Source organism: Garra rufa, chromosome 10 (assembly GCF_049309525.1).
Source record: "Garra rufa chromosome 10, GarRuf1.0, whole genome shotgun sequence".
NCBI lineage: Eukaryota > Metazoa > Chordata > Actinopteri > Cypriniformes > Cyprinidae > Garra > Garra rufa.
In genome coordinates this window covers 24,322,600-24,394,688 of record NC_133370.1, presented here as the reverse complement: position 1 = coordinate 24,394,688, position 72,089 = coordinate 24,322,600, and the positions used below count along the sequence as shown (strand labels likewise).

The 72,089-nt window shown below is 38.6% G+C and overlaps 1 protein-coding gene across 1 annotated transcript; it reads left to right on the top strand.

The window, feature by feature from the left end:
* The first annotated feature begins 18,008 nt into the window (after nt 1–18,008).
* On the top strand, nt 18,009–45,650 carry cdh10a (cadherin 10, type 2a (T2-cadherin)). Its single transcript, XM_073848476.1, has 12 exons — nt 18,009–18,130; nt 23,716–24,076; nt 30,362–30,656; nt 33,586–33,705; nt 34,383–34,550; nt 35,858–36,045; nt 36,144–36,397; nt 39,814–39,950; nt 41,596–41,717; nt 41,815–41,923; nt 42,107–42,358; nt 43,034–45,650. Exons 2-12 carry the CDS (start codon nt 23,858–23,860, stop codon nt 43,537–43,539), a joined length of 2,370 nt encoding a protein of 789 aa, XP_073704577.1. The 5' UTR covers nt 18,009–18,130; nt 23,716–23,857; the 3' UTR covers nt 43,540–45,650.
* The last annotated feature ends 26,439 nt before the right edge of the window (nt 45,651–72,089 follow it).

Here is a 72,089-nt window from a genome sequence, read left to right as displayed (position 1 = left end):
GTAAGACATAGTGTTCTCTATAAAAATCCATCAGACCATTTTATATACTGTACTGATACCGCTCTTTTTCTGCCATGAAGTACCTGTATCTGCAAAATGTAAGAGTGCTGAGAGTGAGCACATCAATAGATGGACACAAACCATCAGCTCTGAACTATAAAGAAACAGCAGTAGACATTATCTGACAAAAATAGCCATTAGCATCAGATTCAAGGCTGGGCAAACTAGAGAGGATTGATCGACCACTAAGAGAGACGCTTGGTTTAATCACTTACATTACACACAGCTCACATTACCCTACAACACAAGGGCAGAGACTGTGCCTATACTACAACTTCAAACATTACGGTTTTATTGCACCTTGAGTAAAAGAAAGTACATTCAGATAGTCCCAACACTTTACACTGGTAAATGTCACACAAATGACAAGCAATTAACCCCACTGAATACCACACATAACCTCAGGCTTTACACCCACTGTCACAACGACAGACACTGTGAAGGCAAAAAATAGTCATATTCAAATTGTGATTAGATAAATAAATGAACATATACATACAGTGAAGCCCGAAATTATTCTTTGACACAGGCTTCTCCCAAAAGATAATAAGACGATGTACAAGAGGCATCATTGTGGAAAAAAATATTTCTCAGCTTTTATTTACATTTGAACAAAAAGTGGTATGTCCAAAATTATTCATACCCTCCTCAATAATCAATAGAAAAGCCTTTATTGGCTATTACAGCAATCAAACGCTTCCTATAATTGCTGACCAGCTTTTTGCATGTCTCCACTGGTATTTTTGCCCATTCATCTTTAGCGATGAGCTCCAACTCTTTCAGGTTGGAGGGTCTCCTTGCCATCACCCTGATCTTTAGCTCCCTCCACAGATTCTCAATTGGATTTAAATCAGGACTCTGGCTGGGCCACTGCAAAACGTTAATGTTTTTGTCTGCTAACCATTTCTTCACCACTTTTGCTGTATGTTTTGATCTTGTGCTGAAATGTCCACTGGTGCCCACGGCTGCCTGATGTTGTTGTTGGAATTTTGATGTATTGCTCCTTTTTCATGGTGCCTTTTACTGTGATTAGGTTCCCTGGTCCACCGACTGAAAAACACCCCCAAAACATTACATTTTTGTTTCATCTGACTATAAAACAGAAGACCAGAAATCTTCTTCTTTGTCCAGATGAGCATTTGCACAGACCAAGCTGGCTTTTGTGTGCTTTATCTGGAGAAGTGGTGTCCTCCTTGGTCTGCATCCGTGGAACCCAGCGGTGTGTAGCGTCCGTTGGACTGTCTGCCTTGAAATGTTGCCACCAGCAGAGCCCAGATTCATCAGGATCGGTTCAACACTGCAGCTGGAATTGCTTGCAAGTCCAGTGTTGAAGAGGGTAAGAATCTGTCTCGACATGTTTAAGAGAAGACTGAACGTGCACTCTGCACTGACCAAGCCTTTCATCAGCAGAAAGAATCGAAAGGCTAAGCTCACCTTTGCTGAGGAGCATGTTGTGTGGAGAGAAGAGAACTGGTCCAAAGTTCACTTTAGTGATGAGAGCAAGTTTAATTTGTTTTGGTCTGATGGGAAAAATTGGTTTGGCATCAAACTAAGGAAAGATTGAAGCCCAATTGGGTAAATAAGTCAGTGAAAGGTGGAGGAGGAAGTGCTACAGAGCAGGGTGAATCCAAATATTTATCAGAACCTCCTTCAGCAACATGCAGTTCCTTCCCTGCAAACATCTTCCAATCAGCCTGCAACTTGTAAGCAAGACAATGCCCCCTGTCACACTGCAAAACAGGTAAAGCAGTTGAAGCTAAGCAAACTGAAATAATGAAATGGCCAGACAAGGAGTCCTGATCTAAACCTGATTGAAAATCTCTGAAAAATCCTTGTTGACAAAGTTATGGCTAAGAAACCCACTATCAAACTATGTAAGAGCTGAAGAAGCCAAGATCAAACCATTGCAGTCTGAGAATCTAGTAATGGCCTGCAGCCTCAAATATGCTGAAACCATTCAAAGCAAGGGCCTCTACGCCTCCTACTAATTTCTGACAGCTGTAACCCTCCAACATTTTCGTTGTAATCTTCTTTCTTGCTACAGTTACTGCCCTTTAATTTTGATCACTGTGTTGTTGTCAGGATTATGTCTGTGTTTTGTCCTGTTCTGTCTTTCCTAGTGTTTTTCCCCCTCTGTTTCTAGTTAATATGGTTTAGTCCTTTTCTCCCCCCTTCTAGTTTTGTCTGTGTTAGTTCAGTCTTGCCCATATTTGTATTTCCCCCTTGTCATCTTGTTAGCTTGTTTGTGACCACGCCTTGTTTTTCAGTGTATTTAAGAGTCTGTGTTTGCACACCCCGTTTGTCGGTCAATGATTATGTTACTTCCGTTTGTTTTGTTACATGTGCTCATTTCCTGCTCCCGGTTTTGTTTATTTGTTAATTTTGCAGTGTTTTATTTAATAAACTTCAATTATTCAGTTACTCCGGTTCTCCTCGTCCATCTTCACTCCTCAACCCGCCTGACTGTGACAGTTGTGCACACAATAAAGGTTTTTTGTTAAAAATGCCATGGGTATTTTGTCAAACATGTTAGTATACCTACAACTAATATTGAATATTTATGAAGACTAATGATATTTCAGAAAAAAAAAATCAAGTATTTATAGATAGTAGATCCTAATTTTGATCTCCACTGTATTCATATTAACATACATACAATATTGCATTGAAAACACAACAATGATCGATCTCACCTAGACATTTGTTCCTTTGTCTTTAAAACGAGTATTTGGTTTCCAAAATGAATTTGCAACCATAACCTGTTGTAAACCATGGATCTGCAACCATCTGGTTGAAAATCCTGGATGAAAGGTAGTTTCTTTCCCAGTTTTTTTTTTTTTTTTTTTTTTTCATTTTTTCCATAAACCGCCAATATCTATTAATTCAGATTGTCTACCTGTGTTCACTTTTTTCAGATGCACCAAATTAAAAGTCCCCAATATTGCACTTCCTGCAGGGTTCATAAATAGCAATACTGTAAGGCAACATGTAATTGACCTTACTTACTTTCCTAATATACATTCCAGGTCTTTTTGTGTATGTTTCATCAGTGTACATTATGTTCTTCTAAAGAAAAACTGCTTGTCTTCATAATCTCTTCTAGAAATGTAACAACTTACTTCATCTCTAAAATCATGACCCTTTTAGCTGACATCACCAATCCTTTTCAAACCAGCCACTCCAACCACCTGGTTCCATTCTGGTAAGTATACCCACTTTTCATGATTCAATCAATTGCAGACAGTTCCGCTCTATATTATTTTTTTTCTGGATGAGTATCCTGTGTCACTCAGAAATATATCAGATTACGGGAGTAAAATGAGTCTGCCAGACCCTTTCATCTCTTGCAAACATTTTCCAGTAGTTTCAGGGAAAATACATAATATATGTTCAGTGTGGAATACAATTGAACAGTAACACTTTATATTTTTGTATATTACTGAATGAAGTGTCACATTATTCCACCACATCTTCAAGAACATCAACTAGACGTGTTATCGAATTACTGTACCCCTCGCTGATGAAACTGTAACCACAGTCTGTATTAGAAAGCCAGCGCTGGCGGCACAGAGCAAATTCCTCCAAAATCCTCCCAAATGGAGCATCCATGATGGCCACTCAGACTGTGTGGAGGCCAAAGCCATCTGTTGCTCAAGTGTTAGTAATTTCCTCACCAGGTCTGTCAGCTGGAGCACTGCCTTGATTGGGCAATTCTGATGCTCATGGTAAACCAGCAGAATGTCACTGCACCTGGGCTCTTTCTGCAAACAGACAATTATCATTTCAATCAATGGGGTATTGGGCGCTTAGTGGGGTTCCTCTGCGGTGAAAGGATTGCCTCAGATTCTTATATAATTAAGCCCCGGCATGAAATGTCAAATTTAAGCATCAAACGTAATGCAGCCCAATGCTCATCAGTCTCATTTAGGAATTTACATCTGTAATTGGCTGTTCGTACTAAATAATGAAATACCTTTCAGACGGCAAACATTACGGCATGGATATGGGAATGGAGCAGAAGTAATCTGGCAGTAGCGTTCATTCAGTCTGTTCGCCTCACGTGAGGACCTGCAGGAGGGAGAGACAGGGTGAGTCAGATGGAGGTGCAGATCCACCGCTAATGCTGTGTTTCTGGAGAGGAAGAGGTCCTGTCAGCAGGATGCTACAGCGGTACTGATAAATCGTGCTGCGTGACTGAAATTCACTAATAATAACAATCAGTCAAAATCTTCGACAGCTATTGCTGGGTGCCAAACCCGCCTTTGTCTGTGCACACATAACCGAACGCCTCTTAATTTGCTAATCAATTGGCCATGTCTGCTAAGCCCTGCAATTTATTATGCAAAGCCGCCACAACCTGTTGACGAGAAAAGCTCAGCGTCACATGAGAGCATTCATTTCCATTTCGGCTCAATTTTAAACTGATAAATCAAGACTTTTAGATTTTTTTAGAACTATAATGTTGGGCAGTAAGAATGATTAAGGTAAAGTTTAAACACCATCACAGGGTGGATTCTGTAACAAATATCCACTGAGACGGCGAGATGTGGAGATGTGGAGATTGGCGGAGCAGGCAGAGCGTGAAGCCTTGGCGGTGCAGGCAGAGTAGGAAATCCCGCTATGGACGTCGCCTCGGTAAGAGGCATGGGCACAGCGGGTTCATGGACAGACGTGGCCTCTGGGATGCAGTGAGCAGCCCACACACTTAAAATGGCGATGGCCATCACAGGCAGTGCAGTGGATAGCGGGGGACCCACCAGGCTAGTGGGTGTAGGTGCCAATGGGATGCCAGCAGCTCTTACTGACATCAGTGGTGGGTCCATCACACTGGTAATCATGACATGATGAGGCTCTGTAGGATAAGGTGAGGCTTGGCGTGGCTCTGGCAGATTATGCGAGGTATGGCGTGGCTCTGGCGTGGCGGTCATCTTGGCCGGGGACTCTGGCGTGGCGGCCACCTTATGAGCTGGCTCTGGAAGGGCAGTCATGACAGGTGTAGGCTCTGGAGCAGCAGCCATCTTGTGAACAGGCTTTGGGATGGCGGCCATTTTGGGTGCAGAATTTGCGTGAGTAGGCCCAGGAGCGGCAGGCTTGGCGTGAGCAGGCCCTGGAGCGGCAGGCATGGCGTGAGCAGGCCCTGAAGCGGCAGACATGACGTGAGCAGGCCCTGAAGCGGCAGACATGACGTGAGCAGGCCCTGAAGCGGCAGACATGACGTGAGCAGGCCCTGAAGCGGCAGACATGACGTGAGCAGGCCCTGAAGCGGCAGACATGACGTGAGCAGGCCCTGAAGCGGCCGACGTGACGTGAGCAGGCCCTGAAGCGGCCGACATGATGTGAGCAGGCCCTGAAGCGGCAGACATGACGTGAGCAGGCTTTGAAGCAGCAGACATGACGGGTAAATGTGGCAGATGTGGAGTGGCGGATACTGGAGGATAGCTGGATTCTTCATCAGCTATCCCCACAGTAAATGTAGATCCACTCAGGCGTAGAGCAAAGTCTATGTATTGTTCAAGTGACCAGTGAGGAGTGTGGCATGGCATTAAAAATGAAATTTCACTTGAACGTCCAAAACGGAAAATGTCCTTGAGAGCGACATCATTGAAATCTACCAAGTGGCACAGTCCACAAAAGTCTGTCACATAATCCTCAATGCAACGATTACCTTGACGGAGATGCAAGAGGCTAACTGCTGGGTCCATATTTGTGGTCGCGTATTCTGTAACAAATGCAGTTTATTAAATCCAAAGTGCAAACATACAAACGATAATCCAAACAGTGACGTGACTTGACTTGACATAAACAGACTTGACTTGACTTGGCTTGAAACAGACTTGAAATAGACAAACACTCACCAAACAGCAGATTACAACTTCAATACGAGATAGGGAACCATTCAAACACAAGGGCTATTTATACTAGACAATACAGGTCACATGACACAAACAACCAATGAGAAACAAGGAACCTGACATAGCAACCAATGTCAACCAATCAAAACATGACACATGGAACTAAGGGACCAATGACAGGAAAACATGAGGGCTAGGGAAGCAAGACACAACAGCAAGAAACAAATACAAAATAAAGGACATGAAAACATAAACATGACACAAAACCCCAAAACAAAACCCCACGTTACAGATTCAAAGAGAATTATCTGCACCACTGTTTCCTTGCATGTGCTGTTTGTGTCATTTTAATGTGCAATTCAATAAAGGTTAATAGGGTAACTGGGCAAACACAACTATAAAATCTGTGTTGGATGCAGTTTGCATATTGCAAAAGTCCAGATCTTGTACAGAGTGTCAGTTTTGAGCAGCAACAGACTTTTATGATCTGGTATACTTTGCTGGGACTGTACAGCATTTATGTATTTTGTCCAAGAAAAAGGATGCATAAATATGTACGAAAAAAATAATAGGAAGACTTCTGCATTATTAACACTTATATTTAATGAATCATAATTCAATCATAACTATTTTATTAGATTGTTCTGTGTATTTTCAGATTTAGTTTTTTTAGTTTTCACTGAATAAATGGGTCTTTATACATGAAAATAGACTGTATAGTAGAGATGTGATGATAAATCGATGCATTGCGATTCGTGGATTGATTCAGAGATTTTACGAATGCATAATGATTTTCTGATCGATTCTGAGCTTAGGTTTTGGGTCATTCCTAGGATTTGGCGCCTTTTGTGACCCAGTAAAAAACTAGCCTAGAGTGTCACCTGCTGTTAAAAACTTTCAGAAACAATCATGATGTATTCGGAAAATCTCGGAATCCATACACGAATCACGATGCATCGATTTATCATCCCAGGAATTAAGTAATCAAATAATCACATTCGGCAAACCTTGGCATCAAAAAGTTTTCAAATCCCTCATTTAGATGAAGAAATACTGAATCATGAAATAGAACGTACAAATGTGACCACAAAACCAGGCTTAAGTAGCATAGTAACCAATAGCAAGTAAAAAAAACATGGGTCAAAATTATCAGTTTTTTCTTTTATGCCAAAAATCATTAGGATATTAAGTAAAGATCATGTTCCATGAAGATATTTTGCAAATTTCTTAAAGTTAATTTTTGATTAATTATATTTTATTAACAAAGTTCGGGAGGAGCACGTCAGATACTTAGCCTAATTAACACAGCTGGAACACACTCAAGTTAATCTACGTCAGGTATAAATACAGCTGACTTACCTCTACCCATTTGACGGTTTATCAGCATCCCTCCACCACCCCATCTCTTCACTCCGAGTTCCTTTTACACATATACGAGGGGAGGTGTACTCTAGGTTCGGGCCATTCCCGAGCTCGGAGCCCTTCCCTGGACAGCACGCCAAATACGCTTTACATACTTCAGCTAATTATATGTAAGTGCGAACTCGTGAAGTAATATGCATATGCAAATTTGTGGGCACAATAACTTTACAGATAACAAAAATTTACAGATAATGTGTTCGCCCCCTTGTCATCCAAGATGTTCATGTCTTTCTTTCTTCAGTCGTAAGGAAATTATGTTTTTTTGAGGAAAACATTTCAGGATTTCTTTCCATATAATGGACTTATATGGTGCCTTTTATCACAGCTGAGGATAGAAGGGTCTTATCTAGCAAAATGATCTATTATTTAAAAAAATAATAAATAAATAAAATAATAATACAATTTATATACTTTTTAACCTCAAATGCTCGTCTTGTCTAGCTCTGTGTGTACTCTACGTAGAGATTAAAAAGTATATAAATTGTAAATGTTTTTAGAAAATAACCGATCGTTTCACTAGACCCTTCTTCCTCGGCTGGGATCATTTAGAGCCCTTTGAAGTTGCATTTTGGAAGTTCAAACTTGGGACACAAAAGCAGTTTTTTCTGTTATCCACAAAAGTACATTCACCATTATGTGCATGAAAACAAAGGATTTTCATTCAATTTATAGATCTTTGCTGATTTCACCTTTCCAAAGACAAAATGCAACTGTCTCTGTCTTTCTGTGTTGGAAATGCTTTAAAATTTAATGATTAATTAATTCTGTCCACGAAATTAGTCAGGTTACACTTAATTTAGTGCATTTGTCACAAAGTGTTAGTGAAGCTGTTTGGGAGTTTTCTTACAATACTGATGTGGTTACAATGACATTGCAAAACACTACAGGTGCAAGAAACAAGACTTAGAATGCTCATTCGATGAAAGTACTGTGCATTTATGCATTGGCTAGAAATGCTAACAAGTTCATGGGTGTGAAAAAAAACTGTCCATGTGCAACCATTAGTCTTGGCAGGAATGCTGGCCAAGAGTAATGTAAGGGAAGGCACGCAGGGAGAAAGACAAGGAGGTGGAGGCGTGGTACTGTCAGGAGAAAAAGGAGGAGGCGTTGTGTGAAATAACACATGCATTGATGCAATATGCCTAGCGCCAAAATAAGGAGGGATTTAGTTATGTTGCTTTTGTTTTCTCCACACATTTTGTCTTTACTTTGACTTTTTAACTGTGACATTCAATCATTTTTGCAGTTGATGTTTTCACTTTGTTATCTCTGTAATGGTGCCCAGACATGGGGTAAGGAGTTTGAATCCATTAACATTTCATTCACCATCCATCTGTCGTCAGTTCTTGGTAGCATGTTTCTGCTGTGACAGCACTTCCAAGAGAAAATGAGCTAGTTACATCAAACCAATGTTAAGAATTAACTAGCCTAACTGAAAGTGCTTCACAAAAACTTTACCTTAGCAAACTGTCCAGTAGCATTACAGTAGTTTAGTTGTGTTTAAAATAATGTGAAAATAAAGGTTTTTTATTGGCATCTAAGAACCTTTAACATCCACAGTACCTTTCGATAGCACAAATAGTTGTGTATAATGGAAAAAGGTTCTTTGGACTATTAAATGTTCTTTGTGTCAAGCTTTTTTTTTTCACATTATTAAAACAAACCCTGCCACACAGCTGTAAGTCAAGTGAATCGATTCATCTGAAAAGTTCAAGGAATTTTAAGCACAGAAAATAAATATGAACTGGAGTTCCCTTTCGAAGGGAACTCTCACTGCGTCCTCTAGAGGGCGCTTTGGGGAACGCTGCAGTGTGACTCGTGTCTGAAGAATACATAGAAAAACTACATGAAATGGCCGGCGCCAGCGTATGACGTCACCGCGGCGCGCATGTCTGCGTCACTACCGGGCAACCATAACATAAAAGAGGCGCCCGTGCAACGCAATATATCTTCGCTGTCTTCAGCTTTCTCTGTCTGAGAGTGCATTGGAAAGAAACGGTAAGAATCCTTTTCTTTAACTACTATCATGGCGAGCACTAGCAAATCGTTTAAGAGGTGTGTTGATCCGTGTCCTCGTTATTTGACACCTGATGACACACATGATCTTTGCGTATTTTGTTTGGGCGAAGAGCATGCACGCGATGTCCTTGAGGGGGCATCGTGTGTTCATTGCGAGCGCTTTTCTATGAGAAAGCTCCGGTCTCGTCTCTCTCTCTTTCTGAGGAAAGATGAGCGTCCACTTGCCCCTCGCGGTTCGGGTCCTGCCGCTGCCGAGGCACGGAGGAGATTGAGCTCGTGGGGCTCGCAAGTGGAACTGGCTGACGAGCTTGAAAGGGGTCTTTCTCTTTCTTACTCGCCAGCCAGAGACGATGACAGGCTCCTAGCTGATGATGATGCGTTATCTCTGACATCATCAGATCCGGGAGCGAGTGCTCTTTTGGGTTCCACCCAAGAAGAACAGGAAGAGCTAGAGATGGATGAGGAGACTGAGGCTGAATCCTTTCAGCCTTCCTGCCCTGCATACGAAGAGCTGTTGGAGGTTATGGACCGCGCCACGGCCAGGCTTAACCTACCGTGGAAGCGGGCTAGAAAGATAGTATCGCGAGGTCGCCTCGACGAGCGCTATCTTTCAGGCCATAACCACCCAGCTCCAGTGAGCCTTCCATTCCTTCCCGATCTTCATGTAGAGATCGAGAAGATCTGGAAGAAGCCGTACTCATACCGCATCCATAGTTCATCTATGGCGAACTATGCTAACATCGAGGGGTTGCGCGATCACGGCTATGAGAGGATGCCCCCTGTTGAAGAGACGCTAGCCTGCTATCTCTCCACGGGGCAGGCATCCTCTCTAAAGACTCCCTCTCTGCCTTCTCCGGCCCTGCAAGTAACATCTCGGTTGAATGGCAGAGCGTATGCAGCAGCGGGTCAGGCGGTGGGTGCATTGCACACCATGGCAGTGCTCCAAGCCTACCAGGCCAATCTGCTGAAAGACCTGGACAATGGTCAGGGTCTCTCCCCTGACCAGGTGGCTGAGCTCCGTCGCACCACGGATCTTGCTCTTTGTGCCACCAAGCAGGCCGCTACCCATATGGGTAGGGCTATGGGGGCTATGGTGGTTACGGAGAGACATCTGTGGGTGAACCTGGCTGATGTCGGGAAGAAAGAGAAGGGTTTTCTTCTTGACGCACCGGTTTCGCCATCTGAGCTTTTCGGTGCCTCCGTCGAGACGGTGGTCGAAAGGTTCAGAGAAGCGAAGACGCGCTCAGCTGCCTTCAAGTCCTTTATTCCTCGAAGGTCCAGGTCTCAGCCCGAACACCACAGGGGTCCTGCTCCGTCTCCTTCTGAGGAACAGAGGCGAGTGCAGAAGGCTAGTGTTGCATCCCGCGCCCCTCCTCCGCCGGCTGGCAGGTCTAGGAGGCGACGCGGGTCGAAGGGTGGCAGACAGGATTTGAGGGAAGTGATCCAAGCGAGACAACGTTCTCACAAGGATCAAAGCAGTACGAAATAAAAGTTTTTGCCTTCCCTCCGTCCAGTCGGGTAACCATATTAATTCCCCTGTCTCCATCGAGGCTTCCTGCACTCCCCGGACCCATGATGTTCTTTGGTGGTTCTACCTGTATAGAACCCTAATTTACTGATGGTCTGGAATCTATCATTTATGCGGTTTCTGAGGGAACCCGCCTTTTTCAACAACGAAGCAGGATGTTCTTATGGGTGAGTACGATCCATTTTTATTTTTAAAGTAAAAATAAGGGAACTTCATGCTGTCTCAGGCCTGTGTATGTTGTTTTCTTTCTTCACAGAAGAAATATGACGACTCTACGGCGGATGCTCCCCCTCTGATCCTAAGGATTAAGGTTACGGCAGTGTTCGCCCTCTCCACGCCACAGGCTGTGCGGTAAACCAACCCTTACAGCATATGTTAGACATAGGACTTCTGTCCTCTTCAAGGTAAGCTCCCTAAGTCTTTTTCTTAGGTTTGCCCTTGGCATGTTTAACGCTGTCTGTTGCAGGCCTAGTTAGACTTTATGTCCTGATGAGACAGGAGCATAACTCCCTAATAACGCCCCCTACGGCTGGTGGGTGTTTGGCCTGCGGGGTTAGGTTGCGTGTTGTGCTTATTCCTTAGGAATACGGATAACTCGACGGAGCACCCCTCCCTACCGGTCGTATGGTGGTGTCCGTCTGCACAACACTTGTTCCAGCAGGGACAGCCTACAGATCAGGTTTCCCTTCTTCAGTGGTTAAACAAACAAATGAAAATTGTTCCTTTCACCTAGGTAAGCATCTTAAAAATATGCATTTTTAGGATTGCACTAGCATGTTTAACTCTGTTGCAGATGGCCTGCGTACGAGGATCCGCTTCGTGTCCTCTCCTAAGTGAACTACAGGATTCCGCTGTAGGTGAAAGCCCAGAGGATCTTCCTCTTTAGCTCCCGGTTTCCATGGAAACGGAGCTTCTCCACCTGTTGAGAGAGGAGTTCACTTAAATAGGAGTGCCAGCAGGCCCGAGTGCTCGCTGCGGACTCGGAGCGGCTACGGATGCTCCCTTTTTCTGCGGAAAAGGTTTTAATTGAGCACCACCTGTTGATCGCTTTCTAGCTTTGGGTCTTGATTCCAGTTTACTTTGATGAACGCTCCCCTTTCTGCGGAAAGGGTTTTATGTATCTGAGCGTCACTCTGTGACTCATTTCAAGCCACCTCATTCTAGCCTGAGGGCTGAGGTAGTACTTGATGTAGAATCTACACCCGGGCTGACGAATGCCTCCCTCTATGTGAGAGGGTTTGAGCATCCTTCGGTGTTTAAACACCTTAGAAAGCCGACACTTTAGGATCGATTCTTGCTCCTCAGGCCTCATTTCACTTCCCTTTCCGAGGAAAGGTTTTACGAAGTGTCAAACCATAGGATGGTTTTTCCCCCTGACCTCAGGGTTAGGAAGCTGTCCTTATATTTAATTCCGGAGCTACCCAGAATTCTTTAAGGCAACCACAAACAGTGCTCCCCTTTCTGAGGAAAGGGTCCCTTAGAGCTTAAGAACTCACGTTCCTCCCTGTGCACAGGGTTTTTGGAACTGACCTTATAGCTCCCCTAAGTCTAGGGTCCCCTTCAGAGCACCATCTCAAGGTGGAAAGTTTTCCTCCCTTCCTAGGGAGGGAATCTACCCTGGGTAGACTCTGAGAGTGACTACCGTCTACAAGGATGTTGGCATGCCCCCTTTCCTAAGGGTTCACTGAATCAGAAGCACCACTCCTTGGTGGCCGAGTTTCTTCCCTGTACGTCAGGGTGAGGAGTTTGGCCTTCATACTTCAGATTTTTACTCTCCAGCCTTGGATTCTGGATTAATGCTCCCCTCTACGAAGGATAACAGTGAGAGCATTCGCTCCTGTTGGGTTACGCAGCTCCCCTTCTTTGGAAGGGTCCCCTTGAGCGCCAACCCACCTTCGTGAGATTGCCAGACCTTTATAAAGGTCATGTGGACCGGGCTTTGCACGCTCCCCCTTCTCATTAAGGTTTCCCTGAGAGCAGTGCCCCTTCTGGAGAACGATCCTCCCTGTGGATCAGGGTTAGGTATTTGTCCTCTACTATCGTCCACTACTACAGGATGTCTCAGCTCCATGTTTATGCCTGTTGACAGATAGCTTGCGAGCCTCTGTCCAGAGTAAGGGTGCAGCATGGCAATCCCCTCACTGTAAGGGTTATCCCCTTTTCCGTCTCCTCAGACGGCATGGAGCTGATAGTGAAACCCCCTGGGAAAACACTCTCCTTTAACCCAATCATTTCGGTAAGCGTCCCACGCTATGCCTGGGCGTCTTTCTTAAAATCCACAAGAGTGGTAAGTGCACATATACCTGGGGCACTTCTAATAAATCCACGTGTTGGTAGGTTCCCACCAAGTTTTGGGTTCCTCTTTTAAACCATTTATGGTATGGGTCACGCGTCTTGCCTCCATCCCATTTATTGGAGTTGGCTCACAACCCCGGTCCCCTGGGTTCAACTCTTTTGATATCATTGCTGATGTCTGCCAACCATCCACTATCAGGGCGTGCCACTACTAGTGGCCCTTTGAACGGACCCAGGACAGGTTTTCTGCCCTCATATGGGAGCCAGTTCCTGAGGGAACTAGGCCCTATGTTGCGGTAGTTCCCTGTTCTGACAAGTCTAAGTTTCCATCTTAGCCGTTTCCCTCAGAAGGAATTACTCTAATTCCAAGCCTAGAGCTGTGCCCTGGGTTCTAACCCAGTCCTGGTAAGTGGGTAACAGCTCAGGCCTCTGGCCGTGAGGGATAACGTTTTGACAGCTGTCACCACGTCCTAGTAGGGGCAATTCCTCTCAGAATTGTTGCTTAGTGCTCGCTGGCATAGCATGCACTCCCCTCAGCATGGCAGCGTGGGTATATCCGTTCCCCAAAGCGCCCTCTAGAGGACGCAGTGAGAGTTCCCTTCAAAAGGGAACGTCTCAAGGTTACGTATGTAACCTCAGTTCCCTGAGAATAGGGAACGAGACACTGCGTCCTCTAGACTTTTTCTCCATGCTTCGGACGATAAGCTTCAGACATTGAAGATGTATTGCGTTGCACGGGCGCCTCTTTTATGTTATGGTCGCCCGGTAGTGACGCAGCGGCAGCGACATGCGCGCCGCGGTGACGTCATACGCTGGCGCCGGCCATTTCATGTAGTTTTTCTATGTATTCTTCAGACACGAGTCACGCTGCAGCGTTCCCCAAAGCGCCCTCTAGAGGACGCAGTGTCTCGTTCCCTATTCTCAGGGAACTGAGGTTACATACGTAACCTTGAGACGTTTCTGTAAGAGGAGACGCTATACACTAGTGGCTTTGAGCTGATGTAAACAGGCAAGGCTTTCTGCAACGATATGTGAACAGGTAAATACAGAGAAGTTTCAGAAAACATACTGAATACATATTCAATAAACATACTGTAAGCTTACATTTTGTAATTTATTAAACACACACACACACACACACACACACACAAAAACTAATGATACATGGCACCCATTAAGCCGATGTATATTAATAAAACACATGTGAAAATCTCACTTGAAAGAACACACAGGTTTTAAGTATCATATTTGCCCACAAATATCTGATAAACATTTCATTTTTTAGTTTTTGCCCCTGACATTTTTTTTTCACAACAACGTAGTTATACACAATACTCCACTCTATTTGTAACCTTCAGAACTAAAGGGGCCATTTTTTTCTAAGGTACGTTTAAGAGTCTTATGCATCACCCTCTTCACATTTAAAACGAGTAATAACACTTACTCATGTGTTGCAGGTTTGCTGTTGGGATCAAAACAGTAGCTGGCACTGCTCCATTCTTTAGTACATTGTGACAGGTCCACAATGCAATCCATGCTAAAATATGCAACAAAAACTGTTGTGAGTGGACTGAAATGATCAGGGATTTTATTAAATATAAGCTAAATATACACAACTGTTCAAAAGTTTTTGGGGTCAGTAAGATTTATTTGATTTGATTTGATGTTATTTTATTTTAATAGAAATGAATACTTATTCAAAGATGCAAAAAAAAAAAGATCAAAATTGAAAATGAAGATTTAGATTATTGTCTTTTTGAACTTACTATTCATGTAAAAAAATATAGAAAAAACAATATAATAAAATATAACTTTTTTTCAGGTTCAATTGCAAGGCTGTCATTATATCATAGCTTTGAGACTACAACTGTGCACTTGCAAACTGAAGGCACAGTATCAAATAGTGTTGGTAAGGAATCTTTTGAATTGATATGGTACTTGGGTAAGCAGGATGAAGAAAGGTTCCTTTTGAATTAGATGTATTAATTCAGTAACATTGCAGTTTGTCTGTACTCAGAAGCATATAAGCGTCCTTTTACTTGCACTTTTTTTTTAATTGACTGAGATTAAATGAAGCGATTAATATTCGAGGCACTGAAATCGCTTTTGAATACGCTTGCTTTTTACTTTCACTATCACCTGTACTCTATGTATAGACCAATTATAGGTTTGGAAACATTTGGATGCCTGGTAAAAGATAGCCTTTACTAGAGAATTACACAAATGCAGTACTAAATAGTTAGATTTCAAAAGATTATAGATCATATTGATTAGAATTCATTTTCATAATGTTCTCCGCATATTACAAGAGCTTGTCACTCAGCGATAAGCATTTAACAAAACTGACATTATAAAGTTGGATAGATCTGAAACAGGAATGTCGTTTTTTTTTTGTGGGCAGAAAATGACGGTTTTCAAGTGGAAGTTTATGGAGCCATAGAATAATAGGTTCAGAATTGACAAACTCACAATTTTTGAGTTAAATCGAGTTATAAAGTGCAAATTAGGAGGTATAAACTTGAATTTGCAAGACAAAAAGAATTGTGAAATAAAATAAATAAATATTATGTATAATGTTAATAGTAATAGGTTTAAAAAATATTTCATGCTGTAACTGTAGGGCTAATACAATATGTCCCCTATGAACAGCATGTGAATATTATGTAGACCTATTTTTTTAAAGGGATAGTTCACTCAAAAATGAAAATTTGATGTTTATCTGCCTACCCCCAGGGCATCCAAGATGTAAGTGACTTTGTTTCTTCAGTAGATTTTTAACTCAAACCATTGCAGTCTGTCAGTCATATAATGACAGTCAATGTGAAATGTGAAATGTGAAAATTTTGCGAAAATGCAAACTGTTATGCTTTTGAACATGATGAGACTTAAAGTCAAAACAAGCATTCATCTGGGCTTATGTGGCACATTGCAAACTTATTTGTTTATTCTTTCTGCAATACATTGACTGGAATTTCTCCCAACATCTGTGCCGTAGGACAGGCACATCAGTGTGGTCTTTGATCCACCTCATATAGCACATCAAAGCAAGGCTCAAATGAAAAGCTGTATTTGCCATCCCCACCTTAGCTCTTTCTAGCTCAGAGAGAGTCAGAATCTATTCAATGCGCTCTCATCTCCAGCACTTATCCACGGTGACACTTATCCTGAAACTGCATGCTATACATACAATAGAGGACTTGTATGTGAAATTTAAGCAATTTTGTTATACAAAATTGAAATGTGTGGATCTGTGTGAATTACACTGTATGTAGCTGGAGAAAATCTACATAGACGCATGATTTTTTTTTTCACTTTTAGATTCAGATCTTTCATATGACCACAATATTGGTTATTATCCTCATAGATTTTAGGCTTGAAATGTACAGCTTTGATATAATATTTGAATAATAATATTTGGCTTTTCAACAAAATACCATACCTACTGTATAAATACATATTCTGCATGGTAATTTTCTACTCTTTGTTACAGAACCTATATTGTTTGATTGTATGCCATTTAAAAGTCTTGGGTTGGTAAGATGTTTTATTGTGTTTATAAGAAGTTATACATTACATTTTGAAGGATTAGTTCACTTCCAGAATAAAAAAAAATGTCTTGATAATTCACTCACCCCTAAGTCATCCAGGATGTTCATGTCTTTCTTTCTTTTTTTCTTTTTTTTTCTCAAAAAAAAAAAAAAAAGAAATTAAGGTTTTTGAGGAAAAAAATTCCAGTATTTTTCTCCATATAGTAGACTTCAGTGGTGGCCAACAGGATGAAGGTCCAAATTGCAGTTTCAATGCAGCTTCAAAAGGCTCTACATGATCCTAGCCAATGAATAAGAGTCTAAAATGTATATACTTTTAAACCACAAATGCTCGTCTTGCACTAAGAAAAGAAAATGACCAATTGTTTCACTATATAAAACCCTTATTCTTTGGCTGGGATTGTGTAGAGCCCATTGAAATTGCAATTGGACCTTCAACCTGTTGGCTCCACTATACAAAGAAAAGGTCCTGATGTTCTATTATAACATCTTTTAAAATATGTTTTATTCATGTGATGGCAAAGCTCAATTATCAGCTGCCATTACTTAATAAAAAGTTTTAAACAACAGCATTTATTTGCATAGAAATCTTTCATTATGAAACCTTTTGGCCCCAAAACACACCAAACCAGTTTTAAATGATCATTTTTCAACATATGAACATGCATGCAAGTCTTGTATGTGAAATATAAGATGTTCATTTTCCAAAATCCGTATTTTATATTCAGATATTGAGATACTGTTAATTTCTCTGAATGTATTACTCTCTCTCTATGTTCTTTGCTGCATGAAACTCCTCCTTTTGTTGAGTACGACTGCCAGCTCCACTGAGTGATCTGATTTATGTGTTCAGCAGAAAAATCTGACAGTTATATTTGCACTTATGTGCACAATGAAAACAACCAGCCCTACGAAAACCTTTGTTGGGCAGGTTTAGGATTTGCCGTTTTGAGCGTGCCACAGATATGCCTCAGGTTCCTGCCCTTTACCCATGTTTTTACTCCAAGATTTAATTCTTGAAAGTCATCATGCCTGCTGTGTTAAACCCACTGTCCTCATTTCAATGCCCTGGTCTGTAGCCAACACTGGTCCCTCTCCTCTCGCTCCCTCCTCCCAGTCAACTCCATCCCCAATCACAATCTTATGAATGGCAACCAATCAGAGCCTGCTCCCCTCTGCAAACTGCATCCTTGTCCAGCAGAGCAAGAAAGAAAGGATAGAGCAGGAGAGAGAGGGCATTATGTGTGAGCGAGGGAGGGAGAGAGAGCGAGGCAGCTGGAGTCTCACACACAACTGTAGTCAGTCTTGGAATCTGAGCGCTGCCAAGAGGCGAGTACAGAAGCCAGCGTCGTACTTCCATGAGGATGACATGCTCTCAGAAGAGCACAGGAGTCTGTTTTGTTAAGGTAAGAGCCTTATGCTTCTTACTCTTCAGATAACGCCAGCTAATCTAAATAGCATGGAAAGAGCGTTGCAATTTTATTACTAGTTTGAAATTGTTGCTGTGGAACTGACAACAGGCAAAACTCAAATCTAAATCAAAATACTTCCGAATGCTTCCTTCTGCATGGAATTACGTTTTTCCATGGTAACAACCTCATAATGGATTGGATTTTTAATGTAATAGATTTAAATGGCTTTTGCCCTCTGTCATAATGCCACAGACTTGCCAGATCATATAATCTTGCATGAAATGCCAGTCATCTGCTCTTTATTTGGACATTTGTAGTCTATCTATCTATCTATCTATCTATCTATCTATCTATCTATCTATCTATCTATCTATCTATCTATCTATCTATCTATCTATCTATCTATCTATCTATCTATCTATCTATCTATCTATAACTGATACATGCATTATTATAAGTAATTTAATTTATGTGTGTGTGTGTGTGTGTATATATATGTATGTATGTATATATATATATATATATAATATTAAAATTATATATTAAATCTAATACATTTACGTATATGTAAACAAAGTGTCTAGTCTAGTTAAACTTTACCACCCACGGGAGTCATGACTGCAGCTGAAGTTTCTAAAATGCTCCCTCTATCTCTATGCGTTTAATCACGCCGTCGCTTTTTACAAGGAGGTGTGCACACGTGCTTAGAGGTCTGCGTGCTTGTTTGATCCTTGACATGAAACATATCACAGCCGACGAAGGGAAATTGCTTTCATGCACCACTGTCTCTGTTTGTGATCCTTAACCCGGGGTTTTAGCTAAAGTGGTGCAGATTCTGTAGTATGTTGGCAAAGCTGTAACACTAAACCTGCGTAAGCAGCGCCCTGTGTTTGAAAGTGTTCATGTAGGATATCCATAAGCGTTTTCCAGCTTTCATGTCAGTTGTTTATACCACTTGTGACTGTGGAAGTTAAATGCAAGGCTGAGACTGTAGACAAATCACTTTCAGTGCTGTTTCACCAATACCAATCGATTCTTGTCTGTGTACCTAAAAACCGCCCTTTCTTATTGACAATGTAAACCATTCTTGCTAGACTTTAGATCTGATTTTCAGCTGTGCTTCTGAACTCAGCCAATATATGCAGACTGTGATTTATACATCTGACGTGAACACATAATGGCATGACTGTTTCACACAAATTAAAGCGCACACTTCCTCTGAGCCAGTGTCACATGTATAATTGCCTTTCAACGCTGAGATAAATCACGAGATAAAGCCCCACATGCTTCCACTCAGGGAAGCTCACTCTCTTTCCGTTTCTGTCTTCTGATATCATCTCCCTCTATTTCTTTCTGCCTCCAAATGCGAGGCAATTTGCCTCATAATGAGGTGAAAGATCCAACCAATGTATTTCTTTTCAGGGAGGTGCTGTAATCATATTTACGCCGTGACCTAAGGAAGTGACCTATAAAAAAGCATTTTAGGAGGTCAAGGACTGTTCATCTCATATCCGTCTGAATTCTAGCCACCAGTTAAACCCATAGCATTTCCAGTATCCGCAGCCCTCCCTTCCTCTTTGCCCTTCTCTGACAACACACATAATTTTTTTAATCAGACAAGACCTCCGTCAGCTCCTGCCGAAGCTCACTTTTGAATTCATTAGATCCTCAGAGCCACACGAAATCAGAGAAAGTGTTCTGTCTAATAACTCAGGGTGTAAATGATTGCCTTGAGTCTGTGAACCTGGCAGAATCAAAGCCGATCCTCCAGGCAGGCAATCAACATGGTGCATATCTGATCTGTACCAAAGTTTCAAAACAAAGAAGACAGGGCATTAATATTGCAAGGGAGAGGCCAGCTGTGAGAGCCGTCCAGCATGAGGGATGGAGTGATGGGGAGATTCATACAGGGAGGAGAGGAGAGAAAAAGGTCTTGGGCTCCCCCAAGTGGTAACTGTTGCATCTGTGGCTTGTTGAGTTGGTGTCAAATGCTAAAGCACTGGATAAGAGTGCCTTAAATGTAAATGCTTCTCACCAGCGCTTAAATATATGCAATTGTGTAGGTGATTCAAGCTGCTGTACATAAGGCAAGGACGGTCACGGGCACTGAAATCTGCATTAGATTTACATACTCACCTGGATAGCAGCAGAATTCAGGCAAAATGGGGAAAAACAAGATATAATATGTCATTAGGGAGCCCAGATTTGGATCCATGATAGCTTAGATACAAGGACTAAGCGTACTTGACTTGGAGCTGCGGGCATTAATGCTAATTCTCTAATTAATAGGTGATATATGGCACATCCCGAGAGTGTATCTAATGCCCATCTCTCTCTTTCCCCGGCCAAATCACTGACCACTTATACCTTAAAATTCATGAGATGTCAAAGGCTGCTTATTATGCGGCGCACATCTAGGATTAATATTCTAATAAGGTTCATGGAAAGAGTTTAAATTATAACTGCAGCATTTAATCATAATAATAATCAAAGTGGATTACATGTTACAAAACAGAAATGGTTTTTATGCCAGCCAGGGGCAAGGCTGGGAATTAACTAGGAAATACACAGCACTTCATTAAACGATATTAAAGCGTCACAAAGATATTTAGACAGCTATATGGCCACTGTTGTCATGCTGAATGATGAATGCGACATCACCTTTGCAGAAATGTTCAACTGGAAAGGTATTTAAGTGAAAATTCCTTTCCTATTGACAGGAAAATTGGTAGATTCGAAATTATTCTGAAGAAAAACAAAGGACGCTGGAATGTGATGAATTTTCAGAGATGTTTGAGGTCAGCAGTGAAGGGTGCTCTGGAATACTTGATTTTGATTGGTCAGCCGTGGCATTCAGAGTCAAAGTCGGTTTGGAAACTAAAAATCCTATTCATTTTCAATACAAGAGAGCTGTGTTTTAAACAACAATAACTTGTAAACCTTTTTGACCTATTTTGAGACCTATTTTGTGCTACAAGGTTGTTAATCGATGGTATATGCTTTTGTTGAAGCCCATCATTTCAACTTATTTTTTTCTGATTGCATATCCATGTTAAAAACGCCTTTCTTTTGTGCTTTTAACCTTTTGTAACTGCATTTGTATACTACTTTATGTATAGCACTTTGGTCAACCATAGTTGTTTTTGAACGCGCTTTATAAATAAATCAGAATGCAAAATGTATTTTTAAATGATGGTGTTTAACCTGAATTCCTGGAAAAACTAGATTACTCATGATTCTATAAAGTGCACTCGTCCATTTCCCAGAAGCACCGCAAATGATGTAAAAGTCAAATTTTATATTCATTGATTTTATTTCCATAGTGTTTGCGAAACTTCATGGGATTGTAGATCTTTTCAAATACATTTCAAAGTTCACAATTATTTTAATTCACCTCATTTGGATTGGTTCATAAAAATTATAATCCATATGGGAAAACAGTTATTGTTTGTAATGAAAATAACCTCAGAGGATTTTAGTATTAATGTTACTACAATATTGTTGCTAGGCTGATTGTAATGGGCTTTTTTTCTTAGAGCAAGTTATGGCATAAAATTATTTCAGCTCAAATCAATATGTACTGTATACATGTTTATTTATTTATTTATTTATTTATTTATTTATTTGGTATGTAGCCATGTAACCTGAAAGCTAAATTAGAGCCTGTTGGCCATGTTTGAACAGTGATGTGTTTGCTTACAGCGGTTCGGAAATGTAATAGTGGCGTTAAATATATCTCGGGACAGGCATTCAAGCATTTAGCAACATTAAAACTCTGTTTGCTACATTTAAGGAGATGCTCGTGAAAAATCCTCTCTAAAAGGTGAAAAGGAGGTGAGTAATGTTTCACTTAGTCCCAGTTAATTGAATGTATCGCACATCGGCTGTCATGCTTAAACACTCAGCCTGAAAGCTCAGGAATAAACACAGCGGCAGACCACTCTGCCAGCAGCAAGCACTATTTGAGGCAGCAAGCAAGAGCTTTTAGGTCGTGTGACCAGCATTTGAATCCAACCCTAGTCATTCAGTGACATATAATCAAGGTCTGCTATTGATCCCGCTACGTACGTTGATTTCTCTCAGCTCTGATGTAGCTATAACACCCGTACTATAGTACTCCCCCTGGAAATCGATTTGGATGTGGAACGTATTAAGAGGACAAGGGAATAAGAAGATGACATTGGAGAATCAATTTGTGAATAAGGGTTGTCACTTCATTCACTTGCAGACTTTGTTTTAATCATTGTTTGTGACTGCAGAAAAAGAAAAAAAAAATAAATAAATCACATGAGATGCGAACGTTATCTCGATCGATAATGATGCTGAGGGTCTCGACCGAATAACAGTTAGAGGTTGTGCTGGAAATAATTGGTCTGTGTCACCATGACAGACTGGGTTGTAAAAGTCCCATCATATTTTTAGTTTCCCATTAGCCTAATTATATAGTTACTTGATAGTCAGGCATGCAGAGAAAATTTTTGATAAAATATAATTAAGCATTTCCTACAGATCATCACGTAACCTACAGAAGGTGCCAAGCTAGTGCATATGGTTCATCATTTCTGTTTTTTTTTTTTTTTTACCCCAAACCAGTGTTTTAACCAGCATAGATACTGCTTATCACACAATACTGATTGCCTACTAACCCTTAATTTGAACCTAAACCCTGAACTTAAAAGAATAGTTCACCCAAAAATGAAAAGTCTGTCATTACTCACTCTAATCTTGTTCCAAACCTAACATGTCTGAGTTAATACAGGCTGACGGGTCCTTAACGTAATTGATTATACCACAGAGTTATATGACTTGGCACAAGCTGATTGGCTAACGTTGTGTACGCAACCAATAAACTTGCAGCTTTACGTTTAAATAGCTGGTAGCATTCACTTAGGCATTTCGCAGTGTGCTTTCAGAGATCCTCTGAAACCCTCCACCTTCCCCAGTTCCACCTGCTAGGGTTATTTTATGCTATTTGTGCAGCAGAAGTATGTCTTAAATACTCACAACGCCGTATTGCCATATGCTTTGGCAGAAGCAAGTTCCTGTACTTGCTTGCAGCAGCAATAATCTACAACTACAGCAATAACCAACAGCAGCAGCAATTCAGAAGCAGCGTAGCAGATCTAGATTCTGCCAAAACCAAATACATTAACACTATCATATCCATTACCATGTTAAACTTTTCAGAGAGTTGTCATGACAGAAATACCATTAAATACTAATTATCTGTATGTAGTTTTTTTTTTTTTATTCATCATCAGAGTCATAGATAACAGAGAATTTTCGCTTCACAGATAACAGTCTGCCCTGACCGTAACCCAGACCTGGAGTACTATGCCATCTTAGTTGTGTTTACCGATGCAGGCATTTCTGTTAATTGCACGGGCACGTTATAAGCAAGGTTTTGTGTGAGGCTACATGTTTGATCTTCTGTGAATAGAATACAGCGTGAGGGCCCTGTGGGATATACTCCGCCAACAACAAAGGGATTACAGTGTAAGAAACGGGTGTTGCATCTTGACAAGGGCTGCAATGACCTCCAACACACTGTAACTTTTTGCTTTGATTATTTTTTATAGGGAATCAAAGGAGGATCAAAGGCGATTCTACAATGTCAGGGTTGCTGATGTTGCCATCTACATCGCTTTCAATTCAGCACTGCCCTCCCTTCTTAGCTTATTCATAAGGAGTCGCTGTCGTCGTGCCGATCGATTGGCAGCAATGATAATGAATCACTTCCTCTGGCTGCTTCCACTGGTCTTTCCGCACCTGAGCTCTCCAGTCATATTGCTAGAGGGGAGTGATGGGAATCTCTTTCACTGGAACCATCTGATGAAAGGAGATAAATTGGTGCTGCACAGATCCAAAAGGGACTGGATGTGGAGGCAGTTCTTCCTGTCAGAGGAATACACAGGAAGTAACTATCAGTACGTCGGCAAGGTGAGTGTCCACGATAAAGCAGGCCGGCCCAGAAACGAGCCTTCTCGTCTGGCAAAACAAGGCCTGGAGGAGATGCAAATGCCTGATTTTTGCATTCCTCTTTCGTTTTCCTGAGCTTTATAGGGTTTGACACTGGATTTGAACACGGCTCTGTGTGGCAGGCACTTTGAAAAACTTGATGCCATCATCAAAGAACATAAAGTAGTACAAATATGAATTACACACTCACTGCGGCATGAATATTCACAGAGGCAGAGAGACAGAAAGTGAACGAGAGTGGGAGAGAGTCGTTTTGAGACAGAATACTTTGTACCAGGGTTTAGTTTTTTACCGCTCTCATTTCCAGGACAAAGTGGCTCCGCAGAGACCTGACAGGAATCAACAATTATGGGCTATTTCACTCACTCTTTTTCATTCCCCCCCATTGACTTCCAACCCATCTGCAGTGGCTGTGTGAAGGAAGGGACTGCAATTCATCAAGCTGCAGTTCAGAGGCATGCTATATTTATGCCACATTAAACATGAAAGAGGAGTCCATACTGACATTCAGCAGCACAGTCCCTGTTATTAAAACACTGACTGCATTGTATACGTACAGAAAACATTTACGACAAAGAGGTGTTTATTTCCATCAATATATAATTCTTGTTTAGCATATAGCACATACTGATAAATAATGGCACCATAAAAGAGTACATATGCAAAACTTGGTCAAAAGGTTACTTGAAACATCTTTTTCTGAACTTTAGGCATGATAGACTTAGTGCCTTTGATAGTGTACTTGGCTATAAGTCAAATTTCAATCACAGGGAGCAAGTCCACCTTATTTTTCAAAGTGAAAGTAGAGTATATTTTATGAATACTGCCCTCCAAAGGCAAAGCACAGTAACTACACATTTGGTCAAAATTGAGTTAAGGCTTAAAATGGACTTTGTGACAATTGTTTTGTCTTGTGGCAAAGTCTCCTGCTTCAGTTTTGTCCTGTTTCAGAGAAACGAGAGTGTCAACATGTTTGACTAGCTGGTGTAAAAACTTTAAAGGCATTTTTCTCAGTTTCAGTGTTGGCGTAGTTACTGCACTTTGCCTTTGGAGGGCAGAATAAGCCAGTATACATAAATAATAAAGTGCAGTGTTTCTGATTTAAACAATGCATTGATGTTGTGTTTATTATTGCGACAATAAATTAAAATATTACAACAATACCATTTTGATTCTGATTCTGATTCTGAATCTTCTGATTCTGATTTTGCAATATCAAGCAGCATAAAGAGCTGTTTTGTACAGCCACAAGTACCTGGAAGTGGCTAACACCGGAAGCAGCACACATTTAAAAATCCACTGAAGTGCTTTGAAACATGCAGCGTTATTCTATGTATTGACGTAATTTCAACTGAAACATAAGACAGGGTTGGACATATCAAGCAGTCCTGCCCCCTTTTTAAAATAGCCAATGTCGTTTGGTTTATATCAAAGCTTGGGCTAGAGCAGTTGGGCTCGGTAAAGCCGCATTGGATAGCGTATGACAGCCACAATCCCATCCATTTCGCTATGAATCATACCATTTTGTGTACAATTCTAATGGGTCCGAGACATTTTGTGGTCTGCATCATCTTGTGCATATGATTCACTCCGTGCCATTATGTCATTGGACTAGAGCAGACTGTGTGTGCACGCTACAGCGGTTCATGTGACACAAAGCGAAACCAAATTTCATTCGCCCCAACGGAATGCATATTTACACTGTCTGAATCATTCCCTTTCCCTATAGGCTATATTCATGCAATATTCATTCACCATATGCCATTCACCATACAGAAAATACTAACTCAGTGAACAAGGACCAGTTTTAGCCGCAGCTTTAGCGTCTATTTATAGTGTAGGGGGCGGGATGCTTCGGATTCTAGAGAGCACTTGATTGGACAGAAGCTAAAGTGCAGGATGATGTCATCAAAATCGCTGAACCATATTGGCAAAAGTCAGAGAGTGTTTTGAATGCGGTGTTGGGCACGTTACTTTAAAAAAAGTAATTAGTTATAGTTACTAGTTACTTCTCACAAATAGTAACTGAGTTAGTACCTGAGTTACATCATTATAAAAGTAACTAATTACCAGGGAAAGTAACTACTGTACTGTGTTACTTAAAAAAAAAAAAAAAAAAAAAAAAAAAAATCAAATATGTCAAATAGCTTGGATGCCCCCAATATTAAAAATGGTAAATGAATAAAACATTGTACACTAATCTGGTAATGTTGCTGTGGGACAATGTGAGAGACACCTTCCAGGGACTAAATTTCACATTATTCACTTCAATCTGCGGACATGAAAAATATCCCACAGCAACACTGTTAAACTCTATGTTTTTTCTTGATGACCACGAAAATAACAAAAAATTGTACTCCTCTACTTTTGTCTATGGTAATAATAACAAGAAAACGGTGTGCTTTTGTAAAATAAATTAAATAAATAGGGTGCGCTCTCTGAAGTCTCCGTCACCTCTCTGCATGGAAACATAAATTGAAACAACATTAGAAATTTAAGTACAGAAAGCTTGAAACATCTACTTTTGAGTCACGTCAAAAACAAATATTCTCTGATAAAGTAATCCGTATGATACCAACGCAAGCTCCAGTTTTTCCCATCTAAACTAATCTCTAATGTAATCAAGCCCACGAGCAGCTCCTCTTTTCAATTTTTTTTTTTAGATCCACATGAGACGCATGGACATGTACGTAAAATCACCTCCATAAACAAACAAACATGAATATTCATCAAGTTTATCTTGGCTACTTTTCATTTCTGGAAGAAGACGCGCTGTGAGGAATAAGCCAGAATTTACTTCAAGAAGATTGCAATGTGAAAAATTATAGCAATGCTGCATTTTGTTGTCAGTAACGGTAACAGCATTCTATTCGGGAAAGAGTAATTTGTTTGATTACTTGTTACTGAAAAAAGTAATGCCCAGTGTTGCCAACTTAGCGACTTTGTCGCTAGATTTAGTGACTTTTCAGACCCCCTTAGCGACTTTTTTCCAAAAAAGCGCCTAGCGACAAATCTAGCGACTTCTTGGACAAACCTTATTTAGTTTTTTATTAAGTTTTTATTAAGCGTGAGGTCGTGCTTTCCCAGCATGCGTGCTCTCTCTCTCTTTCTCTCTCTCTGCGTCTGCTCTGTTCAGTAAGCGGCAGAGGAGCAGCACTTTCAGATAAAAAATGATATTCTGTTGCTTCTAACTCTATTATACATGCAAGTATAGCCGAAATCACAGCACAGCCATTGTCTTAATCGTATGTGTATTTGATTTCATTAGACAATGTCGTTATTATGAGGATTTTAGTGTAGATTATTATCTTCGAGAGCTGGTTATGTAGTCTTAATGAGCTGCGTTTCAGTCACTATTTCATATTTACCCCGTTGTCTGACAAAAGAAACCGTAAAATATATTAATATATCTATGAAATATGTCAATCCATTTTATTGAGAATTTGGCAGGACAACACAACGCACTGACGTCATAAATATGCTAATTAACGTATGACGTCATTTAGCGACATTTGGCGACTTTTCTAGCAGGGTTTAGCTACTTTCCATTGAAAAAAGTTGGCAATATTGGTAATGCCGTTAGTAACGCCATATATTTATAACGCCATTATTCTCATCACTGCTATCTTGTAAATGCGAATTTTGTCACTGGTTTTAAACACATTAGCTGATAGATAAGGCTAGCATATTAATACTAAGAGCCGGAAAAAAAACTTCAATTTTGATTTCACAGGGACTTTAATTCACAAATGGTCACGTTCACTTTTATGTTAAGAATGAGATAGAATGTAAACAAATGGCAAAATGAAGTGATACAGCTCTTGACAGGGAAGTCAGGAGATAAATTTAGCCATCATTTAATGCTGTGTACAAGAATAAAGGGTTCAATATGTGTATTCAGGTATTAATCTTGTGATTTCACTTTAGCTGCTCAGCTGTATTGGATATAATGACAATTCGATTGAATTCTGAGATTCATCGGATTCATGATTCGATTCTAAAACGAGTATGATGAATTCATTATTGATTATTTTGCCGTTTAAATGCAATTAGCTATTTTGTTAAACCGAGTTCTGAATGCAGTCAGCTCACAGACGGGTTTGGCTAAACTCAGAATGCAACACGCAAGATGCCACTCACCTGTGCAATAATAGTGACTTCGGATTCTGTTTCAATGTAAGTCTATGCATCGCAGTTTATTGCTGTCCCTTTTCGTTGCAGAAAAGGCTTCGCGGTCGTGCTGAAATGAACCGTTGCGATGGTATAAGCGAGGCTTCAATCAATTGAATGAATCGCATTGGAAATTAATTTGCGATTCACTGTTTCAAAACTTTTTACGCAAAGACGTCCGCTGGTTATTTCCACAGGCTACAAATGCAACGAAGTGTAACCTACAAAGTGTAATCAGTAAAAAACAGTAAAACATTATTTAAGTTTAATTATCTATATAATATGAATTCACTTTAAATCGAAACAAAAGATTCATAAAGGTTTAGAAGTACTAAATTGAGGGGTTTTGAGTATGCTGAGTGTGTAGCGTGCAGTGTACGCTGTTTAGGGACGGTGTGAGTGAGAACACAGCTTTTTTGTTAGGCCAAATAAATAGCTGCTTTTGTAACGTTCTGCTTTGTGAGGTTTTCCTACGTCTTTCATTTGCCCTCTCTATCAGTCAGTGTGGATAACATAAAGTGTTTGTCATGAGATCCTGCTGAGTGTGTTTGAAGGGTCAGCTGGTGGAATCAGACCACTAGCTCTTTCTAAAAACAGCCTTTAGAGCCCAGGATAAATGCATTAAATGGCCATGACTCTGACCAGATGCTAGACTTGTATCTGCACACATAAACGCATGAAACACCTGCTTATTCAATTTTTTAAAATTCATTGAAGCCTGTTAGAACCCATATAGTCTCATCCCACTGGTTAAAATTTAATTAAGCATCAGACGGTGACAGTTGGACAGCTTTAGGGCAAATAAACTCATTTAAGGGAAAATGAATGACCTAACCAGCAGGATGTATCAGGGTGATTCTTCAATTAGAGGAACTTTTCTGTCCCCTACTAAGATTTTAAAGGAAAAGGATTGTGTCTTTTTTAATGGCTTTTACCTAATATTTAAGAGGGCTGAATTGAAAAAGTTTCTATTTTAAGACTTGTTTTTATATGCAGACTTTAAAACTTTACTTTATAATGAAATTAAATAATAAAAAGCAGGAAAATTCTAGTTCACACTTTTCCCCCATAATTTCACATTTTATTTTACAAGAAAAAAGTATCCCAAGTGGAAAAAAGTGCACTTCCATAATGTACTTTAAAGTGTTTTCATGCACTAATTTTTTTTGTTCATATTCATGGTGTCCCAAAATAGCACTATTTGAGTACACTTAGATGATCTTATGTTTATCTTATGAAGTACTAAAGAATCATTTTTAGTATATGAAGTATGAAAATAGAGCACTTTAAGTACATTATGGAAGTGCACTTTTTTCACCTGGGATTGTATTATTTTACAAACAGTTTGTTTTGCAAATCTAACATTTATTCACTGCTAGTCTCCCCCCCCCCCCCCCCCCCCCAAATCTCATTACTATCACATCATTTCAAGAAGTCAAACATGCTAACAGAGTTTTATTAAGAAAATGGCCAAAAAGGCATTAGTGATTAGGTTTCTAACATTGGTCAATTTTAATGTAATACTATATAGGGGACAGTGATGAGATCCAGTTTTGTGAGTTTATGCTAAGTGTCAGGTTGACAGTGAGAACAAAGATGGCAATGAATACAATTCTGATTAGTATTATCACTACTGAAATGAAAAGTCATGAAAATCAATCATGTTCTAAAAGGCCTAGGAACATTTTGTATTTTTAGAAATGCAAATGGAAATGCAATGAAAATGCAGTGGTGAAAACCGACTAAAAGCTTCATTAGTATTTAATGTAATATGTTCTGAAGACTTGCACTCTTAAGACTGTGGCTTTTATGTGTTTCTATTGTCCCTAGAGAGCTTTCCCTCCAAAAGATGATTCTTCTAAGCTGCTAACCATGATTGAAAACAAGTCTAGCTGAAGTCCACTGGTTAATAAAACATGACAGCATATCATATTAACATTTTGCTGAAGGAAGGGCTTTATGATTCTCTACTAGTGTTTGATTTGAAAATATCCACAAATGAGGTGCCAAATATCAAGTCTGTGCATTGCGACAAAAAACTTGGGTGAATTCATAGTCTGCTTTCTGTCCATGCAGCTTCGCTCAGACAAAGACAGAGGGGATGGAACTGCCAGATACGTTCTCTCTGGGGAAGGAGCAGGCACAATTTTTCGTATCGATGAGAAGTCTGGGGATTTACATGCTACACAGAGACTGGACAGAGAGGAAAAGGCCTCTTACACACTGCAGGCCCAAGCTTTCAACAAGATCACCGGCCTCCCTCTGGAGCCTGCCACTGAATTCATTGTCAAGATACATGACATCAATGACAATGAGCCCAAATTTACCAAGGCTGTCTACTCTGCCAGTGTACCTGAAATGTCAGACGTCGGTGAGTGAATGAAAATTACTTTTTCTCCCAGTGTTGTTATTTGAAGTGCATTTACTGTCATGCTGGAATACTGCAGCAGAGTGTGATATTCCTGTCACTGCAGTGTTTTTAAGGTCAAGGATGCCTCAGTGCTATTGGTTTCTAGACTGTATTTTTTTCTTCTTCTTCATTTGACAAGTCTTTGGAGCATGTAGTGTTATGGAGCCAAACATTTAGACAACAGAGAGCTAGACTTTTCACAACGTTTTGTTTGTTTGTTTTATTTCAGCTTTGATTTAGTTATTTATCCTGTTTTGTTTTGATTTTTTTTTTTTTTTTTTTTTTTATTAGGGCTGTTTTGGGTTTGATTCAAGTCTTTATCATGTCTTTTTAAGTGTTGTTGTTGTTTTTTTTAAGTAATGGCTGTTTTGGCTTTGATTTATGTCTTTAACTTGTTGACCTGTCATGCTCCTCAGGTGAGGATTTAGAAAAAAGTGAGTTAGACTTGTGTTATGAAGGTTTTGGCTTTGATTTAAGTCTTTGATCAAGGCTTTGATTTAAGTCTTTATCACGTTAACATTACTAGGCAAGGATTTAGACAAAATGGAGTTAGAGTTTGACAGAAACTTTTTTTGGCTTTGATTTAAGGCTTAAATGTTTTGACCTATAGTTACTCAACATTGCATGATTTTTATTTTATTTTATTATTTTTATTTATTTATTTATTTGTTTATTTATTTTTTGTGCGTCCCTAAACTAAAAAAATGAATAGAAAATGACAAATAAATGTTGAGTTCCACATAAGTTATGAAAGTTATAAGTTATAAAACACTTTGTTCAGACTGGGGAACTTGATGCTGTCAAGAGGTCAAGAGACCATTAAAAAACTAGAATAAAAATGCAAAGAAAAACACTGGCACTTTTCTATTTATTATTTGGTGTTTTCTGCCACATAAGTAAAAATAAATAAATAAATAAATAAATGAATAGCAAATAAGAGTAATACTGTGGCTCTATTAATAACCAGAAATAACCATATTATCTAAATGTAGTAGTTTTCTAGAAATGTACATTTAATAATATGTGCTGCAGGTAGTCAAATGCAAATATATGTAAACACTAAAACCAGTGCCCGCAAGGCACTAGCTCTCTTGAGTCCTGATGTAGTGCCTGATGGAAGAGATTCTATTTGCTCATCTTATCACATTTTCTATTTACATCTAATTCCCATTCGCACATCATCTATCACCACTGTCTCACACAATCAGTGGCTCTGTGCTAGCAGTGACACTGCACCATACATATTCACAGCGCATGAATATTCAGGAGATTCATGCTGCTTCTCAGTAATATCATAATAACCTCTGGTTATCCCGTTTCCAATCAAGTCAGTCCTCAAGCAGTGAAGCAGTCTGTTTGATATCGTCTCCCCAAAGAAAATCTAATGATGCTTTTCCTTCTCTGATATGGGTTCTCATGTTCAGCTGGAATCTAATATAAGGGACTGTACATCTTATTTATGAAATTATTGCCCTCAATCAAGGGGAAAGTGTCATCATATTATGAAGCACTCATTACCCTCTGACACAAAACCCTAGGACAAAACCAATTCCATCTGTGTTCTCCAATTTAAGGAATGGTGGTAAATCTAGGTTAGAGGCACTGTAGCTTTTGAACCATAATGAATTCTAATAATTCAGTTCTGAAAACAAAACAACGACCCGACTATTTGTTTTCTTTTCATGACTGTACCCCTTGATAATAAATTTATTTAGAGCTTGGTTCTTCACATTTGGGAAATTTAATATTCTATAAATGTATTTCCAAACACAATCCCTCCCTCAAAAAAGTCTTATATAAACGCTAATCGGTTTAATTTTAATATTAAAGTGACTGTATCTTCTCCACTGCTACCCAGAGGAATTTTTATTGCTCAGAGATTGGTCTTTCATAGTTCTGCAGACTCAGTTATGTTCTCAATTATGGTTGATTGAAATATTGACTTGTCTCAGATGCTTATCCTAAAATGTCTGTAAGGAGAAATAAATATTGACATGCAGTTTGTCAGTAAATTTAATGTTTTTAGGTTTCGGAAAAAATTGCTGAGAAGTATTAGAGAATATAGTGAAGTTGCTGATTTTTGATCACAGACTTTGGTATTTTGGCAAATCTGAGGACATTTTATTACATTGTAGATGTTTTTTGGGTCACAGAATAAAATAGAAGGAGACTTAAAGGATTAGCTCACTTCCAGAATATTTTTTTTTCTCATAATTTACTTACTCCCACGTCATCCAAGATGTGCATGTCTTTCTTTCTTCAGTCGAAAAGAAATTAAGGTTTTTGAGGAAACAATCAAGGATTTTTCTCCATATAGTGGACCTCAATGGGATCCAACAGGTTGAAGGTCCAAATTGCAGTTTCAATGCAGCTTCAAAGGGAAAATAATTTTCTCGTCTAGCGAAAAGATTGGTCATTTTCCAAAAAGAAAAAAAAAGAAAAAAAAAAGGCAGAAGTACTGACCCATGGTTTACAAAATGAACGTGGAAAGAAAGTCAAACACCCTTTGCAGTTGGAGGGCCCTACCCTACCTTTTTAAACCGAAGTACACAGGCGAAGAATTAACCGTGCTTAACCTTTCCAACATGATTATTTTTTTTTAGAAAAAAAAGATTGTGTAGAGCCTTTTGAAGCTGCACTGAAACTGGAATTTTGACCTTCAACCCATTGACTCCCATTGAAATCCACTATATGGTCAAAAATCCTGCATTATTTTCCTCAAAAACCTTAATTTCTTTTCGAGTGAAGTAAGAAAGACATGAACATCTTGGATGACTTGGAGGTGAGTAACTTATCAGGAAATGTTTATTCTGGAAATGAACTAATCCTTTAATCAAACATCTCCATTTGCTCTCCTCTCTTAAAACAATTTTTTCTTTCTTTTTTATAGGTACTTTTGTAATAGAAGTCAATGCCACTGATGCAGATGATGCCACATACGGGAACAGCGCCAAACTCGTGTACAGCATCCTGCAAGGGCAGCCCTACTTCTCTGTGGAGCCCGAGACCGGTGAGTCCTCCAAACATTTTGTTGAAAACATATTCTCTGCTGACATACTACTATGATGTATGCCTGAGGCCATTTGACAAAGTGAGCCAGGGATGTGACTTTTTATGTGGAATGTCTGAAGCATAAAGATCACACGCTGCTGCGCCTGGTTAACACATCCAGCTACTACTAGAATATGTTTTACACGAAATGGTGTAAAACTTTGAAATGGAACAAATTACTATGCTAGGCTTGTTTTATTACTTTTGCTGGGAAGAATGGAAGTTAAGTTTGATAAATGTTGCAATATAAAGGTTACAGATGAAAAATATTAAGATGAAGGTATAAACAGGAAAGGAAAATACTGACCCTTTACGAAAGTAGTGCTATAAAACAAATACATATATTACTAGATAAAATATCAAGATGCAGTAGGCTACCTGAAACTGCAAAATAGCTGTCTTGCATTAAATTGTGAAAAATTAGTGGATAAATGAATACATATGCACATGTGCTTTGAATAAAAAGTACGAATATATGATAACAAATGAAAATGATCTTTATGAATAAATAGGTACGATTTAGGACTATTTTTTATTACTAATATATACACAACAGTATATACACATCATGTGTGTATAGAGAGATGTTACATTAACATTGTTATTGATATTACAATATTATGTTTTTCTGTGCAGGAATTGTCAGAATAGCCCTTTCCAACATGGATCGAGAAGTGCGGAATGAGTATCAGGTGGTTATACAAGCCAAAGACATGGCAGGACAGATGGGTGGTCTGTCTGGAACCACTATGGTCAACGTCACCCTTACAGATGTTAATGACAGCCCACCACGTTTTGCTTACAGTAAGATATCACTAAATTACAAATGCTTTTAAAGCATTAGTTCACTCCTGAATTGACATTTGCTGATAATTTACTCACCCCCATGTCATCCAGGATGTTCATGTCTTTCTTTCTTTCTTTAGTTGAAAAGAAATTAAGATTTTGAAGAAAACAAGGATTTCAAAAGGGATCAGCAGGTTGAAGGTCCAAATTGCAGTTTCAATGCAGCTTCGAAGAGCTCTAAATGATTATCCCAGCTGAGAAATAAGGGTCTTATCTAATGAAACTATTGGTCTGTTTTCTAAAAAATAATATACTTTTTGTAACCATTAGCTATGCGTTGTACGTCTATGACTTCACGCATTAAGAAATCATGGTGGAAAGGTCAGGCATGGTTAGTTCTTGTGTACTTCGGTTCAAAAACATATGGTAGGACGAAAAACTCTATCTCATTTTCTCCTCTATCTTTAAATCATCCAACATTGTTCTACCTTTTTTTGTAAAGGCCGTTTGACTTTCTTTGCACGTTCACTTTGTAAACACTGGGTCAGTACTTCCGTCTACGTCACACGTGACCTTTCCATCATGACTACATATTCGTGAAGTCAAGCTAGTGCAAGACAAGCATTTGTGGTTAAAAAGTATATAAGTTTATGTTATTTTTTAGATGACTCATCATTTCGCTAAATAAGACCCTTATTCCTCGACTGGGATTGTGTAGAGCCCAGATGATCAACTCATTGGCTCCCATTGAAGTCCACTATATGGACAAAAATCCTGGAATGTTTTCCTCAGAAACCTTAATTCTTTTTGACTGAAGAAACAAAGACATTTACATCTTGGATGGCATGGGGATAAGTTTAATTCTGGAGTGAACTAATCCTTTAAATTCAAGAGGAATGTTTAAATTATATTTTTGTCATGTTGTACTTCTTAAACTGTGATAGAACTGTGAACCAGAGAAATGTAGAGTAAGACAACTAATTGTAAAAATGACATTGAACTAAAACAAATGTGAGTTCACTAAAAAACTGCTTTAAAATTCTATCGGTTAACATTTTAGTTATGCAAAACGTTTGCATGGCCAAAGTGACACCAGAAAAAAGGGCTTTTGAGAGGAAGAGAAAGTTATTTAGGCCATTTTTTTTTTGTCAAGAATTACACGCACCAATGAAAAGACATCTAGTATTGCGCATTAAGAATGCATTAAGTAATTAAATGGGGTAAATTTTTACTTTAAAAGGCATGAAGGGCTTAGTATTAAAACCAGAGAGGTCATAAAATTGCTGAATATTGTTGAAATGAATATAACCTCTTTCCTTTTCAAGGTTCTTACCACCTAAGCACTTATGAGTCAGCAGAAATCGGATCAACTGTGGGCCGAATCAAAGCCAATGATGGTGACGAGGGAGAAAATGCAGAAATGAAATACAGAATTGTAGATGGAGATGGCAAAGACTATCTCGATATAATAACAGATGAGATATCCCAAGAGGGCGTTATCGTTGTCAAAAAGGTAAAATCCTGTGTCAATATATATATATCATATATATATATATATATATGATTTATAACTATTATATTAAACAAACAATCTTCTTGATTTCCATCCAGAAAATGGACTATGAAAGCAAGCGTGTTTACACGGTGAAAGTGGAGGTGACTAACACACACCAGGACCCCAACTTCACTGATCTGGGCCCATTCTTAGACACAGCCATCGTCAAGGTCACGGCCAAAGATGTGGATGAGCCTCCTGTTTTCAGCAGGCCTCAGTACGTCTTTGAGGTCAATGAGGACACACCGAAAGGAATAGCAATTGGAACTATTTCAGCCTGGGACCCTGATGCCACACATTACCCAATCCAGTGAGCATTTGAAATATTTAATTATTCAGCAGTTACTGCAGGGAATTCACTAAAATGATTTGCACCCACGATAGCATACGGTTGTTTATTTCCACATGCTGTCTGCACTGCACCCAAATCTCTAAATAAATTATGCAAATCAGATAACAGCTCAAACATGCCTCCAAAAAAATCTGTTGAATGCAATTTGCATGCTACAATTCCCAATCTTGCAGGCTAGTCTGTGAGAAATGCAGCACACTACTGCAATCTGACATACTTCACTGAGAAAGAGTTGTTCTAGTGCCTGAAACAACTCTTTAAAATGACAAAAATGCACTCGACTGCAAAAAAATATATATCCAAACTGTGTTTGGATACATGCTCAGTTTACGCTCTTCTACTTTATTGGATTATCATTTGATGAATTGCTGCTGCTGTGATGCCTAGAAATTGTACCCAAACACAGATAATGCTGACGTTTGGTGTATAAGTATCAGTCTATTAATGGCTCATTTACATTAAAAAGATTTATATGCAGTGAAAAAAGGACAATTTGAATATGCACAACATAGCACTACATAGACAGATGGTGCATGGTAAAAGTGGATTATGAGTGGATAGTAGGGGTGTGCAAAGCAGCCAGTATTTGTATCTGTATTTGTATTTGTTGAGGGGGGGAAGTATTTGTATTTGTATTCGAGTAAAATTCAAAATAGGTGTAAAAATCCTGTTTTTTTGTGCGTTACACTTCTAATTTAAGTTATAGTGTAAGTATTCTTTAATTATATCCATTATAATAATTATGGATATGCAATATTGATTGATGTTTTTGAACATGTAACAAGGAACGTCATTGAAAAGAAAATAACATAACAGCCATTACCTCATCCATGGTTAAACCAACAACTAATAAAATACCATTGTGAACATTATGAACCCCACCACCGCTGAACAGATGGAATAAGTAAGGAATAATTGACGACGGGCCGTAGAATTCTTAGAAAATAATGCACACCCGAGGTGGTGATGCGGTCACGACGCGAAGCGTGCATTATTTTCGTAGAATTCTACGGCCCGAAGTCAATTATTCCACTTATACTACAGTTACCACACCTCAAGACATCGATCAGATGATATATTTTAAGACATTCGTCCGATTTTTATCCTTAAAACGCTATTGTGAGTAGGATTAATTTCTTACGCAGCTCATCCAACAGCTTCGTTGCTAGTTCCAAAACGTCATTTTAGACCTAGTAACGACGCTTGAGCCGTTGATAGCAAACTAATGCAGTTAATAATGAAGTTTAGACAGAGCGACAAACAAGCAGACGGACGGCAAGAGAGGGGGAGAGAGTTTAAGATCGTAAATTACCTCTGTGAAGTCTGTGTCTCTCAAAGGTGACTGGCAGCATCGTCTCTACTGACAGTTAAACTTTAAGTTCATTTTCTTCAAGACCACGCCGTTGTTACCTCGCGTGAGAACTGTCATGTCGTTTTTAAGATGTTTATCGTCAGAGATGCGCTAACAACATTAGCGCGAATGCTAACGTGAGTGCTAACTGTATGTGTGTGCGTCTGTGAGTGAGAGACAGCGAGAGAAATAGAGTATGTGCTTTCCGTACATAATAAAACGTAATATTGTGGGAAAAAAACATGGACATAATCTGTCGTTTTTATCCTGTTGTTTACCGTAAGTATTAGTTTTGCCAGTGTCACTGTAGCTTTTGGTTATTTTGCTGTTTTGGGCTGTAAGGACCTTTGAAATAACTGAAATCGTGTGGCGAAGTGATATAGACATGTACTGCGGTCAAAAGCTGCCTGGAACTACGTTCGCCATGCGTTTCCCTGAAAATAATGCACACCTCTAGAACGTTCGTCAGCCAATCAGATTCAAGCATTCAACGGCCCTGTAGTATAAAAACAAATAATACTTCAAAGAACTGTTCTTCTTCTGAATGAACTTCTTTCCCGTGGCGTCTGCCGTTGCTAAGCAACCATGACCTGATCTCTCAATGAAGACTGGGAAGTTTCAGCAAAGCATAAATGGATTTCCAGCATTAAAAATCGCTTGCAGTAGCTCTGCTATTAAATTTATTTAAAAATGGTTATTCCTGTACAGATATGATAAGCTGTTCCTCCAACTTGGCTGTTTTTTCAATGTTATTAAGGGAAAGGGTGAAGCTGATTGGTTGGTTCTTGTCACATGACCTGCGTGCGCTTGTGGCATTCTGAAAAGTTGAGATGTATTTATCTCGATGTGGCGCGGACGCGCCTGGAAAAAACGAGTGCATCTACATTTGAAATAACGAACTTGTGCGCGCATATGAACGGCCCCTAATGGAGTACTCTCCCGATCAATCTCTGCTTCCCAAAAGCTATAAACTGCCTCTGGAACCCAGTTAAGGTACAAAAATCTATTCAACAAAAATAGTGATGCAGTGAAGTCTTTTTTCGCTCAGCTGAGCCATCTCTGTTGCTGTGTGTAGCAGCCTGTGTCTGTCACCTCTTTTACCCCCCACCCCCCGACTCCTGAATGTCTATATTTTGATATAAAGTTTTTCTTGTTCCCGAATACAAGTATTTGTTCGAAATAAGCATTCGTAAAAAACACACTATTTGTGCCTTTCCAAATACCGTTTTCGGGTTCGGCTCCACCCCTAGTGGATAGCAAAGAAAACTAAAACAAAATAGTGTTTTTGTACAGTACGGTTAAGTGTCGGAGTAATGCCCACTATTGGCTCTGAGACCTTCTGAGAAAAATCAAGTGATGCTGAATGGGTACAAAATAATGCAGATTTACCATGTAAAATAAAGCTTATGTTGGCGCCAATAGCCTTGTGGGCAGTGTGCCAGCATATTGCGCTATGAGCGTCCCGAGTTCGAATCCCGGCTTGAGGACCTTTATGGTGCCGCCCCTTTCTCTCTCCCACTTCACTTCCTGTCTCCTCTACACTGTCCTATCAAAATTCAAGACAAAAACACCAAATATAAAAGAAAGTTTACAATAAGAAATCAATTTAATGTGAGAAAGTCACAATTTAAAGTCACCATGTTAAAAATAAAAGCTCAGAAATTAGGCAGAACTTGTGGAATATAAAGTCACAATTCATTTAAAGTAGATTAATTACAGGTTTTATTATATTTTTAAGTTATAGCTAGGTAATATAAAGTTATAATTATGACAAATTACTATAAGGGGCAATTACCTTTTTATATATATATATATATATATATATTTTTTTTTTTTTTTTTTTTTCTCCTGGAAGTGAAAATTAGCTTCCTTAATGAACAGTTCTATAAAACAAAACATTGGCCTTTGTCTAATCTGATCTAGTTCCAAATAACTGCTATGCAATGCCAGCCCTTCTTCAAACTTCAGGGAATGCCAGTGACTGTTTCAGTTATTTTTATTTCTTTCTTAAACCTGTCCATAGATATGCAATAGATCAACACACAGACCCGGAGAGACTCTACCACATCGACCCCAAGAATGGATCCATCACAATTCTTAAGTCTCTTGACAGGGAAGTGTCAAAGTGGCACAACATCTCAGTCCTGGCCAGTGAAATAAGTAAGTAAATGCATGCATAAAGAAATAGCCTGGTGACACATCATATACTGTGCATCTGGAAAGTATTCACAGTGCTTAACTTTTTTTCACATTTTGTTGTTACAGCCTTATACCAAAATAGATTAAATTCATTATTTTCCAACCAATGCTACAAACAATGCCCCATAACGACAATGTGAAAGAAGTTTGTTTGAAATCTTTGCAAATTTATTTTAAAAAATTACATGTACATAAGTATTCACAGTCTTTGCTCAATACTTAGTTAAAGCACCTTTGGCACCAATTACAGCCTCAAGTCTTTGTCAGTATGATGCTGCAAGCTTTGCTCATCATCATTTGGTAATTATCTGTCATTCTTCTCATCTCTTCACCTTTCAAACTCTGTGAGGTTGGATGAGGCAGACGCACATTTTCAGTTTTCTCCAGGAATATTTGATTAGGTTCAAGCCCAGGCTATGGTTAGGCTACTCAAAGACATTCACAGAGTTGCCTATAAGCCACTCTTTCTGTGTGCTTAGGGTCATTGTCCTGTTGAAAGGTAAACCTTCCACCCAGTCTGAGGTTCTGAATGCTAAATGCTGAATTCTACATTGAGCTTTTCTTCTACTCTGACGAGTCCCTCAGTGTCTGCCACTGAAAAACAGCCCCACAGCATTACTGTGAAGATGTTACTCTTAAGGTGATAAGCAGTGCCTGGTTTCCTTCAAACATGACGCTTGGAATTGAGGATCCTCAGACCAGAGAATCTTGTTTCTCACAGTCTGAGGGTCCATTGGTGCTTTTTTGCAAATTCCAAATGTGTTTTCATAGGCCTTCACTGAGCAGAGGATTGAGTTTGGCCACACCACCGCCATAAAGACCAGATCGGTGGAGTGTTGCAGTGATGTTTGTTCTTCTGTAGGTTTCTCCTATCTCCAGATATGATGATGGAGCTCAGCTAGAGTGACCATCAGGTTCTTGGTCACCACTCTAACCAAAGCCTTTCTACATAAATGGTTTAGTTTGGCCAGGAGGCCAGTTCTACGAAGAGTTCTGCTTGTTTCAAACTTCTTCCATTAAGGTTAATGGAGACTACATGCTTCTGTGAACCTTCAATGCAGCAGATTTTTTTTTTTTACTTTTCCCCAGATGTGTGGCTTGATGCAATTTCTAAGCTCTACAGGCATTTTTTTTTTTTTTTACCTCAGAGCTTTTGCTCTGATATGCATTTTCAGCTGTTAGACCTTTTATTAAGATGTGTGTGCCTTTCCATATCATAACCATTCAAATGAATTTGCCCGAAGTGTAGTAACATCTACAAGCAATATGGATGCTCCTGAGCTAAATTTCAAGTGTCCCAGATAAGGGTATGAATACTTATGCAATGGAATCAATATTTTTCTTATAAATTTGATGTTAAAAACATGTTTTTAAGGTAGAGTGTAGATTGATGTGAGGGAAAAAAAGTAGTTTAGGCAGCAACAAAATATGAAAGAAATCAAAGGGGTATGAATACTTTCGCAAAGCACTGTGTATACACACACACACTGACACACACACACACACACACACACACACACACACACACACACACACACACACACACGCACACATACATATATACTGCCTGCTTTACATTGTGATAATCTTTACATTATTCCTCTAGATAACCCTCATCAAAGAAGCCGTGTTCCTGTTTTGATAAAGGTTTTGGATGTGAATGACAATGCACCAGAATTTGCCATGATTTATGAGACATTTGTGTGTGAGAATGTCAAAGCTGGGCAGGTATTTATACTCTATATTTGCTTTTGACAATTTTTGTCTAAAAACATGAATGATTTTTATATAAAATCATATATTAAAATCCCGTCTGCCATTCCAGCTCATACAGACTATCAGTGCCATCGACACAGACGATCCTCTTGTGGGTCACAAATTTGTATTCAGCTTGAGTTCAATGAATCCAAACTTCACCATCTTTGATAATGAAGGTGAATAAATCTTTCCTTTGACGTTTCAATCTTCAATCTCATGGAAAATGCATGTGTTTAATCTTCTTTTCTGTTTTGGCACCAACAAAAACAGCTTTATTTTGCTGTTGTTTGACTCAGCATGAGATAATATCTTCAGCTCTGACTGTTTGAATGTTCTCTTAACCCCCACCTCTCCCAAAGATAACACAGCCAGAATCCTGACCAGAAGAAGTGGATTTAACAGGCGTGAAATGAGTGTCTACTATCTGCCAGTAGTTATCTCCGACAGCGACTACCCCATCCAGAGCAGCACCAGCACGTTGACCATTCGTGTGTGCAGTTGTGACGCCACCGGCAACATGCGTTCCTGCAGCGTCGACGCGTTGCTGCTCTCTGCTGGCCTCAGCACTGGGGCGCTAGTGGCAATACTACTCTGCATCCTCATCCTGCTTAGTGAGTTTATGCCCATAGGTTTTTATAATTCACTTCATAACTCAAGGCAGGCTTATTATAGTTTGGATTTTTTTTTTTTTTTTTTTTTTGCAATTTGCCTTTTTTAATTTAGTTTAGTTTTCATCACATTTAGTGTTAGTTTCTCCTCCACTTTCTAGTTTTATAGTTTCAGTTTTTGTTTTATTTAAATTTTTCAGTAGTTTAGTTTTAGCATTTTAGAGCTTACAAAGTTAAAATACATGTCATTTAAACATATTTAATAGTGTTAATTTTCTCAGCACAGTCTAGTGTTATTGCAGTTTAATGGTATTTCTCTGTATTTAGGAGAGCTGCAAATGTTTGAAAATGTATAATATAACATATCAAAACTAACACTAATACTGTTGTCTTGTATTGAATAAGTAATTTCTTTCTTTTTTTTTTAATCACTCAAAATTCAGAAAAAAAATTTTTTAATGTTGTGAATCACAAAGTGTACATATGGGTACATTTTTTTCAGTTTTGCAGAAATTTATCTAGAAGCACATATTTCCAATGAGCCTATGCTGGTTTAAGTGGACTAAATGATTGGAGAAGTCCTGCATACTTCACCAGAGCACTCTGTAGTTTCACCGGAAGATCCATTTTGTTCTCAAACAAACACTGACCAAGGTTTATCTCTTCCCTCTTTCTCAGTGATTGTGGTCCTGTTCTCGGCTCTAAAGAAACAGAGGAGGAAGGAACCGCTGATCATCTCTAAAGAGGATGTCAGGGATAACGTAGTCAGCTACAACGATGAAGGTGGCGGCGAGGAGGACACGCAGGCCTTTGACATCGGCACACTGCGCCACCCGGAGGTGATAGAAAGCAACAAGCTGCGGCGCGACATTATCCCCGAGATGCTGTTTCCCTACCACAGACCTTCTCCCATGAAGGAGTGTGCAGATGTCAGAGACTTCATTATTAGCAGACTGCAAGAAAACGACACAGACCCTTTCGCGCCTCCCTATGACTCTCTCGCTACTTATGCTTATGAGGGCAATGGATCAATCGCTGAGTCACTGAGCTCTCTGGAGTCCTCTGTGACTGAGGGAGACCATGAATATGATTACCTCTCTAACTGGGGCCCGCAGTTTAAAAAGCTCGCTGACATGTACATCGGGAAGGATACGGGAGTTGCCAACTACCCTGCCGCTCAATGACATTCATATTCTCTGTATGTACGCGCGGATCTCACTCTACGCTCTGAGGCATAACTTGAAAGAACGAGAAAAGGATACTTCACAAGTCCTCTTTCTTTTGTTTTCTACCAACGCAAGCTGAATTTCACTTTTATGATGGAATTTTTCGTGGACGGTGTTGTGGTAAGGTGATTTTGTGTTGATAGGAGAAGTGATGGTGATTTTGTTTTTTGTTCTTTAGAAAAAAAAAAAACTTGACTGAGGAGTAAAACAAATGGATGATTTTGTGACTTTAAATACATGGACAGTGACAAGACTGCCTTCGTCTTATAACAGATTGTAAAGGACTCTTCCCTGTTCCCTGTATACTACATTACAAATCATGTTGTGCTTCATTCTTGGTTTCATGGCGTCATGAAAAAAAAAAGGAAAATTAACTAGGTTTCTTAAAATTTAAACCCCCTAAGAATAGTTCAGCATTTCTCCATATTAGTTTTTTCTTTGTTGAAACACAAAAGGAAAAATTCTGAGTCTCTTTTTTATTCAGTTAAAGTGAATGGGAAATGAAGACTTCAAGCTTCAAAAAACATACAAAAACATTATTAAAATATCATAAACGTGCCCCAAATTTCATGTTGTTCAAAGTCATTTGATAGTTTTGTGTGAGCACAAATTTAAGTCAGTCTTAAAGAATTTGAATCAATCAGCAATCTTTTCAGTGAATTGGTTGATTCACTTCACAAAATTGGTTTGAATGATTCATTCACAGATTAGAATTCCCAGATTTGCAGTTCCCAAAATCTACTCACTGGCCCAATGAAGGAAAAATTTTGGGGTGTATCTCACACAAAGCTATTGTTTGACTTTGTGCCCGAATAGAGGGTTTGTACTCATGCCACAATTTGGTCATTTACCCGGATGTGCCGCCATATTGAAGATATTCGGATGTAAACAACAGCATTGATTGTACAGTTAATGTACTACTGAATACATTGTTTAGCAGACTGCAAGAGCTGTCTAAACCACGAAAAAAAAAAAAAAACCGTGGAAGCTGCTAAATCATATAGAGAGGACTTAGTAAGCAGGAAAGGGCACAATATTTTGACAAACTAAAGTTAATAAGTGGTACATATAGTAGTATTAATTAAATTTTAAGACTAATATTTTGCCTACCTAATAAGAAATTATAAGAACAAACATAAATGTTGTCAAGATTCTTGCCCTGGAAATCCTGGTTCAGTTAGGCTAACCACAAACGTCTTTTGTTCCTCAGACAGTTTTTTGCACTGATCTCCTTGATTTGTTATAACTTTTGGCAGTCTGTTGTACTCAAAATGTTTCTCCTGACTGAGTACAGCCTAGAATCAGCAAAATTTTGTTCAGTTCAATGGCATTGTTTACATTGAGTGCCACCAATATGGCCAATTAATGAAGCATTGTGAAAACACTTTATAGGGAATCTATATTTGGAAAGACATGTTCTACGGAGTCACTAAAAGGACATGGTTAGCCGCTTGCCCGCAATTTATGTAGCCTACAGTATAATTACCCAACTATTGAAAATATTTTGAAAATATATTTTTTCCTCTCATCTCGTATTTCTTCCCTTTAGGGGTTCCGTTGTAGACGTCATTTCCTTTCCGAACACGGTATTGGGATTTGGGCACATCCCACACACAAGTTAGTATGGATTGTTTTATAGTGCATTTTTTAATCTTGAAAGCTTTGGTTCTCATTCATGGTGACTGTATGGAATAGAGCAAGGAGTAAAGAATCAGAATGTTCATTTTTGTCTGAACTGTCTCTTTAACAGGACTTTACATAGAGGGATTTTCAGTTATATTTTCTACATTTAAATGTAAGTGGAGAAATGTTTCATCACAGACTCGGCCTCTCTACACATCTTGTGAAGTGCTCCCTTGTTGAAACATAATTGCAGCATTATCATTACAGCACTGAAAGCTTACAGAGGAACAGGGGAGTAATTCTACATCTGTATGAGATGTAGTTCAATTCAACTTCATTTGCTTGTGTGAAGTTTGCTTAATTTGCGAAGCTGCAGATTACACTGAAATCAAACAGAAGTGTCACGTGTAATGCTGCAGACACTGAGCTTGTGTGAATGAATGTTGTCAAAGTGTTTTATATTCACATTTTTTTAAGTATATATTTTAATAAAAAATATGAATGCACTTACGACCGTCTAACTTTTTTATGCTAATCTACATCTCTATGACTCACAAAGGCCAAGAACTTAAGGTTTACTGGTGTTAGTTGGCCTTTGCTGGGAGATGGACAACCAGGGTTCTCTGTTGGGGATCTTCTAAAGCAAAATCCTTTTCCATTGTGGCCTGCCAAAGTCTGGAACTGATTTGGCCTAAACTGGTCAATCTTAGCTGTGAGAATTCATTTAAATTTCCCCAGTGGAAACTTAACATTGTCGCTGCATTGTCTAGAGCACTTACTGGATGTTTAATGCAGATCTTTATGTAAATGTTTAATTTAAACAGATGCTGTTGTGTTGTGGAATAATTCCTTTGTGCTGTCAACTTTGGTTTAAATGTAGTTATTCTGTATTGACAGCCAACGTAGAACTCAGTGAGAACTCTTTTAATCAAATATTCTTTCATATTTGTGACGGTTTGTCATAGAAAGAAACAACATGCGCAAAATCATTCTGTTTTAATGATCAGACTTTTGAGGTAGAATAATGCATATAATTAAAATACTACAAGCAGGTTACATTGCTGTGCGACATAACTTGCTACTTTAATTGTAAAATTCATCATTTGAGAAATTAATTCACTAATTCTGACTGTTTCCTGAAAAACGTAGTAACTAGCTTTTTGAAGCACAATTGTCAAACACTTACATCATTGAGGATGTCAAAAATAACTATTATAGGGTGTAAATTACTGTAATTTATTTCTTACTTTGCAATGCAGTTGGTACTTTTCTTTAATGAGACATGCTGACAATTGCGACCTCGGGAGGGCACAGCCTTTTAAATGAGACACAACTTTTCTTTGGCTGCAGTTTCAGGACTGTATTTCTAGGACCCTTGTTTTTGTGACTCTACTCTATTATACATGATTCAAACCTGAAACAAACAGCTGCAAATGTTTTTTTTGTTTACATGGGTGCAACCATTTTAGGTAGTTTCAGATGATTCCAGTTTAGCTGTGCAAAATTAGGATTATGCTTGATGTTGCAAAATACAAAGTTCTGTCATAAACCTCTAGATGGCGCAGGTTAATTGGTTCTAACACACATTATTATTTACATGACGCAGCTGATTGGTTTCTTTTCACATCAGCAGCTAATGAGCTTGCGGCTCAACATTCAAACACTTGGCCAGAGCTTGCTGTGGCAGTTGCAGAGCGCTTTAGAAACCCATTACCTTCCCCAGCTCCACCTGTATAGATGTGCTGTTATGTATGTTATATATAGGGTTATTTCATATGTTATATGTGCAGAAGCACAATCATTTCCTCATGCTCACAGCAGTATGTCTGTGGATGTATAGCAGCAGCAGTGTAGCAGATCTACACATTAATATTGTTGTGTACATTACCATGCTAAACGTCTCAGGTTACGTATGTAACCCTGGTTCCCTGAGGGAACGAGACGCTGCATCATCAACGCTATGGGGAACGAGATGTCCACGCCTCCATAATTCCAAATCCCTGCCTAGTGTCTGTGTTGCTAGGACAAGGGAAGGAAAGCGTTGAGTCTGGTGGATCAGGCCAGAACAAGAAACTCTCCGCCTGGGAAATGCCAGGACGCGAGAGATAATACACCTCTGTCTGGGGGACCGCCAGAACAGGAGGGTAGTGCCTGTGAATACTTACCTGCTGAGGCACTGACAAATCTCGGCCTGGGAAACTTGCCAGGACGCGAGAAATAATACACCTCTGTCTGGAGAACCTGCCAGAACAAGAGGGAGAATTTCCCTCGGCCCTCGGGGCCCCACGAGGAGAAAGTAGTACATCTCTGTTTGGGGAACCACCACCAAAACAAGAGGGAGAAATCATCCTCGGCCCTCGGGCACATGAGGAGAAGGTAGTCCACCTCTGTCTAGGGAACAGCCAGAGCAAGAGGGACACAAGTAGTGGCTGGCTGAACTTGCCAGGACACTGGAATGGCTCCGCCTGGTAAACTTGCCAGGAAACGAGTGGAATTACATCTCTGCCTGGGGGGCCCCCAGCGCAAGAGGGATAGGATCCACCTCGGGCACACGAGGAAAGTAGTCCACCTCTGTCTGGGGAACAGCCAGAACACGAGGGACACAAGTAGTGCCTGGTGAATCTTGCCAGGACACTGGAATGGCTCCGCCTGGGAAACTTGCCAGGACGCGAATGGAATTACATCTCTGCTTGGGGAGCCCCCGGCGCAAGAGGGAGAAGAATGTGTACCTCGGCCCTCAGGCACACGAGGAGAAAGTAGTCCACCTCTGTCTGGGGAACAGTCAGAACAAGAGGGACACAAGTAGTGCCTGGTGAACTTGCCAGGACACTGGAATGGCTCCGCCTGGGAAAATTGCCAGGACACGAGTGGTATTACACCTCTGTCTGGGGAACCCCCAGAACAAGAGGGATAAATATATATACCTCAGCCCTCAGGCACACGAGAAGAAAGTAGTACACCTCTGTCTGGGAAACAGCCAGAACAGGAGGGACACAAGTAGTGCCTAGTGAACCTGCCAGGGCACTGGAATGTCTCCGCCTGGGGAAATTGCCAGGACGTGAGTGGTATTACACCTCTGTCTGGGGGACCGCCAGAACGAGAGGGAGAAAATATATCTTGGCCTGCAGGCACACGAGGGACAAAAAGTCTTGTCACAGAAGAGCCTGGAGCGGCTCCGAAGGAAACATATGACCAAGGGGTTCTTACCACTAACAAGCCACCGAGAGGGGCATGGTAGGCTGATAAATCCGCCACGGATACCTTCAAGGTGGAGTGGGCTAACCCTGCGGAAAGCGGGATTGCAGGAACTCCAGTACTGTAACACTGAGTCTAGCAATCACCACTTAAGTCATAAGGTTTCCTTGTGGCGGGAGCTCTGGATTAAGGAGGGTCTCAGCAACCTCAGTTGAGAGACCGGGTCCTACGAGTTGTGCCCCCTCAGGGGTCACACTCTTTCCAGAACTCCGGAGAGCAGAGCGATCGGGGAAAAAAGCGTACAGACGACGCCTCGGCCACGTCTGTACTATAGCGTCCAGTCCGAGAGGAGCTGGAGGGATTAGAGAGTACCAGAGGGGATATTGCGATGTCTCTCGAGTCGCAAAGAGATCCAACTGAGTCTGGCCAATATTCTCCAAATCTGCTTCACTACTTCCTGGTGAAGCATTGATTCCCCGGGCCTCTGCCCCTGCCTTGACAGGACGTCGGCTCCTGAGGACCAACCCGCAGCACTGCAGATGTCCTGGTTAGGGACACTTACTAACAGAGCTTCAGAGGCAGCCAAGCCTCAAGTAAAGTGAGCCTTGACCCCCAAGAGTAATGGCAGGCCGGAGGGCTCATAAGCAGTAGAAATGGTATCCACGATCCATCTACTGACAGTGCTGTTTCAAACCAAGGTACCCCCCTCAGGGAAAAAGTACCGAACAGCAGTGCTTTGTTGTACACCACATATGTGGACATATGTGTCCAGTGCTCACACTGTATACATTTGCAATTATACTTCCGAAGGTTGCTAGCTCCACGAATGGAGGAAGGAGTGCACCGCGAAGGAAACATATGATCAAGGGGTTCTTACCCACTAACAGGCCACCGAGAGGGGGCATGGTAGGCCGATACAGTCGCCACGGATACCTTCAAGGTGGAGTGAGCTAACCCTGCGGAAAGCGAGATTGCAAGAACTCCAGTACTGTACCAATCGGGCAGTAAACTGAGTCTAAAGGGCAATCATGACGCTTGACAGGATCCGCTTAAGCCATAAGGTTTCCTTGTGGCGGGAGCTCTGGATTGAGGAGGGTCTCAGCAACCTCAGTTGAGAGACCGGATCCTATGAGTTGTGCCCCCTCAGGGGCCACACTCTTTGCAGAACTCCCGGGAGCAGAGCAATCGGGGAAAAAGCGTACAGACGAAGCCTCGGCCACGTCTGTACCATAGCGTCCAGTCCCAAAGGAGCTGGAGGCACTAGAGAGTACCAGAGGGGACATTGTGATGTCTCTTGAGTCGCAAAGAAGTCCGCCTGAGCCTGGCCACTTACTCTCCAAATCTGCTTCACTACTTCTGGGTGAAGCATTCATTCCCCGCGCCTCAGCCTCAGCCCCTGCCTCGACAGGATGTCTGCTCCCACATTTAGACATCCAGGGATGTGTACTGCTCTCAGCGAGAGTTTTCCCTGTGATCACAGGAGGATCTGGTACGCCAGCTTGTACAAGGGGCGTGAACGCAGACCCCCCTGGTGGTTGATGTCATAAACTACCGCAGCGCTGTTGGTGCGGACCAGCACATGACGGTGTCTCAGGTCTGGGAGGAAGTGCTTCAGAGCCTGAAACACAGTAAGCATCTCTGGGCAGTTTATATGCCAGGAGAGATGTTGGTTGCTCCACAGACCGCGGGCAGAGCGGTCACTCATGACCGCTCCCCAACCGGTGAGGGATGCATCTGTCGCTAGCGTGACGTGGCGACAAGGAGCTCCCAACACCAGGCCCTGAGACAGAAACCAAGGTTTCTTCCACATGTCCAAGGCACGTAGGCATCGCCGCATGACCTTGATCTTGCGGAATGGGTTTCCCCTAGGGGAGAACCCCTTGGTTTTGAGCCACCACTGAAGCGGTCTCATGTACAACAGTCCAAAAGGTATCACGTTGGATGCAGCTGTCATAAGACCTAACAGTACTTGAAACTGTTTTACAGTGAGTGACAAGCCTAGCTTGGCCGCCTTGGCTGTAGTGAGGATCGACTCGAGCAGGTGACATATGTTCCTGCGTCATGATCGAATCCCACACGACACCTGGATAAGTGGTCCTCTGTAATGGAGAAAACACACTTTTCTTGGTGTTGGGTCTCAACCCCAGCTCTCTCGTGCGAGCGAGAACAACACCTCGATGTTGAGCCGCTAACCAGTGCTAGGCCGAAAGGAAGAGCTCTGTCTCGGTAAGCTTCGCCCCTAAAGCAAACCACAGAAAACTTCCTGTGTTGAGGAAGGATGGAGACGTAAAAATAAGCGTCTTTTTAGATCTATCGTGACAAATCGGCCCTCGGACCTGATTTGAGACACGACGTAACTGACCGTTAGAACTTCAGTTTTCCTGACTGAGAGGTTCATCTGTCTGAGATCTAAGATGGGCTGCAGCCCCCCATCCTTCTGAAGAGGGACCACCTCAATGGTCTCCTGTCCAGAGCCTGCTCGGGGCCCACCTCGGTGGGAAACACTCCGTTGAAGGGGGTTCTTAGATAAAATAACCCTTCTTCACAGTACGCAGGACCCATGTAGATACTTTCGGCAGTAGTATCTAGGTCGGTTGCCGCACCCTGTAACACTGGCAGGGTTAGCTGACAGATCTCCTGAGGGCCCCGAAGAGAGGCGGCCACCATAAACTGTGGTGAACCACAAACCTCCCCGAGAGGGGCTGCCCTCATTGGCCCTGAACCGCAGTAGTCAGGGCCGTTTAGCCGAGGACTTCTCAGACTAAAGCACGGCCCTCAGATCGGGCTCAGCCTTTGAAGCCCCCGGCCAGGAGTGTTGCTAACCTCGCCCTCTAGGTCTTACCGGAGGGGCACGGGCTGCAATACTCCTATTATGAGCCTCTTATGTGAGGAGCTGGTACACGGCTGGGGTTTTCCTGCTCCCGTCCAGCAGCCCCGCCACATGTACATTTTGCCCATCAAGCCTGAAGTTATTTTAGGCGGTCTGAAGAGCAAGGGCAGAGCCTTCAAGGATGATGCCAGGCCGGGCGACAGATAACTGGCTAGCGTCTGTTCGACCCGCGGCATCACCCTATAACCACGCTCGTCCAGCCCCCCAACATTACCATAGTAAACTGAGGGAGGAGTAAACAAGCGGGCTAAAAACTGCTTTTCCCATGATCTAGACAGTTCAGCGTACAGATTGGGGAAAAAACAGAAGGCTCCGTTTTGGAAGTGCAGACTTAGTCCGCAGAAAACCTAGAATTTGCTTTCCTGCGGCTCATTCTCTATCTAGCAGTTCCAACAGCTCCTCATAATGAGGCGATCAGGGGGGCGGTTGAATACTTTTGACAACGTTCTCCACATCAACCTCCTTGGAGGAAGAAAGGAGAAGCGTTGAAGACTCTTCCTGGAGGGAAGAAACCGCAGCGCGGGCTTCCTCATCCAGTAGGAGGTCAATCGATTCACCAGGTGAGGAAGGAGATAGGGGATCACCCGTCTCCATTTCCTCTAGTAGATCTAGTTGCGAACCCCATGAGTGCAGCTGCCGCTCCGCCTCGGCGGAAGCGGGGCCAGACCCGCGAGGACCGCTGGTGAAGTCTCCCTCCTCGAAGAGAGACCTCCGGGAGCGAAGCACCTGCAGTGGAAGACGTTCACACTGCAAACAGCCAACCCCCTCGAGGGCTGACTGTGCATGCTCCGCACCCAAGCAGACCACACACAGACTGTGTGTATCCCCACCAACAATGGAACGTTGGCAGGGAGGGACACACTGGTCTGTGAGGCTGCTCAACCGCTTTAAACTTCTTTCCCCCTAAATTGGTTAACATATCCACTCAAATAAAAGTTGTGCAAACTGGCACAAAAAACAGTGGATATGTAACTGACAGACAGACACAGAGCGCTTCGCTGAATGACAAAAGCTGATGCCGGCTTCAAACGCATGTGCTTTTATACTTCCTGGTCGCTTACGTTACCACCCCTGTGATGTCACTCCCGTCATCTGATTGGTTGGCAGACTAAGTTCAGAGAGAGGCTTGCCAATGGCGTTCCCCATAGCGTTGATGACGCAGCGAGAGTTCCCGAAAGGGTATCTCTGGTATCTGTTATCACTACCACTATCACTATCAATCAATTTTGTAGCACAAACAGTTTTACTGTTTACTACACTTTGTTAAGCCAGTCAGACACCAGATATGCCTGGCTTCACAAATGGAAGCTAATTAAATGAAAGTCTTTCACATAAACAAAAAAAATAGCTTACTTCTGTGATGAAAAATAAGGTCTTTCTTTTCAAGAAAACTAAACATAGGCTCAGATATTGAAACAAAACAATTTCTATGTTTATCAATGCTTATGTTTATGGTTAAAGGATTAGTTCACATCCAGAATAAAACATTTACTGATAATTTACTCACCCTTTTTTTCTTCAGTTGAAAAGAAATGAAGGTTTTTGAGGAAAGCATTCCAGGATTTTTCTCCATATAATGGATTTTAATGGGGATCAACAGGTTGAAGGTCCAAATCAGGCTTGTGCACAATTCAGAATTTCAGAATTGGCCCCCATTCAATTCATGAGTTGGAATTTGAATTGAATTGACTCCACCCCACACGAAGTTGAATTTGAATTGGAGTTGGAATGACAGGAAGTGGAATTAAATTCATGGCAATTCAAAGACATTCCACACAGTCATACAACAGAAAGAATGTGTTGAATCTCACATACAATTACATTAATTTTGTAATTCAATAGCATAATTTCATTACACATAACTAGTCACTCCTCAACCCTGCATACATTTTGTTCCAACATATAGATAATGATCAAATTCTTGAAATAAATTACTCCCTTAATGTTTGATTAGTTTTGTTCAAATGTTATTTTCATTTCAAAGTAATCAAATAACACAATGTAATCTGTACAAGTAGTTCAAACTAATATCGTTTATAGAGTATGTAATGAAATCATATCTGACATATTTTGTAAAGCTTCATTGTTAAACACTTCACTTATGTATATGAATTTCTTTGAATTTGTATTGAATTGCAATTCTGCTTCCTTTAATTCAAATTTGAATTGTAATTCTAGATCCTGTTTTTGACATCAATTCAAATTCAATTCAAATTCAAGAATTGAATTGGAATTTAGGAGTCATTCTCAATTCAATTCTGAATTGTGCACAAGCCTGGTCCAAATTGCAGTTTCAAAGCAGCTAAAAGGGGTTCTACATGATCCCAGCTGAGGAAAAGGGGTCTTATCTAGCAAAACGATTGGTCATTTTCTAAAAAAAAATAAAATGTATATACGTTTTCACCACAAATAACACTGAAAAGGTCACGTGTGACATAGGCAGAAGTACCGACCCAGTGTTTACAAAGTGAACGTACAAAGAAAGTCAAATGCCCTTTACAAGAAAGGTAAAACAATGATGTTGGACAATTTTGAAGTTGAAAGAGAAAACAAGATGGAGTCTCTGAAGAACTACCCGTGTACGACCTTTCCAAAGTAAATGTTAAGTAATGTCACTTTTCCATTACATAATGCTTGAAGTTGCAGACACACATCGCAAGACAAGCATTTGTGGTTAAAAAGCATACAATTATTTTATTTTTATTTTTTTTGACCAATTGTTTCACTAGATAAGACCCTCTTTCCTCAGCTGGGGTCGTGTAGAGCCTTTTGAACCTGCACTGAAACTGCAATTTGGACCTTCAACCCACTGATCCCCATTGAAGTCAAACAATCTGAAAAATCCAGAAATGTTCACCTCAAATACCTTTCTTTTTGACTGAAGAAAGAAAGACATATTTTTTGAGGAAACATTTCAGGATTTCTCTCCATATAATGTACTTCTATAGTGCCCCCAAGTTTGAACTTCCAAAATGCAGCTTCAAAGGACTCTAAACCATCACAGCCAAGGAAAGAAGGGTTTTATCTTGCAAAACGATCTGTTATTTTCTAAAAAAATTACAATTTATATACTTTTTAACCTCAAATGCTCATCTTGTCTAGCTCTTTGTGTATACTCTGTAGAGATTAAAAAGTATATAAATTGTAAATGTTTTTAGAAAATAACCGATCATTTTGCTAGATAAGACCCTTCTTCCTCGGCTGGGATCATTTAGAGCCCTTTGAAGCTGCATTTAAGCTGCAATTTGGAAGTTCAAACACATAGAAGTCCACTATATGGAGAGAAATTCTGAAATATTTTCCTCAAAAAAACATAATTTCTTTACTACTAAAGAAAGAAAGACATGAACATCTTGGATGACAAGGGGGTGAGTACATTATCCGTACATTTTTGTTCTGAAAGTAAACTACTCCTTTAAGGGATGATAAGGAGAAAATATCAATTAAATGCAAAAAATTAAAAAAAAAAGTTAATAATATCTGCAAATTAAGAACACATTCAGGATTTAGTAATAAACTAAGTGTTAAAAAATAGTATAAACTGCTACATACAAAAAAAAACAAAAAAAAAAACTTGGGGCCTAGAAATGCTTTTTGTTATGAAATTTTCAGTATTGCAGGATTGTGCTACTCTGTTCTTTCACGGTGTGTCTACTCAATAATAAACAAGAGGTCATGGTGATGGGAAACCACAGTAATTCAGTTCATGCCCCTTTTCCAGGATTTGAACGTAGGATCTCAGGTTACCATCCCTGGGGCTTGAAGCAGTTTCACATTGACATCAATCTGCAGTGACAAAGCAACCAGACCTCATTCTTTTTCAATGAGACCTGATGATTTCTAGCATCAGTGACAGGACATGGCTGTGTCCAACAACACAACAAAGTAGATAAAAGTTTAACTTTATGTGCAGTTACTCAATGAAATGAATACTAACAGGAATGTAGACGGTAGCGCTCCAGCGATCCATCTCCTGTGAGACACCAGTCAAGTGTCAGCAAGATGGAGAAGATAATGTTCCCGTGAGTGATTTCACTGTCCTGTATGATTTGTTTCTACCCACATGCAGCAATATAATAACACTGTGAAAAACCGATTCAGAGATTGTTGGCATTCTGAACAAGTTTGATTTGTGCAATCTTGTTTATGATATGATGTATTTTGCAGAACTTAAATTTTTGTGCAGTTTTTCTACAAATGCTTCCTTCTGCAAAATGTTCATTTTTTGAGCCAACAAAATTGATTCACTGTCAAATAGAAATGAAATGTTTTTTTGTTTTTGTTTTTTCTGTTAATACAATTCATTTCAGAAATCAGATTTGGCTGGTAATACAAGCCAGCAATAATGTTGGAGCATCCAGCACATAACCTTGTGACCTCCTGTCAGTGTGAACGAGGCTTCATGTATAAATGATACAGAAAAGGTGATTGATTCACCGAATTGAACTCACAAGCAATAATGTTCTTGTTCTTTATGGTCTGAGCAGTACAGGAGGAGGATCAGCCTACAAAACTGGGCAGCTAAATCGATCAACAGGCCCACACAGAATCTGCGCCCACAGCACTCAGTGGAGAGCTGAACAGATTTATGAAAAACACCCGAAAGTTCTACATACTATCCACCATTTGCATGTTTATCCCACAGATTTTGCCCAAAAATAGCACTTCTGTGACATGGAGATAAAATCCATAGATTCAGTGTAGGCCTGCTGATCATTCTTTTGTATCCAACAGCATCACTGGTCATATGACCTCAAGCCAACTAGCTTGTTAGCAAAATCATTTTTAGAAATAGCAGTTAGCTACACTTTACCTTATGAGCCACATAAATAGTGTAGCACGTTTCATTTTCAATTTTGTCGAGGAATGTTTCTTTTTTTTCTAAATATATCTCTAGCAGTGATTCTTTGAAGCAACTATATCCAAATTATGCATCCTTATGTTATGTTAGGCTGATATATAATTATATGTATTTATTCATTTATTTCATACAGAATATGTGAAAGTCAACTAGGTTTATGGAAGAAAAAAAAATCAGCATTTTTTTCAGCTGAGAATTCTGTGTAAAAAAAAGTCAGAATTGCAAATCTAAACTCGAAACTGAAAATCTGAAATCTGAGAAACACAGAATTAAAATATAAATTGATAAGAATGTAAAAGTCAAGATAAAGAGTATTGCTTACCTTTTCATTTTTTATTCCATGGCAGAAAAAAATGAAAAATTCAGTGAAAAAGTTATGTGAAAGTCAGAATTGCAAGATGCAAACTCGAAATTAAAAGAAAAAAGTCTGAATTCTGGAAAAAAAAAAAGAACTGTGAGACTTAAATTCGCATTTTTTATTCCCTGGCAGAAAAAATCTGCAGGAAAAAAAGTCAGAAATGCAAGATATAAATTTGCAATTGTGAAATAAAAAGTTACACTTTTTAAATAAAAATAAAATTTTGCGAAAATTCAGCAAAACGATATATACTCAGAATTGTGAGACGTAAACTCAAAACTGAAAGAAAAAAAAATTGTGACATAAATTTGCTATTGTGAGACAAAAAGTCACACTTTTTATTTTTTAATTTCAAGGCAGGAAAAAATGTGAAAAAATCTGTGAAAAAATCTGTGAAAAATTCTGTGAAAGTCAGAATTGCACAGTATATAATTTTAGAATTGTGAGATGTAAACTCAAAATAGAAAGAAAAAAGTCTGAATTCTGAGAAAATAAAGAATTGTGAGATATAAATTCGCAATTGCTAGATAAAAAATCACACTTAACTTTTTATTTTTTAAGAAAGTCAAAACTGCAAGATATAAACTTGCGAGAAAAAAAAAATTGCGAGATTTAAACACAAAATTGAGTTTACATCTTACAGTTCTGAGAAAAAGTGAGAAATGTGGGAAATAAAGTTGAAATGACCAGTTTTTATATTATTATTCAGTGGAGGAAACAGGCTTCCATAATAAGTCTACTGTACAAAGAAACAGAACATGTTGCATAATATCCATTAATGGATTACACAAACATACTGTACCACTATGTCTGATTATATAGAGCACCGTATTGTGGATTGCTCTTGAAATCCAAATGAGCACTCAGTTCAAAGCAATGCAACATTTGATGAAACCTTTCAGAGTAGGATCATTTATAATACCTGTGGATGACAGTTGTGCTGTACAGCATGCGCTGTAGGCAGGATATTTCAGAAACACACAGTAATTGATGTGCTGTAGGAGGGATGGACCTCACTCACTTTCAAACGATGCTCCATAAATAAAACACTTCAGCTCGCTGTATGCAGTGACCTTCACAAACTTTCAGTACAAGCTGAACCTCCCAGCACAATACTATAATCATATACGCAGACTTGCAGTGTTTATTTGCAAAATAATGAAGACTAAAGCAACCTTTAAAGTAATTGTGAGACAATGATTTTAAGTAATAGTGTGTAAAGATTCTTTTCCTGCTACTTTACATAAATATGTTCGTTGTTTGGGATTATTGATTTTCCTGGACTGTGAATGAGTCATACACCAAAAAAAAAGTAGCTTAGAGAACGATAACAAATTAGAAACATTTCACCCAAAAATATCCTGGCCATGCACTCGTTTCCATGTAATTAAAATGAATAGTGACTGGGTTTTTCAAGCTCCAAAACAAAACAAAACAAAACAAAACAAAACAAAACAAAACAAAACAAAACAAAACAAAACAAAACAAAACAAAAAACAAAACATGATAAAGACATAAATCAGAGCCAAAACAGACCTAACAACAAAATAAAACAAATAAACAAAACACAGCATGAATAAAGACCTAAATCAACAGCCCAACAATAAAACAAAACAAATAAAAATAAAACATATCAAATAAAAACAGTAAATAAAACACAACAAAACATGATAAAGACCTAAATCGAAACTATAACAGCCCTATCAACACACACACAAAAAAAGCATGATAAAGACCTAAAACAAAGCCAAAAATAAAATATATAAAACAACAAATAAAACAAAACATGATAAAGACCTAAATCAAAACTAGAATAGACCTAACAAAAAGAAAAACAAACAAACAACAACAACAACAACAACAAAACATGATAAAGACCTAAATCAAAACTAGAACAGGCCTAACAAGAAAACAACAAAAACTAACAAACAAACAAAAAAACATGATAAAAACTTAAATCAAAGCCAAAACAGCCCTAACAACAAAACATGATAAAGACCTAAATCAAAAATAGAACAGGCCTAACAAGAAAAAAAAAAAAAAAAACATGATAAAGACCTAAATCAAAGCCAAAACAGGCCTAACAAGAAAAAAAAAAAAAAAAAAAAAAAAAAAAAACCCGATAAAGACCTAAATCAAAACTAGAACAGGCCTAACAACAAAACAAAACAAAACAAAACATGCAGACCTAAATCAAAACTAGAACAAGAACAAGAAAAAAACAACAACTAACAAACAGAAAAAAAAAACATGATAAAAACTTAAATCAAAGCCAAAACAGCCCTAACAACAAAACATGATAAAGACCTAAATCAAAAATAGAACAGGCCTAACAAGAAAAAAAAAAAAAAACATGATAAAGACCTAAATCAAAGCCAAAACAGCCCTAACAACAGAATAAAACATGATAAAGACTTAAATCAAAGCCAAAACAGGCCTAACAAGAAAACAAAAAAAACAAAACACGATAAAGACCTAAATCAAAACTAGAACAAGAACAAGAAAAAAAAAAAAAACTAACAAACAGACAAAAAAAATGATAAAGACCTAAATCAACGCCAAAACAGCCCTAACAACAAAACATGATAAAGACCTAAATCAAAAATAGAACAGGCCTAACAAGAAAAAAAAAAAAAACATGATAAAGACCTAAATCAAAGCCAAAACAGCCCTAACAACAGAGTAAAACATGATAAAGACTTAAATCAAAGCCAAAACAGCCCTAACAACAGAATAAAACATGATAAAGACTTACAGTTTTTCTCAATTGCTAAAACACTATAACCAGTCTTTTGAACTAAAATTTCAAAACTATAACGCCATTTCTCAAAAAGCACACCCATTTCCCTAAACATTAAACACTATTCCCTGCTTTGACACATGAGTTATATTTGGTGAACTGTTACTGCAAAACTCTACACACAAATCCCTACATTTCTCAGTGCTTACACCATGTGGTCATTTAGAAAGCACAAGCATTCAATATTGTTCACTCAAGTCTGCGAAGTTTGAGCTCAATTAGCACACAATTACCCAACTGGAAACACTAGGAGTCAAAATTTAGCACACACCAATCAGAATCTTCAATGGAGATAAAAGAGCCAAAGTCAGCTTACAGTGTTTCTCAGTCACTTTGGTGCATTTCTCAGATCAGAAATGAAATTGCCAAAACTACTTGTTCAACATCCACATCATCTAGTCTCTTGTGCACATCATAAAAAGCGTCTCTTTCTTCTGATCAAGTTGTGATGGCTTTGGCACATTCATACAACTGATTATATACATTTGTCTGCGGTTTCCTACATTATCAGTTGCTATTGTCATGTTGCTCAAAATGTATTATATATTTCTCTGTGCAAAAGTCTTACCCCTCAAAACATCAAGTCATTAGCTCATCGTATAAGTCATTACCTACTGTAAATGCAAAATTTTTGATCTAGTTGTCATAAACTGTCAATCATATATTCTACACATTTCTATTAGACTTTTTGTAAATTTGCCATGAATTATTCAAGTGAATCTTGACTTTCACTAATGAAGAATAATATAGATCAACCAATGATAAAGCAGTTCTCTGAAAAAGCTCAAAGGTACATTTCATGAACCTTCAATTGGAAAGCATATATAGACAGAGGACAACGCAGGAGTTACAAATTCTGACAGTGGGCTTTCTCATTTTTATTTTCACCTTTGTGCCCATATTTCCTTTTCTTTTCTGTTTCACAATGACGTTGTAATGCATTTTTTTTTTTGTCAGACCACTAGTACAAGTGTAACTTTGAATCCTATTCAGTCTTTTTCAATCAATATCCCACCTATAGTAATGTGTAATTTTGAAGAGGAAGAGTAGGAGGTGAAAGAGGAAGAGGAGGAGAAGAAGGAGAAGGATGATGACGACAACGACAACATGGAAGAGACAGGAAGGGCAAGGGAAAGAAGACAAGCAGTCTCATATATTTTAGTTGATGGGTGCCAGGGTTGGATTAGGCATGCAAGAGGATTTGACCCCTGCTGCCTGGCCAGGGCTAATTTAGCCTGTGATGCTGAAGAGGTTCTTTGGCCTGTTCCAGACCAAACACAGGATGTTGGGCAGAATAATTATTTTGTTGTTGTTTGCTGTTTTGTTCTGTTTTCTACAGTACATTACTGTAAAGTAAGAAATAAAACACTTGCAAATACATACATTTGTTGTGTTCATCATGTGAAAAGTTTTTTTTTATTGTTTTAGTAGTATTGTTTTGAATTTATCTCATCAGTGTGTAAAACTGTGTTGTAGTGTGAGTTTTTTTGAGGATTTGTGTGTCATGTCTGAGAGAAAAGTTTGGTTTTTCAGCAAGATTGAGTTGTTTTGAGTGGAGAGCTTCATTTTGACCTCAATATAGGAAGTTTGGGGAATTGAGTTAGGAGTTGTGGATTTGTGTTTAGAGTTTCGCAAATAAGAGGCATAATTTCAAGAAATGTGTTTAAGCAATTGAGAAAAACTGTAAATCAAAGCCAAAACAGGCCTAACAAGAAAAAAAAAAAAAAAAAAAACACAATAAAGACCTAAATCAAAACTAGAACAGGCCTAACAACAAAACAAAACAAAACAAAACATGCAGACCTAAATCAAAACTAGAACAAGAACAAGAAAAAAAAAAAAAAAAAAAAAAACTAACAAACAGACAAAAAACATGATAAAGACCTAAATCAAAGCCAAAACACCACTAACAGCAAAACAAAACAAAACAAAACATGATAAAGATCTAAATCAAAACTAGAACAGGCATAACAAGAAAATATGCAGACCTAAATCAAAGACAAAACAGTCCTAACAATAAAACAAAAAACAAAACAAAACATGATAAAGACCTAAATCAAAACTAGAACAGGCTTAACACGAAAACAAAACAAAACAAAACAAAACAAAACAAACAAAAATCATGATAAAGACCTAAATCAAAACTAGAACAGGCTTAACAATAAAAAAAACTAACAAACAAACAAACAAACAAAAAACATGATAAAGACCTAAATCAAAGCCAAAACAGCTCTAACAACAACAAAACAAAAAAATCTAATAAAAACATGTTAAAGACCTAAATCAAAACTAGAACAGGCCTAACAAGAAAACAAAACAAAACATGATACAGACCTAAATCAAAGCCAGAACAGCTCTAACAAAAAACAAACAAACAAACAAACAAACAAAAAAATCAAAACAAAACATGATAAAAACCTAAATCAAAGCTATAACAGTCCTAACAACAAAACAAAGCACAAAACAAAACAACCTATAGGCCACAATCCTCAACAAATGTCTCCAAAATGTGAACACTGCCTTCAAAAGTCTGCTTGCAAAAGTCTTTTAAATTAAATTGTAAAAGAGAATGAAATGAAACTGAAACGCCGAACAACTCATTCACAAGGTTTTTTTCTTAGTTGTTTCTCAGCCAGAAACATCAAACAATGTTTGGCAATGGTATGGAATGCAGTCTTGTAATCCATAACTGTGTGTAGTGGATATTTCACAAGAGGAATCCCTTGCAGTTCTTTGAGAGATGAAAGAGGAGGAAATTTCATTGCACAATGTTCTCTAGATCTTCCCATGACAGCTCACTGTTGTTGATGTGAGGTGATCTGGGAATCCACGGACAGTACAGTACCTGCCATTTGCAAATTTGTTTAATAGAGTTGTATACAGGTTACTAGCAATAGCTAATCAGCCTGCTGAAATTCACCTGTAGCTCCATTTGTCATTCTTATTTAATTAGCTCACTGTTTTTTATGTTGTTTGTTCACCATGTGAAAATAAATTATGAATAAAAAAGCATCAAAAATCAGGAAATGTTAGCAGACTTGAACAGAAAGCAGCCAAACTCATATAAAATCATATCAAAGCAACAAATAACAGTTATTCTTTACAAATTATACAAAATAATGTGTATATAGCAATAAAATATAATAAGAATTTCTGGTTTCATGTACACTACTGTTCAAAAGTTTGGGGTCATTTAGATTTTATTTATGTGTTTGTTTGTTTAAGAAACCAACACATTTACTCAACAAGGATACATTAAACTAACTAAAAGGGACAGTAAAGTGTGAACTGAAACAGACTTAAATACACAACAAACAGGGCGTGGTTACAAAAAAAAGATAACAGGATGACGAGGGGGAAATACAAATATATGCATGACTGAACCAAAAGAACATGAACCAAAAAGGGGGAGACAAGGACTAAACCATTTGAATAGGAAACATGGGGGGGAAAACACTAGGAAAACAGAACAGAACAGGACATAATGCTGACACATAGTAATACATTTAATTTTAAAATACATTAAAATAGAATGGAAAATGGTAAAACTGTAAAAATATACTTCATATTACCACTGTTTTTGCAGTATTTTAATAAAATAAATTAGTGATCATAAGATATTTCTTTTCTTTAAAAATAATAAAATAATTATTTAAAAATAAATACATTTTTGAATGGTAGTATTTGTTTTTGTTTGTTTGACTGCCAACAACATAATGTCACACCTTGCATGTGAAAAAAAAAAAAAAAACAGGAATAAATTAGCACATCCAGAGCAACCAAACCCTAAAGCAAATAGCATACTGTTACTCTTAACAAATTATAAAAATAAAAATGGAACACTAACATACTGTATATTCCTAGTTTCGTATAAAATGCATAACATTTAACATGCCAAATTATATAGCATTATATTACATAGTTATGTAGCAAGGAACGAACAGATGGACTCTGGGTGGCAGTATTACCTCACAAGTATTACATGACTTTTGAGCCCATTCCAAATCTGTGTTAAGGCGAGACACTGCAGGTGAATAGAGTAAAAAAAATAACTAATAGCTATCACCTTACTTACCCATTGCAAACTAATTTTTTGTATTACAAGTTTTCTCAAATCTTAGGTTTAAATATGCAAATTAGGCATTATTTAATGAAATATGCGGTAATTTGCATTCATTTCTAGTACAAAAATCTAAACACTGTTGGATGAAGTCAGTTTCAAAATTCTTGTTAAATTTTTTTGACATCAAATGTTTTTACAGAGGGGTTTTTGGGTATCTCATATTGTCACACTATAATTCAGAAAAAAAAACTTTTTTACCATTTTTTGGGGAATAAAATGTTGTATAAAATCAAACAAATTACACATGAACAAATCCCTCTGTAAAAACCTTCAGAATATAGACAAAAAATAAAAATGTAAAGTTTGGTGTGTGTAAGTGTTACTGAAGTGGAGATTTATGGCTCAGTGTAGGAGGAAAAAAAAACTCATTTTGAGAAAACTGCCTTTAAAATATGTACTGTAATTGAAATCTATTGACACAAATAGATAAAGTGCTATAAAAGAAACGCTTAACAGTGTATTTTGGGTGTTTTCTTTCCACTGGTCTGAAAAAAACACTTTATGACACACCAAAAAGCCCAAAATCTTAAACTTGACAGGTGCATGAAAAAACTGTGTTTTTGCCTGCAGTGTCTCCCCTTAAATAACACTAATTTGTGAGTTGAGTGTCACATTATAATACAGTAATTAAAAGCAAGAGATACTCCACAATATATAAGTACTGCATGTTTGATCTTCTATTTGAAAAGTATAACCAAACAAGATAATTGCCTTAAAGCTGAATTAAACTACAGCTAAGCGTTTAAATAATGCATCTTTATTTGTGTTAGGGAAAACAGTTAATAATTCAATATTTAAAGACTTTCATCATTTTTTGACTGGATGACAAAGATCAAAAGGGTTGAAACATTTGTCTAGTGGATTTTAATTTTACAATTCTGAATTCTGAACAATAAACTGGTTAGGATTGAGCCTGGTTAGTACCTACAGTACACAAAAACGCAAGTGTTTGAGACTCCAGCAGGTGGTGCTAACTCTTCAGTCTGCATAAATTTCCCTCACGGTCCAGAAGTGACAAAAACACTGTATAAAATATGTCTATAAAAAGTCACTGTCCTTCAGATGAGATGTTAAACTGAGGTCCTGCCTGAGGCCATTAAAATCCCAGGGCGCTGCCTGAGCGAAAACCTCCAGTCAAATTACTCCTATTAGTGCCTATCCATCATGACTTCCTCATAATCCACACCTAACAGTCTTCTCTCCACCAATACATGCTGTGTAGTCAGAATTCTACTACATTATGGATGCCGTTCACCCAGGTGGGTGCTACATGCTGATGGTGCTCGAGGAGATTCCCTCTTTGGAGTAAAACTCTTTGAACGGACGTGTGCAGTCGGTGGTTATACATGCAAGGAATTATAATGTGCACATTGTTGTTCGAGTGGCAATGAGGCTAATGTTTTAAAAGAAAGATTTCCTTCAAATGCATTGATTCTTTTAATTAGCTTTTGTTGTTGTTTGTGTCCCTGTATAAACACTATATGCATTGATTATAGTGGCATAAGAGTTAAGACGATGATGAGACATTAATATGAGGCTTTCACTTGAGGACAGAAACAGCCCAGCTAAAGCTTCACTGCTAATTAGAGCTGGCTTCAGCCTCATGGTGACATATTGATGGACAGGGATGGGAATCTCTGAAATAAAAGTATGCGGTGAAAAATGTGTTTCCTGAAGTGAGAACCTATTGATTCAGGGTATGCGCCAAAGAAGCAGACCTGCAGGATATAAACACTATAGCTTAATTGAAATGAGCATGGATTTGTGCAAACAGCCTCTGTTTTAGAAAGTCAGGTTATTGGCAGATTATCTATACTGCACTGAGAACATCAAAGTTGCAGTGGACTTTGTGGCAGATGTTCAAAGAAACCCTTTTTCAAGTAGTGATGGGTTTGGTTCTCTAGGAAATGTAGGCGCTGAACTTCAAATGTGATTGAAGGCTGTCAGACTGAATTTTAATAGAACATAATATTCATAGGTGGCAGATAATAAAAGAGATTACAGGCTAGAAAGTTCATATACAGTGCAACTGATCTATAAAGTATTAGCGTATTATTTATTTTATTTGCTCTGTAAACAGTGTGGTATCCAAAACCTATTCTCACAAGCAGCTTTTGTGTCAATTAAATTAATAATAATATATGTTGAATTACTGCAGAGTATGCAGAAAAGTTAAGACAAATCTTCAATGATGTCTGCAAGTGGATAGAATCACATAAAAAATGTATGTTTACAGAAATTATTAATAGTTTGATTTAAATTAGAGGAATGGTTCACCTAAAAATGAAAGTTTGCTGAACAGTTACCCACCCTCAGGCCATTAGCAGATATTCTGAATTATCACTTCCTCACCAATGGATTCTCTGCAGTGAATGGATGCTGTTAACATTAGAGTTTAAACTAGGGGTATGTGATACAAACAAAAACACACTCTTAGAGTGCACATTTAGAGTTTTAGTCTATTAAAATACATTTAGAATTCCACCAAAATTCAAGATAAGGAGGCAAATATGCCCCTGTATGACTGTATATGTTTTTTAATATTTATATTATCTGATATAGTTACTATCACACAAAAAGTATAGTTTTAAATGTGATATTGATTTTGTAAAAGTCCAATAAACAAAAATTTAATATTAAGTAACATTTTAGACACACATTCCTGTTTTTGCTGTTTTTGTTCATCTAATCAGTTGAATGAATGACTCAATGACTCACTCATGCAGTAATTTGCTGCCACCTATTGGCGTTTTTAGTATTATATTTAAAATATATTTTTACTTTTTTTCCCAAAATTATTTCAAATATCATTATTGAACATTTTCTTTTTAAAACATTTGCTCTATTTCATCCAAAGAAAATGGTTTCAAACAAGGCCACAGCAGAACTGTTTTGACTCTGAGCAACACATGATGTGTTTTGTTACTGAATCAATCAGATGTTTAAATGAATCAGTTGAATAAATGACTCAATGACTCATTCATGCAGTGATCTGCTGCCACCTATTGGCGTTTTTAGTTTTATATTTAAAATATATTTTCCATTTTTTACAAAAATTATGTCAAATGTCAGTATTGAACATTTTATTTCATTTCATCCAACAAAAATAGTTTTAACAGTGTGGTGTCCAAATCCTAGTCTCACAAGCAGCTTTTGTGTCAATTAAATTAATAATAATATATGCTGAATTACTGCAGAATAAGCAGAAAAGTTAAGTTAAATCTCCAGTGAATCACATAAAAAAAGTATGTTTACAGAAATTATTAATAGTTTGATTTAAATTAAAGGAATGGTTCACCTAAAAATGAAAATTTGCTGAAAAGTTACCCCCTCAGGCCATTAGTAGAAATTCTGAATTATCACTTCCTCACCAATGGATTCTCTGCAGTGAATGGGTGCCGTTAAAATTAGAGTTTAAACTAGGGGGAATGCGATATATATTACGATAGCCTAATATTGAAATGTTGTTTAAACTATATAATTTGCCATTATCAAGTATATCGCAAAAAAAAAAAAAAAAAAAAAAACACACACTTAGAATGCACATTTAGATCTAAACTCGAGTTTTAGTCTATTAACCCTTTAGCACGTACGATCACACCTATGTGATTTGTCTTGGCTGGTCCCTGAAGCGTACGATCCACTGATCTATATAATGACTGGATTGCTCATTGCATTCTGAACTGCCGTTAGGCAGTGAAGCCACCGGAAGTGTTCGATCCGCCATCTTACTATTCCCTACCTGCAGAGAGTGCCATTGAGTCACATGTAAATTGCTGACCTAAAATCACCCGATTTGAAGCGTATCTTTCACACAGGATTCGTTTTTAGGATATGTGTATGTAAATTAATTTTTACTTAAGATGTTTTCTGGAATGTTTATGGTCTTTTCAGGCTGGATAAGCGATATATTGAAATTGTTTAGGTGGGCGTGTCAGCTGCGCACTTGTAGAAACAGGTAACTGATCCAACGCAAAACATTTCATCTACCTAATTATACAGGAAATAATAAACATAACCATATACCTGGTATTCGTATCTGAAATTGATTCGATTATACAGTAAATAATACAATACAAGTCTCTGTTACTATGCTCGTTGTATTGAAATTCAAATCTTTGAAATAAAGCTTATGTCTTTCAGCCCGTACCATTTGTAGTCAGCGATATATTCTCCGAGTTATGGTGTGTATTTTTAATGTGCCTGATTGAGCAACATGTATTTCTCTTCAGATCAGCAAATTCTGTAATGATTTACTAACATTACAGTTTCCATCTGAGTAAAATGCTGTGTATGTTGAATTAATTATTAATTTAACGAACAAATCATTACCTGCTTCAAAATGAATACTGTTAAGTATTGTTGAAACATGCAGTTAGTCTACTGTACGAATATAAGCAACAAAATGACATAAACCGTGAATAACTGTACTAAGATCGTCTGATGTTTATGTTTATCTGATGTACGTGACTGTAATGGCTATGAACCTACATTTTAATAAGCAGAGCGAACATTAAACAAATAACCATTTACATGCTTAGGACGTTTGCATTGTGAAAATGTACAGTGAGACTTCAGATATAAAAACGTTGACTTGTTATGTGATGTTTTCCTCAATAAAATCTTATAATTTCCTATTTATTCAATAGAATGTATGCGAATACTAGGGAATACTAATATGGCGGCGCGGTGGCTTCGTCATGAGCAATCCAGTTCTCTATTATAGATCAGTGCAGAGCCATATAAAAAGAGAGTTGCGACACTCCCATAGGCTTCCATAGGAACTGAGGAATGCGGAAGTAAAGCGAGTCATGGAGCGGTCAATAGTTCCAAACAACCAATAGCTCCTCTATTGAAGCCCATTCATTTCAGCGCTTCTCAAGCACAGTCGCAAGTATATTGAAGAAATTACTGCATTTCTTTACATTTTAACGCATCAGTTGACCTCTCGAAAAACTGGCCAATAGTGGTGTTTTATGAAGCGTGTTATAGTTAATGTTTATCGTTAAAAAATAAACAGTTAAACTGTAAATGCAGCTGGATAACGTGAGAAACACCGTAATAGTGACCATAACCAGATACTAGTTGTCATATTTTTATGTTTTTAGTCTTTCTGCAATCTTTCTCTCACTGTAGGAGGTTGAATGAGTTTCAGTAAAGACTGCATTCAAGAAACACGATAAAAATGTATGCTGAATGCAATTCGTTGCCTTGTGTTTTTTTAAACATTATTTTCATCTTTTCTATTATGTTAAATGCCATTTTTGCTTGCCTTTTATAATATTCACTTATGTTGTATATTTGAATATCATAAAACAAGAGTAAATTACTTTTTTTTTTTTTACATTAAATCGTTAAATCGAAACATACTGTATAAAAAAAGAGTGTTTGATCATGTCCAAATACACATGCAGATGTATTTAACCTTAAATATTGCACTAACTGTAATCTAAATACTATATTAGAAAATGTTATCTTTTAAATGGTCAGGATCATTATTGCACATATTAAGTACAAAAAAACCTCCTCAAAATATTTACTAAATAGAACTTAACTATATATATATTACAGTTATTTAATTGAACAAAAGTTACACTTAAGGTCTTTGGTCACATTTGACTGCCAAAGAGTATGAGAACATATAAATTATGTCTCTTTATCACTCCCCAGAATAAAATGCGATTGTAAAGCGTATTCAGAGAAGTTATCAATACACAATCAATGCACATTATGTGTTAATAATTACTCGAAATTGCTGCAAATATAGTAAAACTGCTGTCTATCCTATTTAACTCCATTCAAACACATTGACAGCGCGGAGCTGTTTGGAACTATTGAGAGCTCCATGAACCACGTGACCGCGCGGCGGCGAGATCAAAGCGTGTCGCAACTCTCTTTTTATATGGCTCTGGATCAGTGGTACGATCACACCGGTGTGATTCGAACGTTCACCGCATCACGTGATCGGCTGCTGAATTTAAATCGGTTTTGGCGCTTTGGCTGGTGCTGAGCCAGATCGGACGCGCTGAGTGCTTGTCATATTATCACAACTATTCAGTGTTTTCAACCATATAATGCTTATTTTAAGTTTCAGACATTTAAATACACAAAAGTACTAGCAAAACCATACATTTATAGTTTGTAAAATACACACTGATGTCTATGGAAGCGGCAATAATGATCCTACAAATATATTCTGACAACATATTTTATTAATATCATATACAGATTATGTATGTAACTATAAAGTTCACTCTCCTCTTCTACCAGCTCACCAGAGACTTACTTTAATGTCTTTCGGGAGGAGAGAATGAATTTGCGTGTTGTAAATCCCACAGCTCGGATTCAGCGCGAACAAACATGGCGGCGCCCATCACCCGGTATAGATTCACACTAACGCTGTCATTAAAAAAGTGAACTTTTAAATACATTTACTTGCACATATTTCGAAATCGGAATATCAGATATTTCATAATATAGTGAGCATGCTTGTGAATATTAACAATAAAAAAGGAAAAATGACATAAAAGCGATCCATGTGTCTTACTATTGTGGCTGCGGTGTGTCACATAGATATATATACATAGATACCGCATTGGACCGCTCCAAGCACGTAGATGCATCCGCCATTTTGGAACGGTCCACTTGACGTCATTCACCATACTGTAGGTTCACAGACCAACGGCTGTGCAGGACTGTGGCTTTTCGAATTTTCAGTGATTACTATGAGATCTATGGGTGAATGACGTCAAGTAGACCGCAGTGAAATGGCGGATGGCTTACGTATAACAGCCCATAGAAACAGTCGCTAATGAGGCATCTATGTATATATATCTATGGTGTGTCACATGACGCGTCGCCATGGAAACAGTAATGCGAAACATTATAAAATAATGGTCGCCTAAAATAACTCATGCTGCGTCCCAATTCGCCTACTTATACTATGCACAAAAAGTATGTATTCTTTTTGTGAAGAAAAAGTACATACTTTTGAGAATGTAGCAGAATAGTAGGCAAGCTTTGGGACATACAACTTCGTCATAACTGCTTCTTTAACGGACGCTCTGTTGCTTAGTTACCTGAATCCTGTCACTGTTTAAACTGCCCTGTCAATCACCACAGTTAACATTATCTACATTTCCTTTAATTTAATTTCTTACCGTATTAGGGAGAAATGAAGAGGCACGTTCCAGAACTCTGCTCTTGTGTTTGCATAATTATGCATTTAAACGTTAATGACCAAACCTATCATTATAAAAGTTCATAATGTTGCTGCACATGAAATATAACACGGATAACATTAAATAAATGTATTTTTTTATCAGGTTACACATTGATTATTTATCACTCAAACCCCTTTCTCTACCTGTCCTTGGTCGCGCATATCCTCCATGTTTGTAGTTTTTTAACACTTTTTATGCGTGTTTGTAGTTCTAATTGAATCCTCTTTCAACGCGCAATGTGTTGTGGGCAATATTAGCCATTAGAGTGTGCATTGATCCACACTTCGAATTCCGAAGTTAAGTAGTAGACCATCCGGGAATCTCTGGAATACTTTTTTAAACATACTACGATTTGGGACATACTAATTCTATTTTCGAATACTATTTAGGACGGATAGTATTCGAATTGGGACGCAGCATCACTCTTTGGGGTTAGATAGAATATTTTAAACTCACGTGTGAAAGGGTTAAAATACGTTTAGAATCCCACTAAAATTCAAGATAAGGGGACAAATATGCCCCTGTATATGTCTTTTATATTTATATAATCTGATATAGTTAATATCACACAAAGAGTATAGTTTTAAATGTGATATTGATTTTATAAAACAGTCTAATAAACAAGAATTTAATACTAAGTGACATTTTAGACACACATTCCTGTTTTTGCTATATTTCGTTTAACGAATTGGTTAAATGAATGACTCAATGACTCATTCATGCAGTGATTTGCTGCCACCGCCTTTTTAGTTTTATATTTAAAGTATATTTTCACTTTTCCCCCAAAATCTTTTCAAATATCACTATTGACCATTTCCTTTAAAAAAAAAAAAAACATTTGCTCTATTTCATCCAAAGAAAATAGTTTCAAACAAAGCCACAGCAGAACTGCACTCTTAAAAAGGATGTGTTAAAAACAACACAGCCCGTGTTGTTTCTTAACACACCTTTGTGTCTAGTTAAGGACAACACATTTTGTGTTAGTTTTAACTCAACTAGTGTGTTATTCCAGCTAACACAGAAAATGTGTTGATTTTTTCTACACACTATTGTGTTATAAATACACAATTTGTGTCAATTATGTTATTTTTTTACCAAATTTTTGTATGCAATAAAGACACTGCAAACTAATGTATAGTTTAAACACAATTTATTAAACCTGCTACTAACAATTACATAACTCAAAAAAGGTTAAAAAAAGAGAGGTAAACAATTAATTCAGTCATTTCAACATATAATTGTTCCTTGAGTGAAAAGTTGTTAATGGTTTATAAAGTTTGTACTTTAAAAAAAAATGTGATATTTGACAACCTCTTAAGCATTAATCGTTTTATTTACATATTTTTATCAGCATACAAGTGAATTGATGGTGAGGGTCGTGAGATGAAGTCTCTCGTTTGTCTCTGTCATGTCAGTAACTGCCACAAGCACTTCA

What these genes read in the sequence shown, in the direction of transcription:
- cdh10a (XM_073848476.1), top strand. Translation starts at nt 23,858, where the DNA reads ATGATAATGAATCACTTCCTCTGGCTGCTTCCACTGGTCTTTCCGCAC. An exon ending in CTCTGTGGAGCCCGAGACCG is followed by an intron (nt 33,706 to 34,382) that starts GTGAGTCCTCCA and finishes TTTTCTGTGCAG; the next exon opens with GAATTGTCAGAATAGCCCTT. An exon ending in CACCATCTTTGATAATGAAG is followed by an intron (nt 41,924 to 42,106) that starts GTGAATAAATCT and finishes CCTCTCCCAAAG; the next exon opens with ATAACACAGCCAGAATCCTG.